Source organism: Sprattus sprattus, assembly GCF_963457725.1.
Source record: "Sprattus sprattus genome assembly, chromosome: 7".
In the NCBI taxonomy this organism is placed as follows: Eukaryota; Metazoa; Chordata; class Actinopteri; order Clupeiformes; family Clupeidae; genus Sprattus; species Sprattus sprattus.
This window is the reverse complement of record NC_137926.1, coordinates 27,158,917-27,219,639: the sequence shown is the minus strand read 5'-3', so window position 1 is coordinate 27,219,639 and position 60,723 is coordinate 27,158,917. Positions and strand designations below refer to the sequence as shown.

Genomic DNA, 60,723 nt, shown 5'->3' with positions numbered 1-60,723 from the left:
TAATCAGTCAACAACACCAATGCATGATGCAAATCAATATCTCAACACAGTTTTAAGTTAATCAAGCACCCAGTTTTATTAGTTGATAGAAATGACAGCCTAGTTACCATCCATAGAGCAATGTGGGAGCAAGCATCATGTGAGAAAACAGTCACAACACATAAGATAAGGAGGCTGGAACTAGATATGTTGTAGTTCCAGCTTCCTTATCTTATGTTGTGACTGTTTTCTCACATGATGCTTGCTCCCACTATGCCCTATAGATACTGAACCAGTCCCTCCAGTTTTTCCACAATCCCGCAATCTGCAAATTCAATGCAAAATCAGCAATTTACCGCATCACATCATTTCACGTTTTCTTATTTACCACATACATTACGCAGAAAATAGCAGAAAATAAACCTTGATGTTTAATTGCAAATTATTTCCACCTTTTCTTGCCATATGATGGTATAAGGTTACACATAGTCGTTCTCAACCCCTGCCACTCATTTGGTGTCATGTGTGTGATGGATTGATGACTGCAGTGAAGTTAGTTTGGTATTATACATTCGGTTGACCTTCACAACATGACTGGATCTATAACTGTTATGTCATTAAAAGATAAATTAACTACTTGTTATTTTATCTTATCTTATGTAATTCTGTCCTGTATTCAGTTGGGGAATTGTAAATAGAGTTCATACATGATATTAAACTTTAGGTTACAACATGTAGGATTTAAATGGATCTATCAGCAGAAATGGAATAAAGTATTCATAATTACGTTTTTATGAGTGTATAATCACCTGTAACTATGCATCTTTGTGTTATCATTTGCTTAGAATAAGCCCTTCATATCAACATAGCAGCAGGTCATCTTCCATGGAGGCCATATTGCACCTCCATATTTCTACAGTGGCCTAGGAGGGACAACACTGGCTCTAGAGAAGGCCTTTCACATTATGACGTAGAAGTGGCAGCTTGCATTTGGAAAAAACCTAATTCGGGACCAGCAATGGCAGAAGACAAGGATGAACATTGGTGTGGCCATTCCGATGGAAATCGCTGATAGCTTTAGCTAGATCACATGGCCATGGGCATAGTTCCCAACACAAGTAACCTTTGCCCCCATGTCAATGTTGAAATGTAATTGCTACCAGAGTTGTAATTTCACATTCATGCAGCAAAACTAGAATTTCTCTTTGTTTTTTGGACCCAAAAGACACAACCATGTTACCAAGCACAGTTGCTAAGAATAGTATTCAATAAAAGTGTAACATTAAATGATGTGGTCGTAAACAATCATTTTAAAAAGTAGCTACTGGCACCTGACTTGCATAGGCCTACTAAAAGGTAGCTTTAGTGAGCAGAATATCGGTGAAGTAAGGATAGGAACAGAAAGAAAAGAGAGACCAGGAGAGCACAATGTCCGCTGTAGTTGAGTGAGTCAGGCAGAGGCCGGTCAATGTCACAGCACGCAATTATATCATTTTAGTGAGCCTCTTTGGGGGGGTGGCTAGAGGTCGTTAGAGGTCGCTGTTCATTTGGCTGCACTGTGCTCAGCATGTTGGCTGTTTACCACAGATATGCCCCGCACTTCAATAGTCCCCGACACTTCAACAGAAGGACACAATGACAATCAATAGGAGTATGAACTGGGCAGCGAGATGCCAACCTCGGCACTGTAGAGATACGCAGGGGGAGAAACAAAAAAGTGACATCAAGGTTGTTTTTTATTTTTCTTCTTGATATCCAGTGCAAACACAGACACATACACACATATACAGAACGTACCATAACCTGAAGTGCACCCCATTAGGTCATAGCCGCCAGTTCCTGTGTATCCCTGGCAGCAGGCAAAAGATAACTGAAAGTGTTGCCCTCTGACATACTGTATGTGTCCAGTCAAGGGAAGCGTGTTTCCCCCAGACCCCAGAGCACCCGTGATGTTACAAGGAAGTGACAGAGCAGAGCTACGACATGCTGCCCACACAGTCCCTTGGTATCTGCCTCACCATGGCTCTGCAAAGCACTTTCTCAGTTCAGATACAAACAGGGTGACAAGGACACACATGGGTGCATTTACATTAGTTCCAAACACAGAACACTAAAAAAACACAAGCGCTTCTGGAACCTGCTTGGACTGTCCATTGCCTCCTTGTCTCAAGAACAGCTAGTTCTGGCCACAAAATCGCATTGGTTGACAAGTGTTTGAGATTGAAGATGACAAAAGGGTAGTTATGTTTGTACATTTGGTAGCATTCCACTGATCCCAACATTCAAACATCAACTACTATTCACATCTGAAATCATGGCAACATTCCCACGGGAGCCAGCCTGTAACATGTCCCAACACAAACCAATACGGGCACTGTCAACTTGCATGTATGATTTCTCATTAACTGAATGCATGTTCATATTAAGCTTTTGTGTTTTGTTTCATCTGCTATCAGTGAGTTCTTGTCATTCATCTGCTATCAGTGAGTTCTTGTTTAATTTGGGACATTCAAGTGACCTTGCTCCTGACCAGGTATAGGAGGCTCTGCATGTCGCCCTTCAGAGTCACTGATGGTACGGGATGAAAACCACAACGATTATTTATAACACCCCCGCTGTTGCTTCCACAACACTTACTCAACTCAGATTTCGCTGAAGCAATAGTGAGATAACTAGATGATTATCAGGGTCAAATCTCAAAGTTCACATTATCTGCATCTCAGTCATTTATTGACCTTAACCAATAGTAGTTAATATAGGGACGAGATACATTGCACCAAGTGTCCTATTACTGTGTCCTATCAGTGTCCTATCACTGATCACTACAAACACAATGAAGGTCATCTGAATCACTTCTCTCTGATTTGCCCTGTCTTCATTTGCTTTCCCCATCTCTCTCAAGGTACCCAAGGACATTGTTTGTCAATTATAAACCCCTGATAAATGTGATAAGGGGCATTGTAGTGAAACTTTTGCTTAATAGGGGGGAGATAGACAGAGTCAACATGGACATCACAAAACAGCAAGAGAGCTGATAAAGGAAGATGTGGCAATGTCCTTACTCCATGAATTAATCTGCAAGGAACCAGCCGTCTGTGTGAATTATCAGCCTGTTCTCAGAGGGAAATTTAACTTGGAGACATGACACCTTGGCAGCAGTGGAGCTATTGGAACAATCTATTTGACATCCTTGTCGTCTGATACGCATGAAAATTATATAAACGAGTAGGCTCCTGATAATTCATGTGACAGAGATCCAGATTATCTGGCATTAGATGAAGGTCTTATCTTCATTCCATAAAATAATGCATGAACATCCAGCTTAAAGAAGCTTCAGCATGACTTGATGGAACTTCGACTGATTGGTCCCGTTAGGTGAAAGTCCACAACAGGCTGGAGTTTGTAGCTTGGCATGTTGAAAGGAATGGCGTTCTGGTGTTTGTCAAATCTAAACCTATGGACATGTTAAAACCACAGGATTTCCAAAAAGAAAAAATGACTAGCGTGCCTGGTTCATCACGCTTGAATAGGTGCAGATCTATGCATTTGCCCTTGCATTGTTGACATGCTGTCCTGTAATGTTGCTGTGGCCCTTTGCATGAGGCATGTTAATGACAGTGTTCATGCAGATGATGAAGCCTAACTGGGGGAAACAGAGCGAGCACAGATGCCGAATCGCCGCCTCTCTGGACCTTAAATGTCCCTGAGCTGGCAGGGTGTTTAAGGGCTTTCTGAACTGCTCACTGACCCCTTTGATATGTCTGCTCAAGCACTGTAAGCAACCCATTTGATGTGAAGTGAGGGGCATGACTCTCTCTTTCATTCTCTCTCTCTCGCCGTAATTTTCTCTCTTTCTTCCTTCTGATTTCTTTAATCTCCCCACTCCTCTCTTAAACACAGTTAGACTAGGAGTTGAGAACTGACTTGTGTGTTATGGAAGTTCAAATGAAAGCCCTCTGTGATGTTTGTGCACAGAAATCTCAGCAGCCTCTTTCATTATGCACCATGCCTGCCCAGACCGGATGAAGAAGGCCAGCTTTTACATCTCTAACCCATACCATATAAACATGCTAGATAGACTGAATTTTATCTTTAGGAAACTCCATTGTGTGAAGACTTAATTGGCCATTGCCGTCCCAATTCAATGAGATAACAGTTGTATAAGCCTCTTAGTTCAACACAAAGTTAGAAAAACAACGTTATACTAAAATATCTGCATGTATCGCAACCTATATTAAATTGCTTAGACAGTATTAGTCAAACTGTGTAAAACCATATGTTGAGCTGTTGCCTACAGATGTAAAATACAAAAATGTGATATTTTATTTTTGTTTCCTTAAGCTCTGTGCGAACCTGTGAAAATTAAATCCAGCCATGACTCACCTTCCTGTGTAGTGAACTCTCAAGAAAGGAGGAGCCCGAAACATCAAACAAGATCTCAGCTCACATGTCTTTGAAGTCTCTCTTCGTTTCAGTGACACATTTGCATTCGTTATATTGTGAATATAATTCCCTGCAATCTCTAGAGCCATCAAAGAACACTGAAGAAGAAGAAGAACTGTAACTCCACTGTGTTAAGACTGCTGTGACCACACCTGCCACTGGGATTCTGAAATCTCAAACATTTGCCTACCCATATCCAAATGCATGAACCACACAAATGCTTGGGTGACAATATTATTTCAAAGGTTTTTTATTAACTGGTTTAATTAAATCATGCAAGTACAGATACAGTAAATTACTAGTTTTGAGGTACAGATTTGACTGATTATCAAATACACCCAAAATAGCAATCAAAAACAAATATTTAAGCAAGACTAGGTGATTCTGAGGTGTGACCAATGTGCCTACCTCAATTTTTAGCAACAGAACATGATCAAAGAAAACCAGTGGAGGTTTTCCAGAAACAACTGTCCTTCCTCCAGCTATTAAAGAGGAAAACGCAATACAAGAAGCATGGCTCATACATTTGAAGATGAAAATGTGAACACCTGAGGCTTGCAAACAGATATAACCAAAGTGTTTTAGTTTGTGAGGGCTGTGGTGGATCTCCTCAAAATCATGGAAAAAAAAGAAGAGTTGGAGACCTCTGATTTGGATAGTTTGCAAAATTTGACCAAAAGCTAATACTGGCAGGTGAGGGGGATAAATGTGTCACATCCTGACCAGGATCCAGAAACAACACACACACACACACACACACACACACACACACACACACACACACACACACACACACACACACACACACACACACACACACACACACACACACACACACACACACACACACACACACACACACACACACACACACACACACACACACACACACATCCTAAGTTGCCATGTGGTGGCAGAAAGTCAACTTGAAAAACCAGAAAGAATTTTAACACCTCTGGGGTCGAGGTCTGCTTAAGCACCGGGAGAAAGCGGAGGTAGCCATCAGACTTAGTGGGCCCACAGCCAGAGTCACACACCAGCAGGCCTGGGACTGGGCAGCCTGCTTCAGAGCAGCAGTCCCTGTGCCAGTGCTGCGTCCATCGGGAGACAAACAGACAGAGGGGTTTGGTTTTGCACCACCACGGCCAGTTCTACCAAAAACGTTGTGGCACTTCTAAGATTTGGCTGCTGCTTTTTGGCGCAAGTGATTGGATCTGGAATAAATGGCAGCCTGAACGAGAAGTGAGTGAATGTGCAGTCACAACTCCGCTCTTGTGTCCTCTCCTCCCACTCAAAAAAACCCCCTCTAAACTGTAAGTGTGTGCCCATTTTTCCACTTCAAAGAATTAGCTCACTTTTTTTGTTTTTTTCCTGTCTCAGCTTCAGCTTCAGTCATACTACTCTTCCCATGAGGTGCAAACTAGAATCAGGCACAGATATGAAAGCGGGCTCACAAAATGCAAAACAGTGTATAAATATGTTTCTCCTTGGACACATCAAGCTTTGAGCTTAGAGCTGTGGAAGAATGGCTAAAATAAGTACCCATTTAATTTCAAATGTGGATTGTAGGTTTTTTAGGGGAAGTTAGTTCCTCAGGCTTAACTTGGACACAATTAGGGCTGTCAGCGTTAACACAAATTCGTTTTAATGCAACTATTGTTTTGACGCAATTAACGCAAGTTATGTTTTGATGACCTTTTGTCTCACCCATTGTTCCGCAATCCCCTAGCACTAAGTCAGATGGCAACTAGCAAGGGGCTACAAATAAAGAAACAAGCTATTTTGAATTCAGCTTCAAAGCCCTGTCACATCTGTTTACAAGACCAACGTTATTTGCAGCTACTGTCAATGTAAATTGAATTACAAAGAGAATACATCTAGTAGCATTTACACATTTATTTATCTTTCAGCATCTAGTAACCTACTAAAGCACATAACTAATGCAGTTAGCCTTGTTAGCTTTGAACTTTCTCTTGCAGCAAACAGCTATGGCCTACATCTGTGATGTACACCAGTACCGTCTAAGTATAAACTTTGACTATATTTATTCAGTCTTATTACTAAGCAATATACAATGTATCTGTTGCTGCCATGCATAACCTGTTGGCTAAGTTGCAGCAAGTTTTGAGCATGTTTTGTTTAATAAGCTAACATGCTACAGCAAGTTTCTGATAATTCTTTGTGTTGTCAACGATAAATGCATACATTGACATAAAGCAGTTATACCCGGTCCACTCCCATGCTGATGCTGTTTTTTACCTTTCATGGTGAATCGTAATTTCATCGTAATTAAATGTTATAAACAACTGACAGCCCTACATTACATTACATACAACCAGTACAGGCACAACATTTATCTAAATCCTACATGTCCTTGTGGAGAAAAAGCCCATCTAGAAGATTGCACTGGATTGCACAGACAAATGTGTGTAAAGATGGAAAGACTTCAGTCAGCCCTTCTACAACATTCAGCCATCACACAAGGTCAAGCTCACATCATGTTTGACGGCATATTTTCCTTTTTTTTTGCCAAATGTGACGTATGGGCGGGAGAAATGGGTCCCAGCTGCACACACACACTCTTACACACACACTCTTACACACACACTCTTACACACACACACACACACACACACACACACATAAATGCGGCTGGGCAGTCAGGTTGCCCTGGCATATTGGTGGCTAGAGCTCCAGGCTCCGGAGAGGAGGGATGGGATGGGATGGGGGAGAGATAACCTCGGACGTCACGGCTCGGTCCGGGCCTGCTATCTCTCACACACAGCAGGCCTGTGCGTCACGCTCGCGCAAGACTGAAATGCCTGCAGGATGCCAGAGACCATTTACAGTGGGATTAGGGCCAATGGACTTGAGAGGCTCATCAGAGAATGGGCTTTTTAATGAGGGGTGGGGAATGGAAGGAGATAAGGGGCAGTGGAGAGAGAGAAGGCGGGAGAAACACAGGCAGAAAAGGGAGAGAGAGATAGAGAGAGTGAGAGAGAGCCAGGAAGAATATGGGCAGATGGAATAGAGAGACCAACTGGATAATTCTAAACAGAGAAAGAGGGGCGAAGAGAAAGTGTGGTTATGGTGGGAGTAAATGAAGGAAAACAGACTATACACATCAAAGTCAATCTGAATAATAGTAGTATTTAAGGGTCAGCCAGTAGAACGACTACTAAAGCAGAGAAGTCTTCATTGGACCTCATTAGCACAGACAAGTGGTTTCTCAATTCTGCCCACTATGGTATGGAATGCTGAAGTAGAACACATTGATTTTCTCTCCAAGGCTGAGCCTCAATGAGATGAGGAAATGTAGATGCTGATCATTTAGCTCTTGTTCACATGAGTTAGGTGGGCTGTGTTAAGCAAAGGGCATTGTAAATGATGTGAAAGGAGTAGTTGAAACATTGCTTTCCCCGATGGAATGTGCACTTTCCTTGAAAAGAAAAAGGAACACTGAAGGTTCATGCGGCCACCTCTGTCACACATTAACATATTTATCAAGGCAGATACAACAGAATGGCAGCAGTACCCACCTTTACAAACAAAATAAATAACTTGGCATGTGTGGCATACTTAATTTGATTCGCTAAACTTTCACTAAACCTACAAATTGTGCTTTTGTAAAAATGAAATAAACCTCTTCGCTAAAAAAAAAAAAAGACAAAAAAGCCTGCAAGGAAGAATGAGCATCATGACATGTTTTGCAACTCGCTATGGCTACAGTGAACATTAAACTTGATATCTGATCCAAAGTTACGTTCGTAATCCCCCTCTCCCGGGTTTCCAGTCCTTTAAGTGGGAATGTGTGACTGGATGATTATCTGTCTCTGCTTGCCAAGAACTGCTATGTCAACATTGTCACCACTGACAGTGCTGACGGCTGAAGATTCATCAATCGCTGACAGCCTCCAGACTATGACTGTGGCAGCCTGGGTTTATTAGACCCCAAAGGCTGATTTTTGCTCCCATAAGAACGGGGATCAGACATGTTCAGGGCATCTGGACGTATCGATCAATCTCACTGAATCAATCTGCATCGACCCGCAGTGTATAACTCTCATGGATGTCGGAAAATTCTGAACTAATTAACACTCATCTGGCTATCCGATCGCCAGATTTCACCCTTAAGTCTGGGTTAAACCAATTAGGCTCACAGCCCACTCAAAAGCATTTCACAGCTTACTGAGCAAGAACACGATACTAGAAATGACCATATCATGATTCTGATCCAACAGGAAGAAGGCGGGGGGTTGTTGTCTTGTTATGTCATCCCCTGAATGTTGAAACACGGACACTCACAGAAATTACTGAGACAGTTTGGATAAACCCGGACATTTTAGGCAATTTTGAAATCCCTACTGGATGCATTTTCTTTGGACCCCAAATAGAGAGGACATCTGCGGGAAAAAGAGGACGTCTGCTCACCCCAGCTGTACGCTCCCTGCGTCAGGAATAATGGACAGGTTGTCCTTAGTGTATCAAAGTGTATTCACAGCCAGGAGATGGTAGGTTCCATTCTATCTTGGATTTGTGCCATGTCAGACCATCAGATATGCTAAGTGCGATCAGAAAGAAAGTGGACACACCTTCAAAGAGGCCGTGTGATAGCCAGATAGATATAGTACATATCGGTTTCTTTTAATCCATTTTCAGTCCTTTGGTTTAAAAACACGAGTGTCGCAGCAGTTGTTGATGGGGACAGCGTGGCATGGACAAGATACTTATAGGGTTAAACAGGGACATGTCCCACGCCTTGCAGCTGTCTTGAACTGGGTCTCTTGGAGCAGAGGAGGTCTTTCAGCCTTGGAACAAGTGATCGATTTGAGGAGGCTGGAGTACTGTCAGACACCACTTTACAAAACCACTGAAAATGACACTCAAGTGTCGTTTACATGGAGCCTAGTTTGTCAATCTGATACGGATAGCTAATACAGATAACCCTATCATACATACGAACACTCTCTATCCGCACCTTGTTTCTGCAACGATCGCAGTCCGGGGTAGAAAGTGAGTAGATTTGAATCGGTACGGGGGCTGGTGTTCGTCTGCACGGTTTCACGCAACCTGATGACGTCACTGCCCCACGTGATCTTTTCCGCCATCTCCAACCAGTATATAAATAACTTGTTCTCCCTCAAAATCTCACTCATGGTGGGCCTCGAATTCACTAACATTAACCCAGTCTTCTGATTTTTGATTAGCCCCCTATCTTGATCTAATTCTTCTTATTCAGACGTAACATAACTTTCATGACCACAAATATAAATTGGCCAGCGATTTAATTTGCTTTTTTATTCATAAATGTATGTAAAATGCTCGGAGCAATGCATCGTGGGAAATGGGATGACAGACATGTCATGTTACTGTTCCAAACTCTTTATTATCAATAGAAAAAATAATTCATTTTCGCATATCCTTTAGTCTGACCACTGATTTTATTAACCATCATAATGTAATGTTGTTAATTGGAGCTTGAATGTCTTGTGTAATTTGTTTATCCGTTTGCTGCTTCCTTTACCTTGTGCTTTTGAGTCTCTTCTTCTAGGTTTTTCACGTTTTTTCAGTTGTGTAAATAAAGCGCTAAAGCGCCACCCACAGGCGTGAGGTATGTACTACAGTCGGTTCACCGCAATCTGCTGCCTCCGTGTTTACGCAAATGTCTCGTTGCCAGCCTCCGTATGTACGAAATTAAAAGATTCGATTGGTGTGAAAAGTAAATCCGATTCGGAGGCCCTAGACTTCGTGTGCATTGCACCTCAATTTCCTCCCGTCAAACCCAAACAAACGTGGGGTGGTGAAGGTGTGAAGGGGGGGCGGGGGGTTCATTAAGTTGTTTTCATTCACAGGAGTGAAGTCAGTGTTTTTGAGTCTCTGGAGAATGGTGGCAGAGGTCACCCAGAGTTCTCTACTGTAGTGTAGAGCTGGTGGGGGAGGGGAGGGGGGGAGCGAAACTAAGCACTGGCTCAGGGAAGGGGGATCAGCACTGATGAAATAAAATACATACCTAAATATATAAAAAATAAAAAGGATAAATACAGAAATTGTTTTAACATGCAAACCTGAGCACACCACCCTAAACCGGACCATCATCTCCTTTCTGCTCCTGAATGGCTCCACGGTAGCTGTCTGGCTGGTATCCGTTAAGGCATTAACTATGCATTCATGATCACACCCCCTCCACTGTGAAACATGAATGGGCGGCATTTGACTGGAGCAGGAAGCTAGCTCCATTAGCCCAAGTGTTGAATGACAGGCCTCCAGTCGCTGCAGAGAGGCAAATCGAGCCTGAGCAGGGTTTGTATTTATTTTAGTGGGGGGCGATTACCATCTGACATGAAGGGTCAGCAGAGGAGCAGAGGTGTGAAGCCATGGGAGGAAAATAGAGAGACAGAGAGAGAAAGAGATAGATAGAGAGAGAGAGAGAGAGAGAGAGAGAGAGAGAGAGAGAGAGAGAGAGAGAGAGAGATAAAAGCAAGCTGCAGAGGAAGACTGGGTGTGAAAGTCAGGCCAGGAAAGAGAAATGAGGGTACACTATGAAAGACAGGGAGAGTGAGAATGAGAAAGAGAGAGAGTGAGAGAGAGAAAGAAAGAGAAACAAATTGACAGAGAGAAAGAGGGATAGACACAGACAGACTAGAGAGAAAGAAAAAAGAGAAATGGAGCAAGATACACAGAGCGAACAGAGAAAGACAGGGAAAGACAAGAACGAAAGAGAAAGGCCGACACACAGGGAGAGAAAAAAGAAAGGAGAGCGAAAGCGTAGCTAATGGCAAAGTCCTCTTCCTCACTTTATTAAACATCTGGGAGTCATCAGAGAGATTGGAGGAAACGGCCGACTCAGCTGAAACAGCACTCTCCTCCTCCTTCTCAAAAAAGAAAGTGTGTCAATGACACAAAGAGCATTTTTCATCTCGCCCGTCTGGACCCAAGCCTTAACTCAGCTCTCTCTCTCCCGGCTCTGATGCACACGTGCCCTCTGACCTGCCGACCCCGGTCCCTCGTTGGGCATACATCCCCTCTCTCCAGCGCTGAGCCTCTCTCCTACAACATGAAGCCCCGTCCAACGCGCCTCTCTCTCTCTCAGTCTCTCTGACGGAGCGAGATGTTTGTGTGGTCATGCCAGTGTATTAGTGTCGGCCACATCCTTCCATGTGTCGTCATTTACAGTGCATTAATAACAGGAGGAATTTCGGGGGCCGGCGTTGTGGTAGGCACTGACTGCCATGGCTGGGCATAGTTTGTTTTTTGATGCCGTCGGCGGAGGGTGTTTGGCAGGGAGGAGAGCCGTTCTACATCCCATGAGAGCTCAGTGGTCTGGACCTCTGCTCCTCTCCGCTTGGCTCTTACCGGTTCTCCGCCCGTCAGCCTGGGGATGTCGGTGTCCGCCTAGGATCGGGTGATGGGAAAATCAGACAGGCCGATCTTTCCGTGCTTTGTGCCTCTCAAAGTCTGTTGGTCACAGAGGTCTTCTATATAATTCATTGTTTCTGCTAAATGTGCCATCAAAGGAACAAATACTGATAAAAGAGAGAAAGAAGAATACCCAGAGAGAGAGAGAGAGAGAGAGAGAGAGAGAGAGAGAGAGAGAGAGAGAGAGAGAGAGAGGACTGAGACAAAATCAATCCAGTTGGTCAAAATATGTAAAAGAAATTCTGAATCTACCATTAATTATCTTTCAAATCAAAAAGGTCCTCAGTCCAAATAAATAAATTAACGACCAATAAATGTGTAATGAGTGGCTGAGACAAATGGAAAAAAACTGGTGGTATGAGCGGGGAAATGTTGTAGATACTTTCAGCAAAGGGTACATTTTTAAAGGCTTAAGTTATGGGGAGGAGACTCTGGCATGTGCCATTTACATTCATACTGCCTATACATACAGTTAGAGCACTTTATTTGAGGTGTTTCCCCTTTCCTATATCAACTGTATTCTTTTATGTTTTGATTGATGATATAGGACACACATCAGAAGACTACAGGAAGCAAACCCATGCAGACCAAATGCTAACACACTTCCTGTAGATGCTTCTTGTGTACAGATCAATAACTAAGATCCTAATGTATTCATTAGGCCCACTGTGCAACCTTTAGTTGTGATCCACGATACATCCCTATGGTTTAGCCTGAAAAACACTCCCACATATACATATCGGCCAGCCAAGGGCAAGTGATGTGCCTTGGTGCTGCATGTTGTTTTGTCAACTGTGTGAGTTGAATCCCTGCTAGCATTTGACCCCATACATGTGTTACAAGCTCAAACTAAATATTAAAAGCTCAAACAATACAAGGCAACTGGGGTGATGTTTCTGTGCGGCTCTACACCAGATCGGAAGGAAGTACAGCATGCAACTGAAACTGTCAAAGGTTTTTGTCTGAAAAATTTGAAACTGAGGGTGCAGCACACCGCAATAAATATAGAAATACAGAAGTACCTCTTCAAACGTCAACTGATTGATAATCTTTTTCTCACTGAATTAGATAAGAATACAAGAATGCCTTTTTAGCCGTACTTGGTCGAATTCAGAAGCTATTCCAAAAGAAAAACTACCCCAACCACTCAGACATGTTTTGCCTTCCTAAACAGAGGTGCTCATAGCCAAGCAAAATATATAAAGTTAGCTCACAGTATCAAAATACAAAGATAGCACAACTTCGGTGGGATATTACACTAATAAGGATTCACCTTTACTGTTTCCACTGCCTTATAGTTCTCTTTGATGTTAGACTGGATGAGGCTTCTGTATTCAATCATTAAATCCATGTACATTTGTCAAGCACTGGCATGGAGCAGGTAACGGTGCTCTCCAATCATATGAGAAACCTACTTTCAAAACTCTGTCAAAACTCAAAATGTGTTTTAATGGGAGCCAAGGTGGGCCTTGTACACGAGAATTTATTATCACAAGTGCATTTATCTCTTCTGTTCTATTGCATGGTGCTACTCAGTTTTATTTTTTAACATTTGACCCATTACTAGTTTGAACTTTGCATCAGGGGAGTCACCATAGGAGCCATCATGGGGATTATACAACACAGCAGAATGCTGATTGGCCCATTACATTTTGCATCAACTATGACATGCCTGATGTAGTGCCTGGAGAATTGAACCAAGGACAACACTGTATAAAGTTGCATAGTGGGACATCAAACAGATAACAGAAGGTAACTCCATAATTAGACCATGGAAATGTCAATGAAGCATCCAGGAATTAACTGCTTTTGCTATTTTGCCAGCCTTTGTATTTTCATATGACATTGGATCGTGCTATATTTTTGCAAAATTGAGTCAGAACTTGACATCACTCGGCAAGTCTGACAACACTGTGGTTGAAGAATTTCAAAAACAAAGTTTTCTAAAGGCCTGTAACAGCCTTTTGAGAACAGATCAACGTGGTTAGACCATCGTCAAAAACATTTTCAAACATGTTGAACCAATATATCTAGTAATTTAGGATAATAGTCCTTTGCCAAGTATGCCCAGTTCCAATACAAGAAACACTTCTTGCCCTATTTGACAGCGAGTCAGTCAAGCAATATTATGACAATGTGCGTACTGATGGGGCTAACAGTGATGTCATGCAGGATATTTGGGTAGGAGATGTCATCTTTAGCCTTGATACCCTATCAAGATTCATTTGAGGCGGTGAATCCAATGGGATCAAGTGGGGAAAAACAAGGTGCTTGCTGTTTACCTAACCCTAGGTGAAATGATGCCATGGCATAGATCAAATATTGATCACATACAGCTCATGCTTTTGTGCAGAGAACAGGACTTTAAGAGACCTGGGCATGAGTTAGTCCTCAGTCCACTGATAAGGGATCTCAAAGACTTGGAAGATAATGGTATTTTCATGAAAGATGGCAGTGTTTTGAGAGGAGGTCTGTGTGCAGTACCTGGAGATAATCTTGGCTCTCACAACATTGAAGGCTTTGTGGAAAGTGTTTGTCAATTCTGTGACATTGACTGAGATATGTTTGAATCAAACCCACTGTCAACTGGTACCACAAAAAAAAAACTGCTGAGAATTATCGAGAAACCAATCAGAACTTAACTTATTATTATAAATATATATATTTTTTTACAGTGAACCTTATCAGATAAATATTTACAGAGCAGGTATTATATAATGCTGGTTATGATTCGCCTGCCTTCGAAAACACTGCCACCCTGCTCAGTTTGTCACTTGATGTCTTCAGTGTTTTTCATTTTTCTTTTTGATTTATACAGCTATTCAGTCTTCCCATATCCAAAACTACTGTGAATTCAGCATCTACACAAGCACGTTTTTCAGGATGTTTTGAAATCCATTGATATTGGGCTATCATCTTCTAAGACTTTTGCTTTCATTTTTTTTTCTAAATAAATAAATCCATCCATCTCCCAGCAGCCCAGAGGAGTGAACGAGGATATTCAAAGTAGCCTAACGGATGGAGAGAGAGAGACACACACACAGAGAGCAGGTGAGAAAGAAAGAGGCAGAAATAATCAGAGACAGAGAGAGAAAGCACAAGCAATATCTTCCATCTCTGTGGACGCCTGTAACCACCATACTCAAAGCAGACCCAATTCTATCTAGAATTTTTTTCCGCCTCTACCTTTGAGGATCATTAATATTTCCAATCTCCCTGAGAAAGCCCAGCTTTCATTTAAGCTCTAGTCAGTAATATATTCAATGAGACCGGGAGATGAATGCGCCATGTCTGCCTTAACCCACAGAGGTTAACATAATAGATTTCTGAATCCACGGCCCTTTATCTTTTTCATCTGTGCCAGGCCTTATTTCCCTATTTATTATTTCCAGCATTATCAGATGGACGTTGTACATCTCTCGAAATGGCATCTGCCAGTTTGAGCAAAGGTGATGACCCTGAATTAGAATGACTATACATTGAAATAGGTTTAAACACTCTCATTTCCATCAGTTTGGGGATAACTCCTGTTACCAGATGTCTTTACAGTGGAAACATTTCCACTATATTCCTGACAAATCAATAGGCATCGTCTCAACACCTCGGTACTATCGTTTTCTATTTCTGGTGGGGGGGCACGCCATGGAGGGTACAGTGGTGGAGAGTGTCAGCTGCTTCAGATTCCTGGGGATTAACATCAGTGAGGGTCTGAGCTGGTCCCACCACGCAGGTGTGATCACGAAGGCAACGGGACAGTGGCTCTGTCCTCCAGCAGCTGAGGAGGTTCGGCATGGACCCCAGGATACTCATCATCATCTACAGGTGTACCATCAAGAGTATCCTGACAGGCAGCATCAAGGCTTGGTATGGCAGCTGCTCTGCCTTCGAACGCAAAGCTCCACAGAGGGTGGTCAGATCAGCCCAACGCATCACTAGTGATGGAACTTGAAATATTGCTATCTCTTGTAGTAAGACATTAACTGCTTGTTCTGTATCTGCAACTTAGATGTGTACTCTGTCTGAAATAAACCTACAGAAACCTGACTTTGTCCTCCGGTCCATTCTTCAACTTTAGCGTGCTTATTAATATTCTAACACTAGGACCCCAGCCATCCCAGCCAGGCTTGTTACGCTAATGCCGTCTGCCAGACAGTACATAAGCGTAAAGACCGGAACTAGCAAGTTCAGAGGCAGTTTTTACCAGCAGGCTACTGAGCTGCTGACACTAACACCACACACAGAAAAAGACAGACGAACATAAAAAGGATGAGGTTAATGGACATGGTGATTTATGTCAGATCAAAACTGAACTTGCCTGACGGTTTGATGTCCTGCATTTTCTGAAGCGCAACATTGATGTTGCCAATAGGATCATTCTGTATGTCTATACAATGCTAAGCAAAAGCACAAATAATTCAAAGACTACTTCATTTCAGCTCAACCAGCATAACCCTTTTATAATCACCTGCCACTACTACAGTGTCCTCCCATTGTCCACAAACACTCCACTAAGCGTCTGCCTTTTTCCTGTGGAGCACCCATCTACCCAGGTCACCTGTCATCCTCCTGACATTTCTTTCCCATCACCCACCGATTCTATCAGCATGCACTCATACACTCCTCTCTGGGCAGTGAGAGGGGGCCGTCAGGTAGGGATGAGAAAAAACCTCCAGACGGGCACCTTCATCGGAGAGATATAACGTCATGAATATGTGCCTCAATCCTTGCATATCCTTGGCCAGCAGACAGTCACGAGGAGAGCTTCTCCGCCACTGCCACATGCAAGCTCATCTCTTATTCACCCCGCTCATCAATTATGAGCCAGCGACAAGAGAGGGAGACCAACGAGAACAGCTTGGGACAGGAACCTGGCTGCACACCCACAAATGCCACATTAATAACACTGTTAGCATGGGAATAGTGTAACTAACCTCCTGAGGGAGTGTTAAGTTTGCGGCTTGTTGAGGTGAGGAACTCGTACTCTCTCTCTCTCTCTCACACACACACATGTATACACTGTCATCTCCACAAGACAAGAAGTTAAAAAAAGAGCTTCTGACGGATAAGCAGTTTCCCTGAAAAGATAACTATTAATACATGTACATGGAGGGTTTGACAAGTCCAGGTTATAAGAAAAACATCCAAATGCTTTATCTAATTAGTCCAAATGGTTCTAAATAGGACAACACGGCATGTCGAATGCAAGTCCTTAATGTGGATGACTAAGGCAAGCAGTGACTGATGCTGAATGGGGGACTAGGAGGTCACATGTTTCCACAGGCTATTATCTGCATTCAATGTACTGACTGAACCTAGCTTAGATGACAACACAAAGGCTATATAGCCTGAGCTATTCATTTTCCTCCATGTTCATTAATTCAACAAACATCCAAAGGTGACTCAAAGGAGAAGTTGCTTTTAACTTGAACAAAGACAGTGATTATGTATGGCTACAATACTGTCAGATCATGAAGAGGCCTCATGGCATGTTTCATAATAATCAGTTGACTGTCACCTGATGAAAATGACTATACAAATGAGATGAGTGCAAGGATCAAGGTGCAGTAATGATACAATACAAGCTTGTTAGAAATACACAATTACGATAGGAAATTAGGTTGATTGACTACGATCTTTATGGCACCAATATTTTTGACTGATTGCAGCTTATCTTCATGTGAAGAGATGCATACTTGTATGGTGCAGCCTACACATCAAAATATTGATGTCAGCAGAAAGTCTTTGTGGTGAGCTGCTATGGATAAGGTTCAGTTTCTACTCGTATACTTGTTTAGAGATGCACTCTGGGAAACAAAATGCTCCATCAGAGACAGCAGTCAAGAACTTGATCTTGTGGGGTCCTCCAGACTTCTCACAGAAGAGATCATGAGATAATGGGTGGGTTTCTCATACCTCCCGAGCCAGAATTACTCACTATTACTCATTCTGACATGTCAATCGGCATCTGTTAGTGCTGTTCTTGGAAAACACCAGACATTTTGGCAAAAGGGGGCCTGTTTTCCCATTGTCTAGTGCCTGACCTTCTCCTCAAGGCTTAAGTGGGCGCACACACACACACACACACACACACACACACACACACACACACACACACACACACTCACACACACACACACACATACACACACACACATACACACACACAGGGGCGGCGTGGGACACAAAAATCCACCGGGACTATTCTGACTGCACCGGCCCACAACGTGCCCAAAACTGGCCCAACCCATCCCCTCCACCTCCCATTTATCAACTACACAAACAATTATTGTTAGATTTAGTGTTGATGTGTGGGTGACAGACATGTGTATTTGTATATGTACTATGGAAATACGGAAAAAATCGCGTCCCGTATTGGCTCAAATGTTATGCTAATTCGTAACAATGTCCTGTCAACTCACTCCCATCACTAGTTGACGGCTGGTTGAATAAATCCGTAATTCTTGTACATTTTGATGCACTCTCCTCCAGCATCCGCTTCTTTTTCAGTCTGGCCTTTTCGGCCCCTCCTTTCTCCTTTCTCTTATGTCCCTCCATCAGGTACGCTTCACCTGCTCTCTCTCTCCCTGATAGCCGCTAATTTAACTGCTACGTTCACTTGATAAAGGCAAAACGATACGCATTTCCCATGAGGCACTGCTCCGACCATTGTACATTAATTTATGAACAAAAAAACTAATTAAATCGCTGGCCAATTTATATTTGTGGTCATGAAAGTAATATAGCGTCTGAATAAAAAGAATTACATAAATATAGGAGGCTAAACAAAAATCAGTAGGCTGGATTCATGAGAGTGAGTTTAACACCCACCGTGAGTGAGATGAAGAGAGACAAAAAGTGCAATAAATATTGGTTGGACCACTTTGCGTGTAACTCTCGGAGAACTTGGAGATTTTAACGCTACCAAGATTTGACAGACACAACAACTCAATGGTTCGCTCATGCGCTTAACACGGCTGCGAAGGCCGGCCAGCAGGATGATTCATGTGAGTTCTTTAGCCGACCGGCCCACCGGGAAAAGTCCCGGTTCTCCCGATGGCCACTCCGCCCCTGCACACACACACCTCTTTCTTTGCCATATCTGTGATTTGGACATGTCATTCTCGTTGGCACTGTGGATGAGGGGGATGATCAGTGAGAGTGTAGGATGAAAGGAGTGTGGTTGCCTTAGCAGGGGTTAGCGTGACATGTCCAGCCTCATTCCCACGGAAGACCATACGCAGAGCAGGGCAGGAGGTAACCAGAGCCGTCCTGTTCCCACACAACATACAACTTAACACAAACACATGCACACAGTCAGTCAGCCAGTCCGTCTTTCTCTCTCTCTCTCTCACAAACACACAGTCACTCACTCACTCTCTCTCTCTCTCTTTCTCTCTCACACACACATACACGCGCAAAGAGCAGGAAGACATTCCTCTTAACACTCCTTTTCCCCACACGAGCACACACTCGTATAAACTCACAGCTCGTACATTATGGCAAAGTGCCATGTGATCAACACTGGCTGGGCTGACCGCGCTATTGCACGGCGATACATCACCATTCCTCAATATTAAAGGCAATTAAAGCAATTCACTTAGGTTGAGTCCGGCCAAAAAAGAGGACAGAGACAAGACTAGATACAGATGTATTTCCCTGCTCCATGGCCTAAGAGGGATCCATGGGATTAGACCTTGCTTCAGTTGGATTAAATGTGCTTAGATGTTCTCTTGACCAGATACAGTGACGTGATGCATACCAGAGAGCGCTTTTAAAAAGAAAACTAAATGGCATGCTTCTAACAAATGACGGTGCAGCCCTGTGCCTATTTACTTGAGGGGCTTACTGGTGAAATACACCACAATTATCCCACTGTAAGTCTCCCTGCACCTCCCCTTAACCACAGGGCCAGGGTGAACAGGAGGAGCAACCACAAGGAATTACAAGCATTAGCTTTGTAATGCTTTCATTATGACTGTGTTGATGTTAGCAGCTATTCAGCAGGTAAGGTCGGCCAGCAGTGGATTCATGAGGTTTGGGAAACTGCACGGTGACTTTTTTTTTGTATTGAAAGGGTAGTGTTAGACAGCGTATCATGATGACGGTCTTTATTTAATTTGGAAAATGGTTTAATTGTTTCATTTGACCTAAGGGTTTTAATGGCCTCTTCATAGCACCTGAGTTCCACATTAGGTTGTCCAAAATGAGTCTCCTAAACTGCTGGCGCCGTACATCTCTCCCTAATGCTCTGTCATCTGGACCTCCACATGGGACAGTTAGTGGATGCTGAGAGCCTCCACAGTACTCACATTATGGGGTTAGCCACTGAAAACTTCGGAGGAGGTTCTGAGGGAGATGCTGAGGCTCCCTCCAGTGAACTGATCTGGTGGGTCTGAAGCCCCTTGATGGATATTTCTCCTTGATCACTTTTCCTCTCAGTCTGGGTACCCTCATCAGTTCCTTAGCACGCTCTCTGATGCCTGCTCTTTCATCATCGCTGCCTCCTCTCAATTACCCTGGCAAGGTTTTGATTTTAGTCTTAAGATGATGGAGCTTTCTTTCTTTCTTTCTTTCTTTTCTGTTTCTCTATTCTTCATTTACTTTTATGTATTTCATAACAATGTGATTCAATACATAGATGGCACTGATTGCAAAAGTCCATGGTCTCATTTTTGAGTGGGGATTACTGCAAAAATGATATATTTTTGAGTTTCCTGTTTAAAGATCCTGTAAATGTCAAAGTCTTGCTCAGTTTCTTCTGCTCAGGCCCCACGGCTGTAGAGAAGCCTTATGTACCTCCTGCCCTGCGTTAGTCATTAACCAGCTCATCTATTTTGGGCTTGCAAACTGTGGAGGTCATTTTGTTTGTCAACATCGTGATCTTTTTCCAATATCAAAAGAACGATCCAAGCTTGACCGGCCTGGGTGATAAAGCAAGTTCAGACTCAGAGCCTTGTTTGGTGTCTGTTTTGTTTTTTGTTTTATTGACCATGTTCAGCAATTTCTTTTGGTTTCTGGTGGTAATTGGTACCCAAGGGACTTTTGTGGATAAGCAATGTTGAACCAACATATTTGGATACCTGACCTATTATTCATGAATTCATTAAATTGGGTATCACATTAAAAACACAATTTGCACTATTTGAAACTCACTGTGCAGACATTCTAATGATATACATTACAAACTGAAAAAGCATGAGACATTTGCTGATTTTTCAACATAAAAATACCTACAAACCTTGCTGTACACTTGCTTCACACTTGCTGCAAGTTCCACTGAATCTAGAAATAGTTTGAATGATTTGATTATATGGCTGAAATAGAAAAGCGATAAGGAAAACACAATGAGGCTGTTTTGAGCGAAGAAAACGTTTCTGATATCCTTATTTGGCCGATGAGATGCCTAACCGAGGATATGTAAATCTGTCCCGCTCAGAAGCAACTTTATGTTGATTCCAGATGAACAGGCCTGAACCCTTTATATATTAATGCATCCTGTGCATACACATGGAAAATGACATCAATTAGACCGTAAGAAACTCAACCGCAACTCAGGCACATCAAAGACCTCTTAAATCTGGCACCTCTAAATGTGAGCCTTTTGAAAATGTGCTTCATCGAAGTCTGGTCTTTTTAATAGAGTAGAACGGCGTGTCTGCGCATTTTTACAGGCCCCAATGTTTTCCTCATAACCTGGTTACAGTGTGTTCACATCCCCAGTGTAGAAAAACCTGGGTGGATTATGAATGGGGCTCAGTGGCCAAAGAGCGGTTACGCATGTAATCCATAACTGCTTCACCAGTCTCACATCTACGAAGCCATCCAACACATGGTGCATGAAAAAGAGATGAGGGTCCAGTGCGGGTCATCTGAATTTATGCACTTTTATCCTGTTTTTTTAATATCCCCTGCTTATGAGACTGTATATAGGAAATAACACTAAGGCCAAGTACATCCATCTGGGTAGGTCAGCTTAGGACAGGGCTGCAGTGACAAACATCAACAGAGCACTGCGAAAGCCTCTGGGAAGATGCTGAGGAAAGACCACTGACCTCCAGTACAAAGTAGGGACTGCCATAATGGATGAGAAAATACTGTCAAAACATGTTTGTGCCAGGCCTGTTAACCAGTGAATAAGTCATGGCGCGCATGAATAATGCAAGGACATGAATCTAAGGTCTTAAACTTCATGGAAGATCCAGATGGAAGTCATGGTTACGCATTATGGTATGTGCCACACGAAGGAGATCTCGAAGTGCACGGAGAGACCAGTTAAATCAAAAGCAGTTGAGACTTACTCATTCTTCATCAGTAAGACAAATGTTTCCTTGACAATCACCAATATCGTAGATAAACAGAAAGCAAGATTCCTTTTGCATAATTCTATTGTTCCTCCAGCTGAGTCATCCCCCAAAAGCTCTGAATGGAGCTGGAAAGCTGTGATTCGATTCTAGAAATCCAAGTCTTTTTCACTATTAAACACTTTCTCAGACCTAATGATTAAGGGATGAATGTTCTGGAAAAAAGACATGCTTACATGTTGAGTATACCTTTTCAATAAATGCAAGACCTCTACTCTACCAAGAACTAAGTTCAGAATCTGGTTTACTTTCAGAAGAAGTGTCCCAATTTCATTGTCCCTGCCCGCAGGCAATATTTAGAAACTAATACAGTTGAAAAATTAGTTTGAAGAAGCAGGACAAATTGACACCAAAAATATAACTGGAAATATGTTATTTTCTGTTTCATACAAATGTACCTTTGGATGCAGGTATCCGTTTTTTCATCTGCTGATGGCAATTAGAAAATTGTAGGCCATAGAGTTTACTCTAAATACACTCGTTTATGATTATACACTGATGTGAGGTAGAGATGGTTTGATATTGTGGTGTCATGTGTGATGTGAACGGCAATTAAGATGTTAATGTCACAGTTCTAGATGATCATAAACTCACAACGTATCTTCTTGGGTGAAACCGGACACATGGTATTTAGTTTAACACAAACAGCATTCGAAACGGCAGCAGATGCTAATTGTGTCTGCTACTCTCATCTCTGTGGTTGAGCTGGATGCCTGTGCGTGCCCTTCTTGCGACTGGGAACCAAACTTCCACAGCAAGTGCGCACACACACTCCCAGAGAGTGTGAGAGTGGCTCTGTCTGTTCATCGCAGCAACCACTAAGACTTGGGCCATGACCCGACTTTGCTTTGGAAAGTTCCAGCTGTGTGCCCTAAACAAAGCATCCAGTGCCGTGACACTCCACATTTTCCACAAACTAGGCTCGCGCTTGGCTTGAAATACACTGCTGCTTTTCCTCCTTTGAGGATGATAACAATCTGAGGTTTGAAAGTAGGTGGTTTCATACTGTTCCTTGGACAACCGAGGGCTGCCATTAACCTCGCTTTGAATAATTGCATCAAAGGTGGGTTAATGGTGCCATTAAATTATTCCTTTCTTCAAACGGCAGGTTTTTTTGGGGGGTGTCTTAACAGTGTTTTCTTTGTTCAAGCTATGAAACACTGTGTTATTAACAAGCAGCAGTAGATACTTTTAGGGATAAGTCTAACTGGTTCTTGCATGAGGTGATCACGCATACTTGTATTCACACGCACACACACACATTAGTTTCTACACCATCGCAATTTTCAAGAAGTACACTGAATAAACGTAAAGACTTAGGTAGCAGCTCATGAGGCCATTATGAGAAGCTGTTATGTAAAGCATCTTCACATGCAAACATGCAGTCATACCTGATCAGACTCAAATATTTCCAATGCTCGAGGTGTAATAAACTGCTAGCAGGGTTTGCACGCCTCAGTGATGGACTCATCCCTGGAAACCAACTACAGCTAAAACAGAAGTATATATACAGCTAGCCAACAGTGTCGCTTACATCATTAAACAAATTCCATGACTTGATTATCGATCAACAAAGATATGAAAAAGCATAGTTAACTCAGTCAATTTCTGTAGAACGCTTGAAACCCCTTTATGCATTAAAAAAAATAATAATTATTTCCCATCCACATTTTGGAAGGGCAAAGTAGTTGGCAGCTTGTTTTCTAGGCAGAGTGTTTCTAGAGGATTAGCGCGTAACAGCTGAAAGTGAAGGCCTTCGCTGCTGGCAGGCCTTCACTGTCTCCTTCATGGGATGATTAGGAATCTGTCTGCCTCACTGCTGCCAGATGCCCACTGCCACTGCTGGACACTACAACCCCAGCGCTGGTGGAGGAAGGGCGGCTTTCAAACACCCGCCGTCCGCCTTCATGGACGGGGCACTTAGCATCGTGTGGTGTACTGCAGTCACCTCTCTCGCTTGATGTCCAGCAGTGCTTTGGGTAAAGTGTGCTGTTTGACTGTTTCACAGACTTGGTGATGGAAGACACTGCGACTGAAATGTCTTTCTATTGAAAACTTTTGCCCGTGCATGGTTCTGCGCACACACAAAATCCCCAGACACACAAAGCTTGTACGACTTGTCAATTTTAATTCCATCTCACTGTAACTTCAGTGGGTACTAATCTTAATGTGGATAAATAAACATGGCTCCCTTTTTCGTGCATTTAATGCACAGTGAAGCAATTTGCCTTTTAACTGAAAGGTGGAACAAACAAACTGCAAATTGTTCCCCTGTCAGTCTCTTGGCAAAGAGTTTCTTAAAAGGTCACAGATATTCTGCTGGCTTTGGAAAACCAACATATCGTTGCTGTTAGTGCAAAACCTCTCATCTCATATTTTAAGATTTCTTCCCATAAGTCAGTAGTATGACATACCATCCCTGTGTATAAGAATGTTCATGCTGTCATGACAACTGGAAACTGAAAGTGGGTGTTTCTGTTTGACCAAAATTCATTCAAAATGGGCTTTTGCATCCCTTATGTTGTTTCTGGTACAGTTTAGTAGTAGTAGTAGTAGAATTAGTATAATGTATTGAGAGAGCAATTGTTAGAGCAAAGCATTTTCTTTTTTCTAAACGTAAGGTCATCTACATTGTTTTTCTCCTTTTACTGACAACTTCAGTGTACTGAGATGTGAGGTTTTACGCCAACTGCTATGGTATAAGGCAGCTTTGCTGTGGCTTAACTGCAGGACATCAACATTTACATGGATAAACGCATTTTATCTTTCTTTAGTACAAAGTATATTACATATTTTAACTTGCATTGAAAGCCATCCGCCATACTTTCTCGTACAGCTTCATGATGACACTGGCCTTCCTCATATTTTTTCAAACTCCCTTGAGGTCACTCAGAGCGTTCTGCACAACATTAAACCAGACACTGTTTCAAGGCAGATACTTTTTAGCCTGGTTTCAACACAGATCAATTTCCTTAAGGATATGATGATACCAGTGAACATTTAGACCACCAACACTGTGACTGTAAGTATCCCTTCAGAATCTTCTTTATCATCATCATCATCATCATCGTTGTCATCATCATCGTCGTCGTCATCACTACTTTCATACAGAGGAGCACCATCAAGGGCCCACTTAGAGGCTCCAGAGGTGTGGTTTGGCTTCTCTCAAGCCCTTGTGAACTTATTTGAGCAGCTCTCTTATCAAGAAGAACGCTAAACATTATTTTAGAATCATTAAAATCCCAAGTTAGAAAAATAACTTAAACAATACAATTTTGTACATGTTCTTGAGCAACGCATTCATAAATGCTTTCATAAAACAAAAACACCAGATCACACACATATTGAAGTGTAAGTACTGAAGTACCAAAGAACAAAACAAAAAAACAACAGTAAAAAATAATAATTATTATTATTATAAAAACTCAAAACTTTTCATAATCTGGACATCTTGGACAAAGTCTTCAACAAAAAAAATGTAGGTTTTAGAAGGCAGAAGAGGCAGACAAAGCTCTTCCCACGTCCGGTCTACTGGAGGGCTGCAGTAGGCTGATGCAGTGGCCTCCTCAGGCTAGAGAAGCATCCTGGAAACAGAGGAGTCCTTCAGCTTGAGTCCCACCCCATACCGTACTTCAGTATAGGCATTGCATGCACAAACACAAACACAAAAAACAAGGAAAGGCGGCTGCTGCTGGACCTTGCTGATGTCTCTGCGTTCATCAATATGTTTGTCTAGATTTCCAGAGCTGAATATGGTTAGATTTGGATGAACTACACTCTCCCTTCAAAGTGTTGATACAAGTGAAACGGCTTTCTAAATATTCCTATATAAAGCTATTGTAATTGTATAGTTTGATGGGCTATCAGAAAACATCCCTTCAGTGAAGTAAAATTCCCTTTTTTATTTGCCTTTTCTGATCTTTTGACTTTCTATTTGGAGGACTGAAGGAACGAGTCCTCTGCGACACTGGTGGTGGTAAAAATGTAGGATGACACTCTTACATCTCGTTTAACTAGCTAATGTTGGAAAGCTAAAGATATTATGATGCTAGATTTAATGTTAATACAAGCCAAGTCTATGGGGCAAAAAGCTAGCCAGCTTTATTTTAAGCAAAACTAGCATTACACTAGCCAGCATTTACATTTGTGTGATTAATTCTAAGACTGATTAATACACGCCGTTTCTGAGACATGGAAAAGTGCTCAGCTCACCATTCTCCCAAAGATGCAAATATTCATGCATACATAAATCATGCATACAATCATCATGCATATCATTTTTTAAATGCAGAAAAACTGAGCACAACTCTATTTTGATACAAATTACACAACCATGTTTATAAGGCCCACCAAATACAAACTACAAAATAGTATTTTGCATTTGAAATACATCTTTTAAATGTATCAGAAATAGAGCCAATAACTGGAAAACACTGCTGCATGTCTCAGAATAACAGAGGAGGTGGAGGACAAATGCTCAAGAGATGTACAGCTTGTCTTAAGTCTACATGAACATAGTCATCCTGATAAAGCAGTTTGGACCTGAACTGACACTGAACTGATATAGAGGGAAACAAAAGAAAGAGAGCGAGAGAGACAGCACAGAAGTAAGAAAAGTGACAAGTTGGAAAGACCTGGATGTGCAGCTGTGGGCTGTGGCTTAACTCACCTCTGCTTCAATCGCTTCTGGGGGAGTGTTCTGAGGAGACACAATAGAAAAGTGGCCATGAAGTGTGTCCCTGTGTGTGTGTGTGCGCACACTCACAAGTAAGTGAATGAGTGTGTGTGTAACCTGAAAAAACCTCAAAGGACGACATAAATTGACAATCCGAGCATTCACTTCATCGAGAAAGCCTCAGCCAGGTCTTGCTCCTTGTCTAGAGCAGCAGTATCTTTGGGGGCCTGTGATTCAGAGACACATGTGCTCTTGCATGGGGCTGGGAGTCCATCCAACAACCACCCCCCCCCCCCCCCCCCCCCCCCCCCCTCCCCACTTCACCAAAAGGCTTTTGTGTAATGATCCATGAGGCCAGGGGCTGCACTGTAGTCTTGCCAAAACGCATCTCTCTCTGGGGCATCATCATCATCTGTCAAACTTCCTCCCTCTGTCTCTCTCTACATCCCATCCTCCCCCTCCCCATCCCTCCATTGCACCCTGCCTCCCTCCTGCCTCTTGTCCTCAAAAGGAAGTGAGTGGCGTAAATGGGTACTCTCGAATGCTACCCCCCCCCCTCCCCCCGAACACACACACTCTCATCCCTGGAGCCTCCTTCTCCAAATTTCCAGTCCTCTTCCCCTGTCCCCTCCAACCTCTGCGCTCCCCTCCATGCAGTGTGAAGCCCCAGCACAATGGGCTTATGACAAAAGCCAAGGTATTCACATTCAATTTCTCATTTCCTGGATAAGGAAGTCTTTGACATTTATTAGCTGGATGTTGAAATGCTTGTAATCCAGGCCGATGGGCTTTCTCACCGCACTGCAGCACAAATGGCTTGAAGCAGCCACACTCCTCAGAGTCCACCTGTCTCTCCTGGACTCTGGAGCTTGGACGTGCGTTTAAAGAAAAGGCCATTCCTTTCCATCGGTCTGAATTCAAAACATTTTGAATTTTACTGTAAATGTAAAAAGAATCATCATAAAAATTCTGACTGATCTATGAAATTCTGATTGGCCAGTTTTGGGTTCCTAAAACACGGGCTATGACCTTTGGACTCCCCTGATTGTGAGTCAATGACGTTGTGCCTGCAACATGACTTTGGGCCGTCCTCCGCACAGCTTCATACTCAACCAGAAGTGCTTCAGAGGTAGAGGGTTTAATCTGCCCAATTTGATTGACTTTCTGTATTGGTCATTTTTCTTTGATTGTTGTGCTTCTACCAAGAAGGCTACGTGGTCAAATGGTTTCTTTGTTTGTTTTAATTGTGGTAATCGTTATATATATTATTATTTTTTCTTTAGTTTGTTTATTGTTTTTCCAAGCACAAATACAAGAAAACAACAGCACACAGAACACCCCACCCACCCACCCATACATATAGTGTGCATGACATATACTATGTCTGCGGACATTTACCATACAGAGAAAAAAAAATCAAATAGTAATAACAATAATAATCACAAAAAAATTAAATAATAATAATAGTTAAAACTTTTTTTTTTTTAAACTTACAAGCAAAAACAAGACAAAAAAACATACACAATGCCTGCAATTTACAAAGAAATGTAACTACAGTGGTTTGTCTGTACTCTATTTAATTAAACAGTGTGCACCCAGTTCTAGTCTGTCACAGAGGGAAGGTTCAAATTGTCTATGTAATTAGAAAGACATCCCCATGTTCTATAGAACCTGCGAGTAGAGCCCTTGATGGTGTGTCTTATTTTTTCTATTTTTATAAAAGAAAGAATATCTTTAATCAGGGAACTGAATGAGGGGGCATTTGAAAACTTCCACCTCAGCAAAATTAGACGTCTTGCCACAAGTGTGATAAAGGCAACAAAGTCAGCCTTATATGAAGAGAGGGGTACTGTAGGAGGGAGAACACCAAACAAAGCAGTAAAAGGAGAGGGAGAAATTGTCACTTCCAAGACATCCGATCATCAAAGACCTTGGACCAGTATTCCTGTAGATTTGGACAAGACCAGAGTGTATGTGCCAAAGATGCAGGTGATGAGTGACACCGTTCACATGTTGGATCAACATCGGGGAAAATCTGGCTTAATTTAATTTGACCCTAGTCCAGTGAATACGGTGGACAATCTTGCACTGAATCAGGCCATGTTTAGCACATATTGATGAGGAATGCACGCGGTGCAAGACTGAGTCCCATAATTCGTCTGAGATCTCATCCCCCAGGTCCTCCTCCCATTGAGTTTTAATTAAGTTAAGACTTACTGGTCGTAAGGTATACATACTATTATAAATATAAGATATCATTCCTCTCTTCTTTGGGAGGGGCATAAAAAGGGAGTCGGTAGGGCTGGCAGGTGGTGCGTTAGGAAAATTGGGATATAAGGATCTAGCACAGCTACGTATCTGTAGGTATCTAAAGAACTGCGTTTTGGGCAATGAGTATTTCTCAGACAGTTGTTGGAATAATGCAAATAAGCCATCAATATACAAGTCATTAATTGTCCTGATACCCAACATAGACCAAATCGACCATGCTCCATAAATCAAGGAGGGTGGAAAAACCGGGTTTGTAGTAAGAGGAGACAGAGTAGAAAGAGCTTTTAGGTTGAAATGTTTTCTAAACTGGTTCCATATTCTCAATGATGTTTTAACGCATACATTTTTAGTATATGGGGACTAGGGGTGGGGGAAAAAATCGATTATTCGATTTTTCTCGGTTCTCTCTAAAACGATTCTCTCTCGATTTAGAAAAGTTCATAATCGATTTTGTGATTTACAATTTTTTTTTTTTTTTTACACATCCATTTTATGTTAAAATCGAAGCTGCATCGATTATTGGATTGTTCATAGAAAGTCAAAATTGTGAGAAGGAAAAGCTTTTTCTCTAATAAAAAATAGAGAAGGTAATTCATCTGTTGATTTTCTTTAATTATCAAACACAAAGTAGGAAGTGTAGCAAAGACTCTGAGTAGCAAACTCGAATGTTTCAAAAGTCGAAATGGATTGATAATCGTTTTATCGGTTTACAAAAGGGAAAGAATGGGTAGGGTATACTTTAGCTGCAGAATTTAGTGGGAACAACTCACTTTTACCCAAGTTTAATTTGTAGCCTGATGAAGTGCTGCAGGTATAGACGTGGACAGGTTTGATATATAGAGTAAAAGATCGTCCGCGTAAAGCGACACCTTATGTTCTATACCTGATCTTAATACGCCTGTAATTGTAATCATTATATTTTTGTGCTGTAGCCTACAGACAAAGTGAATACTGGAAAGTACGGTGATTAATGACATAGATTAAAGAATTGTGGCTGTAATTTAGTTTTTAAAAATACATCTATACTCATAATAATTTAGCTTGTATATTTCAGAGACAGCGCCTATTAGCAGGAGAACACATTTCTTCTCCTACTCAAAAATCTAAGGGGGGCGGGGGGGCGCAAGCAGTAGCCCCGACCACATTTGGGCTTGATGCCCATGGAGGAGACGGGTTTGAATCCGGCCCGATGTCATTTCTCCTGTCCACTACCCAGCCCTTCTCCCTCTCATTTCCTGTCCCATCTTTCACTGCACTATCGATTATAAGCACCAAAGCCCAAAAATAAATCTTTAAAAAAGCATTTTTAGTGAAGCAGAGTGGAGTGTCGCTTCTGAAAGGTGCTGGGGCTCAAATGATGGAATCACAGGTATTGTCTAAAGCGGCCCTGATCAGTCCTGATGGCCCGCTGTGGCCGGAACAACACAATGGTGGAATCTGGGGGTAATTCTAAATACATTCTAGAATATATTAGAAATGACTGCTGTTTCAGTCTAATGACATCTACCCGCTGTGAGTTTACATTTGAATTTCACCAATGGTGTTGAAGTGTGTGAATGTCTTGAATCATAGAGATTCATCTCTGACTAATGCATTCAAATTAACATTAACATTCTCAAAATACTAACGGTTGGCACATATTTCAAAGTGGTGAAGGTGTCAGTCTCTTCATAACTTCTGGACTTTGGCTAAAGAGTCAAATATGGACATATGGAATGACCGTGTGTGTGACTTGTTAGGGTGCATCAATTGCCTGTTGATTGGTTTAATTACTGTGTTGCACCAGCTGCTGGTCAGTTCACTGTTTTAAGAACAAGACATGTAAGAGGGTGGGGTTGAAATATGCCTATTTTGTTTATAAGATGGAGTTTATTGAGGTTCCTGGATGACGAGGTTCCTGGATGATTCGATCCATGTGAGAGCAATCACAATGTTTTTGTTAAGCAGTTCATGGTTAAGATGCCCCATAATCAAACACTAACAATAATATTTAAATAATATTCAATATATATTTTGATGAGCCTTGTAAAATTTGTCTAAGGTAGGGTAATTCATCTCCTCTATAGGTGTTAGTATGTCAGACACAGCTGCTTTTCCAAGACATGAATCTCCATGGGGCCCTCTCAAGTTCTCATTTGCCAAAACCAACTTACTGGCAGATGAGTGGAAGACACACTAATACTGCCCAAGCCTTTCCAAAACAGTGTGTGTGTGAGTGTGTGTGTGTGTGTGGTGTGTGTGTGTGTGTGTGTGTGTGTGTGTGTGTGTGAGAGAGGTTGTGTGTGTGTGTGTGTGTGTGTGTGTGTGTGTGTGTGTGTGTGAGAGAGAGAGGGCCTGTAAGTTTGTGTTTGTGATCGCTGGTTGGCCTGTGGGTGGGCCAATCACTCACCGGTAGATGTTGGGGTCCAGCAGCACCGCCGTGTCCCGGGGCAGCTGGGATAAGTGCACTGCTTTGGTCTTCATCTGCCCTCTCTCCGTCTCATTCACCCACACATCTGGCAGGCTAAACACAAACAGCACACAACACAACGCTGCATCAATGCAGGGGCTCTCGATGATCTGCAGTTTGATTTGCAGTTAGTTTGATTAGTGTGCCGTCACAGCATGCCAGGAGCCCCAGAGCTGATAACTGTCAGCTGGAATAGAGGCCGCAGCATGACACAAGCTCATCTCATATCTCTCCGTATGGGTGAATTGTGAACTGCTACCGGAGCTGAGAGTCGACAGGAATGGGAGCTCCAAGAGCAAGACTTTCAGCAAGGTTAACGTGTGGCCACACTTCCAGAGATGCAACAGAGGCTCCACTGCACTGAGGTGTGAGTGTGTGTGCACACGTATGTATGCGTGACAGACTGAGTGAAAGTACAAAGGGTGTTTTTAGAGAGGAAAACAGAGGTAGAGAAAACATGGGCAAAGAAATAAAAGCCTTTAGGAGAGAGAGAGAGAGCGTGAGGAACACAGGGAGGAAGAGTGTGAGAGAAAGAGGAAGGTAGAGTGAGGGTAAAGGATGGACAAAGAGCCTCATTGAAAGCACCATGCTGCCAGCACATATGTTAACACCTTCCCTGAGCATTTGGGTGCATTTCCACAAGGAGCACTTCCCTTGTCCACAGCAGACCAGAGGCCCAGACAGGACGAGAGGGGGTGGGGGGGTGGGGGGGGGGGGTCTCTAGCGGGACGTGCCGAGTGTACCAAGTCAAGACAATGGGATTTTGTGAATCATCAGACGACTAACTGACACATTGCACACACTGTCACACTAGAACACCGTTTTTATCCTTTCCATATGGTCTGTTACTCAATACTAAGGAGACGGTTGTTTTGTTATTTTAACCAAATTTAAAAAATGCAACAATATTCCCGTAAGAATGCTGGCAGAAGGGTTGCATAGGAAAGCCAGATAGACGTAGAGAGACAGAGGGGCGGGGGGGGGGGGGGGGGGGGGGGGTAGAGGGGTAAGTCAAAAACAGACTAAACAAACAGCGCCATGAACTGGGTGAGAGAAAGAGCGAGTGTTCCAATGTTCACACCTTGCCAATGAAGCTCTCCATCCCCAGAATCTCTCCTGCCTCCAATGCCACCACTTTATGCCCTTTCAATCGTGGAAAATAGGAGGGAGACAGAGAGAGCCCAGAGTCTAGAAAAAAATGCACAGAAAAAAAAAATGGGGGAGAAAGAACAATGGAAACTACAGAGGTTTGTACCGCTAATCCTTTGCCCAGCATGCATTTACACTGCCGCAATAAAAAGATGACTGAAGGGGGGATGAGAAATAGAGAGACAGAGAGGGAAATACAGTGACAAAGTGAGAAAATGTGAAAATATAAGAGGGAAGAAGACAAAGAGAAGGAAAGCGAGAGACAGGGAGGGAGTGGGGAGAAGAGAGGGAGCCAGAGAGAGAGAGTGAAGAGGAGAGTAAGAGTGAGGGAGAAAGGAGTGCTGGCACAAGGACCTGCATGAGTCTGAGCCCCTTCCCTCCACCCGTCTCCCCACTCGCTTTCCCCGTCACTGTGTGCGTCATTACTGGAGCCCCCGAGAGACACCCCCCCACACACACACTCCGCCCCCTCCCCCCTCTCCTCATCCCTGGACCGCTCCCTCAGCAGGGCTGTGGGCAAGCAGCCAGTTCACGCCTTACAGCCTTTCAGCTGCAGCAGCCACAGCAGCCAGGTACGCAGAGAGAAAGCCCTAACAAAAGATTTTCTTCTTTGATCAAAAGGACTGATTAGGAACAAAGATTTAACTCTAATAAGGCTAATAAATTACTTGCATTTGCTTACAGTTACCCTAAATTATATAACATAGAGGCATGAAATCCAGCATAATATAATAATTACAGTATATATTTGGTGTATGTGTTGTATGTTTTTGAATATGTAATAGAATATGTTTTGTCTGAATGGAACAATATTTGTACAGTACAAAAATCGAACAAAATAATTTTCCAGCTGGACTAGTTACTTTCAATTAGTACTCAGGAGCCTGCCTTCTTAAAGCAACTCCATTAGGATATCTATAGGTTTAGTACTCAGGTGTCTGCCTTCTTAAAGCAGCTCCATTGGGGCATCTATAGGGTTTAGTACTGCAATTATGTGGATGCTAACACTTTGCAAGAAAAAAACGATTTGACTCTCCAACTACTCCATCTAACGGGGATACGATTCTTGATCACCAGGGGCCGGTATTTCAAAATGATCCGACAGGATTAATCCTCCTGGATTGGATTAAATCCTGATCAGATCCTAAAAACGGGTATTTCAAAGCAAATCTGATCCTGAAGATTCAGATTCAGATTTGGGAATCCAATCCTGCCTTTGATCTGGATTAAACACTGCTGTTGAGTATTTCAAAATTTAAGTGGGAAATCTGGATCAGTTTGATCCTTAAAATCAGGATCACCCTGATCCCACCTCAGAGGTGGATTTGAGGGAGATTACATGTAAAGGTTTGAAGAGTTTAGGTGTACTGCTCCCAAAGTTCTTTGTTTGATACAGTAATTCACTGATGTTTGATCAATGTTTATTTTCGTTGCACTTTCCTTTCTTTTTCAGAAAACACAGCGAAAGTTTGAATATGAATGCCTTATTTAAGTAACAGTTTTTTGTTAAGTTATACTTACTGATAAAAGAATCCACTGAAAATCAGTCAAATTTATTTATTAACATGCATTCAGCACACACACTTAATTTTCATAGCCAAAACTCAAAAGGTTATGCCAATTGGAGCATGTTAACTGGCTGTCTTCTCTTCCCACAGACATCTGTAAAGAAAAACTAATCTTAAAGTTTTAGGGCTGTCCCTTTTGTTGACAACTGTTTCATAAAAAGATATGTACAACACATTTTGAAATCTACACTCAATGCCTTGCGAGTGAATGCATTCAAATGGACTGTGGACCGCGACATACAGACGCTAGCCTATTTACTAGCTTGTTAGCTCCTTAACACAGGAGTCAATGGAGCAGCGTTAGCTCGCATTAGCGCGAACTCTGCTTAATTAGAGATCGCCGAGCTCTTCTTTCAACTTTGTGCTGATTTAAGTAATTGGTTAACTCAATATAATGATTGCCCTTCATCTAGTCTAAGGACGCATCAACACTGGCCAAGATTATACTTTAATTTAGAGACAAAAGTTGAGCTAGCTTCTCCTTTTCCTGGTAAAAAGTTAGCTCCCTTTCCTGTTTCCTGTCTGTGATCCAGGGGGCGGGACGGATTTGGACATCCCAATCTGCCCCAGGGGCCGGTATTTCAAAATTTGTAATCCAGATCAGAATGATCCGGATAACCAAATCCCCCTGTCTTCAGCCACGGATCAACCTGATCTATCCCGGTATTTCAAAACTTTGCTGGATTTATGAGAGTGATCTTGATACCGGCAGATTGGGATGTCCAAATCCGTCCCAAATCCGTCCCGCCCCCTGGATCATTTTGAAATACCGGCCCCTGGGGGTCTAGTTTGTCTGCCTCCGCAACGTGCAGAGTACCGATAGCCCTATCATAAATACGAACACTCTCTCTCCGCACACGGTTTCCGCAACGATAGAAGTCTGGGGTAGAAAGTGAGTAGATTTGAATCGGTACGAGGGCTGGTGTTCGTCTGCACGGTTTCAAGCAACCTGATGATGTCATTGTCCCACGTGATCAATTTGCGATCTCCAACCACTATCTATATCCCTTGTTCTCCCTCAAAATCTCACTCATGGTGGGCCTCAAATTCACTCTCATTAACCCAGCCTACTGATTTTTGATTAGCCTCCTATCTTGATCTAATTCTTCTTATTCAGACGTAACATAACTTTCATGACCACAAATATAAATTGGCCAGCGATTTAATTGCTTTTTTATTCATAAATGTATGTAAAATGGCCGGAGCAAAGGCTCATGGGAAATGGGATGACAGACATGTCATGTTGTACTGTTCCAAACTCTTTATTATCAATAGAAAATATAATTCATTTTCTCATATCCTTTAGTCTGACCACTGATTTTATTAACCACCATAAAGTAATGCCACTAATTGGAGCTTGAATGCCTTGTGCTGCTGAGTCTCCTTCTAGGTTTTTCACGTTTTTTTCAGTTGTGTAAATAAAGCGCTAAAGCGCCACCCACAGGCGTGGGGTATGTACTACAGCCCGTTCAACACAATCTGGTGGCTCCGTTTTTATGCAAATCTCTCGTTACCAGGCTCCGTCTTTACGAAATTAAAAGATTGGATAGGTGTGAAAAATGAACCAGAATACGTGAATCTAGACTCCGTGTGAAGGGGGCCTCAGATTCAGATTTGGGAATCCAATCCTGCCTTTGATCTGGATTAAACACTGCTGTTGAGTATTTCAAAACTTTAGCGGGAAATCTGGATCAGTTTGATCCTAAAAATCAGGATTACCCTGATCCCACCTCAGAGGTGGATTTGAGGGAGATTACATGTAAATGTTTAAACAGCGTAAGTGTAACTGCTCCTAAAGTTCTTTGTTTGATACAGTGGCTACACTTTACTGCTGTTTGATCAATGTTTATTTATTTGCACGTTCCTTTTTTTCCAGCAAACACAGGGAAAGTTTGAATATGAATGCCTTATTTAAGTAAAAAAATTTTGTTAAATTATACCCACTGATAAAAGCCTCCACTGAAAATCAGTCAAATGTATTTATTAACATGCATTCAGCACACACAATTAAATTCCATAGCCAAAGCTCAAAAGGTTATGCCATTTACAGCAGGTCTGTGTTAACTGCCTGACTTGTCTTTCCACAAACATCTGTAAAGCAAATATTAAGGTTTTAAGGCTGTCCCTTTTGTTGACAACTGTTTCCTAAAAATATATGTACAACACATTTTAAAATCTACACACAATGCCTTGATGCATTAGAATGTGGTCTGTGGGCCGCGACATACAGACGCTAGCCTATTTACCAACTGTTTAGCTCCTTAACACAGAAGTCAATGGAGCAGCGTTAGCTCGTATTAGCGCGAACTCTGCTTAATTAGAGATCGCCGAGCTCTTCTTTCAACTTTGTGCTAATTTACGTAATTGGATAACTCAATATAATGATTGCATTTCATCTAGTCTAATTTAGTGACAAAAGTTGTGTTAGCTTCTCCTTTTTCTGCTAAAAAGTTCGGTCCATTTCCTGTTTCCTGTCTGTGATCCAGGGGGCGGGACGGATTTGGACATCCCAATCTGCCGGTATCAGGATGACTCTGATCCAATCCGGCAAAGTTTTGAAATACCGGTATAGATCAGGTTGATCCGTGACTGAGGACAGGGGGATTTGGTTATCCGGATCATTCTGATCTGGATTACAAGTTTTGAAATACCGGCCCCTGTAATCTCCCTCAAATCCACCTCTGAGGTGGGATCAGGGTGATCCTGATTTTTAGGATCAAACTGATCCAGATTTCCAATTTAAATTTTGAAATACTCAACAGCAGTGTTTAATCCAGATCAAAGGCAGGATTGGATTCCCAAATCTGAATCTGAATCTTCAGGATCAGATTTGCTTTGAAATACCCGTTTTTAGGATCTGATCAGGATTTAATCCAATCCAGGAGGATTAATCCTGTTGGATCATTTTGAAATACCGGCCCCAGGGGCCCACTGACATTCACAAACCCTGCTATTAAAATATGAATTAGTCATTGTTCAAAATGCGTCTATAGCCGATAGCTAGTTAAATAATACATGCATTTCATAAAGACTGAGGGACTGATCTGTTGTAGTATTGTAGTATTGTAGATTTCATTGTAGATTTCATAAAACACATTAAACACAAACTATGTGTGAATTCTGTAGATAAATGAAAATGACAGCAACTGTGCCAGTGTGTGTGTTGAATACACCGTACTTCCATTACTGTAATGAACAGCATTGACAATTCAAAATTAATTTGGGCTGAAAACCATCTCCCTTTGCTCTCAACTTATTAAGATCTAGGAATCACTTAGTTCCTCTGAAGAATTCGATCACTTAGTTCCTCCGAGGAACGTCTGTTGTTGTTGCCTTCTCTCTACATCAAGAGATGGCAATCAAGACTCTTTGGTACCTTAGTGATGGAATAACCTACCAACTGCTATTTAATCAAGTGACAGCCATGGTACATTCAAAGAGTATCATAAAGCCTTCAAAGACTCACCAATTTGGTACTGTAGCCCTACAAGTTTTATATTATTATAGTTATTATCATTGTTCATATCATTTTAATATGAATTAAATCAGTGCACAGGCAATATAGTTATAAAATTGTGTTGAACAAACTATAGTAGAACACACACACTGCTATTAATTGATGAATGCTTTGTAACTTCGATAGTAAGCTGTTTACTTTGTGGAAAATGACCTTGCTAATGTGGTAAGGAAGCTTATAATGCTAGCAATCTCAACATGCCTATGGCTGAGACAGTGTTAATATAGCCAAATCTAATCACTCAAATGGAAAAGCTTTCTCTAATCAGCACTTCTGAATATCACAGCTTGAGACACGATGATGGTAATTTCTCAGTCTTGTTTTATTAAGCAACAAGCTTGCATTTGCCAGATAGCTCCATGTGCTGAAAAGGCAGCTTGTATTTCCTGCTAAGAGCTTTGGCTTAGTTTTTGGTTTGTGGCGAATAAAATGCAGTTCCTTAGCCTATCGATAGGACATATAACATTAAGTCATCACACTTAGCCACCCCCACTGATCGCTGACTGGTCAGCCCCTGAGAAAGAATAGCCCAGACTATAATCACAGCAAAAACTAAGCTGGGAGTAAAAGGTGATGGAGCCAGGCAAGCGCAAACATCTCAGGAATCTAAAAGGCTTGCTTTATGGGCAATGAATCACATTTACTTCTGATTTGAGATTCCTTCTGATTTTATTAGTCATATGGTCTTAAAATGTAATGTCACACAGGATGCTGAGTTCAACAATATCACACCCTCTAAGGATTGTGTTCATCAGTTTCTAAGAAGTTCCGACTTGCAGGACTTTCCCAACATTTCTGATGTTTTGGTCACTTATAGACACACACACACACACACACACACACACACACACACACACACAACACAACACAACACAACACAACCATGCAGAGTGTTTGAATGCTGCTCAACCAAAAAAATCAGTCTGTGTGTTTTCCTACAGAAAGTGCGCACATTTCAGCAGGCATATAATTAACAGAGACCCTCTTGATCCCTCCCCATGTAAATTATGTTTTAAATGGAAACCACTGTTCGGAATGCACAATGGTGGAGATTTGGCAAGGCCTCTTCTACCATCTCTACTGTGTAAAGATAACAGCACACAGTTTACTGGTGTTGGCCGACAAACACTTGGACTGGTTCCCTTTTCTATTTCAGAGTATTATCGGAGGTACAGAATGTGTTAGTAATAGTTTCTGGATTGTTGCTGTGTGTTCGAGTGAGGGTTGAAATACTATTCAAAACACTACCTTCAATTTGGCGTTTTACACTAAAATTGATACATACATTTTTTTTAATGAAGTATGTGTAACTGACAGCATTACATTTATTTTGGAATTCAGTCATGGCCCACTCTGCTCTCGTTAAAACAAAGAGGCCTTCTTTGGACAGTCCGGTCATAGTTATTGTTTGTAATAAACTAGAGAATGAAATATGTCTCTCTAGTTGCTGTCCCCTCCCATTCAAGACATATACTAAATCCATACCAAATGCAGCTTATTCAATGCTGCAATTTAAAAAAAATGCTAAATTGTAACACAGGGTTGCAGAAGGTTTTTTTACAGTCTTTTTATAATCAATAATTATCTTGCCAAAACAGATCAAGAAATCCCTACCCTCTAATGATACAACATCACTGATTGTGAAGTCTCGACGATCATGAAACTTGTGTAACTTACACAGCAATGGGATCAAGCCCTGCTGACCTGTCTCAGTTAGGAGTTTTAATGGCTAATTTTTTTTTTCTCTGGTTAAAGTATTCAGCTCCTCTGCGATGACAACAGCCAGGGATGTGCCTCATTCCTATATACAGCCGCGGAAAAAATTAAGAGACCACTTCAAAATTATCAGTTTCTCTGGTTTTACTATTTATTGGTATGTGTTAAAGTAAAATGTACATTTTTGTTTTATTCTATAACCTACTGGCAACATTCCTACCAAATTTCAAATAAAAATATTGTCATTTAGATCATTTATTTGCAGAAAAATGACAATTGGTCAAAATAGCAAAAAATATGCAGTGTCTTCAGATCTCGAATAATGCAAAGAAAACAAGCTCATATTCATTTTTCAACTACACAATACTAATGCTTTAACTTAGGAAGAGTTCAGAAATCAATATTTGGTGGAATAACCTTGATTTAAAATCACAACTTTCATGTGTCTTGGCATGCTCTCCACCAGTCTTTCACATTGCCGTTGGGTGACTTTATGCTACTCCTGGCGCAAGAATTTAAGCAGCTCGGCTTCTTTTCATGGCTTGTGACCATCCATCTTCCTCTTGATCACATTTCAGAGTTTTTTTTATGGGATTCAGGTCTCGAAATTGGGCTGGCCATGACAGGGTCCTGATCTGGTGATACTCCATCCACACCTTTACTGGCCTGGCTGTGTGGCATGGAGCATTGCCCTGCTGGAAAAAACACTTCTCAGAGTTGGGGAACATTGTCAGAGCAAAAGGAAGCAAGTTTTTCTTCCGGGACAACGTTGTACTTTGCCTGGCTGAGGTTTGTAAAAGACCATAAGGATTGAACCAAAGCGGACTGGAGGGTCTCCTAGTTCGTCTTCTCTGATGAGTCCAATTTCACAGTAGGTGCAAGACTCTGTGGCTTGGAGGCCTCTCCAGGTCTCCGTCTAACCATCAGACGACCATGTGTTGGGCAAAGCTGAAAATTGGACTCATCAGAGAAGACGAACTAGGAGACCCTCCAGTCCGCTTTGGTTCAATCCTTATGGTCTTTTACAAACCTCAGCCAGGCAAAGTACAACGTTGTCCCGGAAGAAAAACTTGCTTCCTTTTGCTCTGACAATGTTCCCCAACTCTGAGAAGTGTTTTTTCCAGCAGGGCAATGCTCCATGCCACACAGCCAGGCCAGTAAAGGTGTGGATGGAGTATCACCAGATCAGGGCCCTGTCATGGCCAGCCCAATTTCGAGACCTGAATCCCATAAAAAAACCTCTGAAATGTGATCAAGAGGAAGATGGATGGTCACAAGCCATGAAAAGAAGCCGAGCTGCTTGAATTCTTGCGCCAGGAGTAGCATAAAGTTACCCAACGGCAATGTGAAAGACTGGTGGAGAGCATGCCAAGACACATGAAAGTTGTGATTTTAAATCAAGGTTATTCCACCAAATATTGATTTCTGAACTCTTCCTAAGTTAAAGCATTAGTATTGTGTAGTTGAAAAATGAATATGAGCTTGTTTTCTTTGCATTATTCGAGATCTGAAGACACTGCATCTTTTTTGCTATTTTGACCAATTGTCATTTTTCTGCAAATAAATGATCTAAATGACAATATTTTTATTTGAAATTTGGTAGGAATGTTGCCAGTAGGTTATAGAATAAAACAAAAATGTACATTTTACTTTAACACATACCAATAAATAGTAAAACCAGAGAAACTGATAATTTTGAAGTGGTCTCTTAATTTTTTCCGCGGCTGTATATGAAACTCTTTTAACTCTGCAACTCATGGTTAGGGTAAGTAAAGGTGATGATTAGTGAACAATTAAAAACCCTGAATTTGAATTTAAACAAACCATCTGTAGTCTCTGTGGGCGGTCTATCCAAATAAAGAGTTTTCCGTGATTGTTTCTGAAAATATAAAAGCGCTATTGCCCAATCAGTATCTGTTGATTCTGAAGCAACTCTTTATTTATTGAATCTAACTATTTAGAGAGCATTAGCATTAGCAAAGTGCTGAGCCAGGTAAAAATCACAATCTACATCTGAACAGAACCATGGGAAATTCAGGGTTAATATGGGTAGAACATTTTTTGTGTGGGTTTGAAACATTCCAAATCCATCCAAACCAATGTGAGCTCACATTCAAATTCACACTGTTTGAGTCTGGGTGTGTTTCACACAGGAAACCGGACTTGTTTGTGTTGGCATTTGCAACAATTCAACACCAAAATTGTTGTAAAAAATGGCTGTACTATCGTCATGAAGACACAGCACACTGCTAAGCTCTTCCACTGAATGTGTAACATGGGAGTGAGTCTGGAGAATGGTGGGGGGGCAACAGAATGTGAGGGAAAGAGTGAGCATCTAATGGATTGCCCCTGTGGGTCCCTGCTGTACCTAGTCATATACAGCAATGTTAATTAAAACACTAGTCTAACACCTTTGATAATGCTCTCTAAATAGTTCCCAATCCACGTACCAGCTAATGCTGATTAAATGGCAACCTGCAAAAGGATCTGGGTCAGCTCCACTGAAGATTCTCTTGACTAAATGTGACAACATAGAGTCACACGTTGCTAACCACTCTGTAATTATGCGGGAAAATTAACAAAGTGTTGTTTCTAAGTAAGAGAAACTATGAGATTAAATAGACACAGTAAATATACCCTGCACTTTAACATTAATTTCAGAGATGACGCTGCCAGAGTGGGAAGACGAGACCACTGAAGGGAAAGGATATTCAGAAAGAGTGTGTGTTAGGGGAGCAGGATGTGTCACACTCCTAAAACACATACACACACACGAAACACACACACGCACACACGTACAAACACACACACCTCCTCTGTTTGGCATGTGTCATAATAAACAGACTGTGGGCTCTGGTTAGTCACTAAATGCTGATCACATTAATTAAGTTTTTAGACCAATAGACTAGGCTGTACTGAGAGAGGCAGATAGGAGAACCCTTCTTCACTGGAGCGTACCACAGCAGGTTGTGGTGAGTAACATTCAAACCAGCAAGTTCTCACTGAACCAGACATCCATTTCCTTGATGGGGAGCCAAGAAGAGACAGCTCATCTGGATTCAGCTCTGTCTACACCACACATGCACACGCACACACACACACACACACACACACACACACACACACACACACACACACACGCAGACACACACACACACACGCACACACACACGCACACACTCTCTCTTATCATCACCAAAGTTTTCTACTTATCTTCTTCATTTCTGCACACCACAGTTTTCTTTTGTAAGTAAGTAGGTAACTAAGTTACTCCACCGATTCTCTTCTGCTCTCACTCAGTCAGCCCCACATTAAGCTGGAAAAGCATGAGGTATAAAAAGCTGATTGAGATAACACCAGAGTACACAGAACTGGGTCAACAGGCCATCTACAGTTCTGCCCTCATGACAACACTCTAGTTAATAGGTACCACGGCTCACATTTCGAAATCTCTGGTAGTATTGTAACCATTCTTCAGATTTTGGTTGCCTGAAATGAATGAATCATCCTAAATAACATTATGCATCTTATCAAATCACCTTTGACTGCAGTCACATTTGGATTTTCAGACAGATTATCTTCACTGCGCATGCACGTAAACTCACTAGCACATGTAAATGCTATGTTATGAAATATACACATGTATATGTATGTAGCATCAAATACACCCCGACTAGTACTACCTTAGAAAAGCTGACTGTCCCGGGACTAGCGATTCTGTGAGCCATGGGTACCCATACAGAATGTTTCATTTTCAAGCCTCATTTGAACATCTTATTGTCATTATGTCCAAATGAAACATCTTATTGTTATGTGGAACTGATGAAACAGATGAGCAGTGGAGGTGAGTGGAAAATTCCACTGGCAGACTGGCAGCAGTCAAAGTGATCCAACGCAGAACCGACAGAATGCCACAAATCTCCACAGTCATTATTGCTCATCATCTCTACTCACCATTACTTAATAGTCCTAAAAACGTATGGAAAAATGTTTTCTTTCAAGTGTCAAGGATAAGAGTAAGATTGAACACTGATTGTCTCTAAGATTAAGATTGTCTCTGTCCTGTGTACGGCTGGAAACATGTAAGCAGGATGTTCAGCTCACTTCTCAAACTGTGGCTCACTCCTTTGGTGGCAGAAGAAAATGTAACAGAGCACACATCCGCCAGTGCAAACATTATTTATACAGTTTCAGCTTCCTAGTCTGGTTTCTCAAATAATATATCCTTTCTTTTTCACTGGAACCATTTGCAAGGCTCAACATAGAAGCGGAGGGATCAAGAAGGGACAGCATGGGGCTCGATGGGCGCCAATAGCACCTATTAGGAGAGAGATGTCACATTTGGATGAATGGCACATCGTTCAACACAGGAAATCTGACTGAGCTTTTAACACAGACTGCTGGGTTTCGATGAGGAACAGGAATGTGAGGCATTTCCAGGGCATGGGGTGACGAGTCAGACTGAATCGGCTCAGGAGTTGAACATTGGACCACTTTTCTTTCTTTCAAATGATTTAACAAACACTAACCTCTTGATGACTTTCGATCTTTACCATAATAGTTAGTCATAAATTGATAGACACAAGGTAAGGTACTTGGTCCACCAGCTTTACTGGTAACTTCCCCCAACAATTTTAGTTAGATGTTTTGTTAATTTTGACAATCCGCTCAACATTTTGCAGTTCAGTAGATTACAATCATAATCATTACAATCATAGATCATAAACAACTCAGTAGATTGTTGACCTAGACATGACCTCTGTTGTCCCCTAGTTTTGGAACTCGTTCGTATGAGCTAGCCAATGATCGCTCTTCTGTTCCATACCCATTTCGGTTGAACGTGGTCAACAAAACACTGCCAAATATGGACTAGTATAGAGCTTTCTTGACTACACTAAGATGTGAAGGGGCCACCACAATGTACGTCTCTTTACCCAAACTTCTTTAATATGTAATAATAATGCCAATTTTTAAGCAAGAGCCAGTTATTTTGTCCATCGAGTTTAACGGTGATTGTTATCATTTCCATCCCTGGCTCTCTCCATCAATGCAAACAGCTTCCTCTCCATCACTGCATTCCATCTCCCTCTCCAGTCCCACAGTTCATCTCTTCTAATCAGGGAGGACAGGGGGTGGCAAAAAATAGGATAGGAGGGCATATGAGGCTTGGATGAGAAAGAGAGAGAGTGGAAGAGAAAGAGAGCTAGAGAGGATGAGAAGGAGAAAGACAGTGTGGACCCATGCATAATGCTCATGTTGTGTCAGTCCCTGTTCTTGCCCCTCCAGAGAGATGTGCGATGTGTCTGTGGTGTTTCTGAAGAACTCTTTCATGAGAGTGAGAGAGGGTTAGAAAGAGACAGAAGAGATGGGGAGTTGTTTCTGTTGGGAGCGTCATTGGGGAAGAATCACGTGGCTCGGCAGAGAAGGTTCCCCATATTGGTTGTCAAGGTGGCTCAGCGAAGCCCAGAGTCCAGCACCTCACTGGCAACTGCAGACTCAAGCAGTCCTCTACTTTCAGTATTTAGTTCATTACATTTTGCACTTTTTGGATAGTTTTTGAAAATGTTAATTCACACGTGGTGTAAGTATGCTGTTAGGACTTCAAAAAGCTGTGTGGAAGTTAGAACTTAAAACAGTTTTGCCTGTCGCAAGAATCAAGGGGAAAATGTGATCCGAGAAAAACGGTACAGGGGATGGGTTCTGGCATACAGAACCAGGTCAGAAGTCTACAAGTCCCATTCACACGCAAGAGAAACAGTGGCTGGCCCCTGCAGACTGGGTCCAATCCATCACAAATATTTGCTCTTGAACTGCGGATGAAAAAGGCTGGCGAGAGACGAGCTGGACGAGGTTATGGGGAGTAGACCAGAGCTTGTCAGAGCTTGTCATGTCAAACACAACGGATGATGTGAATCGTAAAAATGTTTAAAACATTTTTGTCTGGCTCCTCCTACTCCTCCTAATGGTTGAAGCTTTTCTACAGTTAGACCGATACATACTACTGCTAGTTCCATGAAGACTTTACGACAGTCTTGTTATGTCCGTCTCACTATCAAGGGAGAATGACACAAAGATTCCCTGATCAGTTGTAACCTAATAGTTAGTTACAGCGAAATAAAATATTTCATACACTTTGATCAATATGCTGATGATGACAAATGCTGAACAATGTAGTCAACTGATACTAAATGTATTTAAGAATTATGACAGTGCAATTTGTTTTAAATGCTATGGTCGTGAGTAACAATGAGACACTAAAAAGCCTCATAGTTTCAAAGCATCATAGCCGGAGGCATTCATACAGAATAGAACCAAAGACCTTGGCCAGGCCTGACATTTAGGAAAAAAAAGACATTAGGTGGCTGTCCCCAAAACCCACTCCAGAAAGAACATAGTAGAACTCACATGTCCTCTGGTGTCCAGTGCAACAAAACTTTCATCTTGCCGGTATCTTCTTTCCGTCTTGCTATTACCTGCAATGACGCAATGAAGTTGGTTCAGGGTTAAGTGTGGGGATAAACAGGAATTTCAAAAATGTTCAAAAAGAAACAGTGTCTCTTAACCTCTACCAGACTGAGTAAAAGTATGTCTGTCCTATCACAATGTCTTGTCAATGATGAAGGTGTTACGAACAGAACAGTAAGGCACGTTATCTTAGCAACAGTGAAAAATCCATGGAGGCAAACTATTGCCGAAGATCCAGGAAAAAGAGCTGAATGCATTTCATGTTGGATGAGATGTGCTCACAGTTAAAAGCGTGATGGGTGAAAATAAAACTGCTGTGGCGAGGGATTGAGGACTTTGGAAAGTGGAGAGCAAGTGGATGGGATCTGGGTTGGACCAGCAGAAGCATGCTCTCACACACCTCACAGTACTAGCCTTCCGATAGAAGCATGCTCTCACACACCTCACAGTACTAGCCTTCCGACAGAAGCATGCTTTCACACAACTCACAGTATTAGCCTTCTGACAGAAGCCTGCTCTTCAAACACATCACAGAATTAACTGTCCAACAGAGGCATGCTCTTCACACATATGTGAGAGCACAAACCTCCCCAAAAGTTGACAAAATATTGGCTGGTGATCAGAGATAGCAGCACTTGCATACTGAAAACTGGGCTGCAAGGGTTCCTGTTTTTGTAAGCATCCTGAGGCCAGTGAATAATGAACATGGCCTCTTTCATGCTTCAGGAGCGTGAGAGCTCAGGGCAAGCATACATTAACCTAGACACAATGGAACAACACTTGAAGTACCTAGACAAAACACATAGATTGAGTGCTTTGTCAACTTAGGCTTAAACTAACAAACGTCATTAATGTACGAGGAAGAAAACCCTGCTTGTAACTTCAGAAGTTATTTCAGCCATAAATGTGTCTGAGAACCTATTCATGGTCACAATTCTGGGTAAAGATATGGATATAGTTTTGGTTTTAAAACATTGCTTGAAAACATACAAATTAAAATGGTCTGAAAAATGCTGTCTATGTATTTCCAATGGATGCTGTAGGTGGACTCTGTCCTCATTCCCAGTTTCACACTCATTAAACACTTCCTACAACCATGCTGCCTGACTCTTCATTTATTTTACTTCTGGAACTTTCCCCTGCCCTTGCTGTGGAAGACATATATATGCCGTCCCTTTCACTAGAAAGTTGCTTTTTTTCTACAGTATGTCTCTCTTGGTTTCTCAGCAATGGTGACCGAGCTCTGGCTTTTAGACCTTTGAACTCTGCACCAAAGCCTGCATAGTCTCACTAGACTCACAACACATGGTGATTCAATGCGTTGGTGCCAACTGCTTCAGGAGAAGATGAGATAGCAAACAAGGCATGAAGCACTTATCCAACTCGCCATATTTCCTGATAGCTCCTCAAAGCAGCAGTGGAAGCATGTATTGTAGGACAGTGCTACAATACACTAGCAAGTATTGGCATTCATTTGGACTTTAAATGCAAACACAAACACACAAGCCTGGAATTTCTTCCATAAAAATATGTGTTGTATAAACAGGATGGGGGGGAGGGTCATTCTGTAAAAGCTGATTGCATACAGGAGGAGGGACAACTTTCTTTTCGAAGAGGAGGATAACGTTCAGATATCCCACCAAAAACAAACGCATTTCCTTTCGTCTAGCTCTCTCCCACCTCCTCTTTCCTTCTCCCTCTTTTTCTTTTTGCTTTCCGTCTCCTCCTGTCAGAGTGAAGTGTGTTTAGCTTGGGTCGGTGGCTCTCGCCGTGGTTACCTCTCTCCATAAAGTCCTCTCACTTTTCTGTGTTTTGCTACAGTGCCGAGGAACTCCAGCTATGTGCGGAGAGGAAGAGCGGTGGTCTGTTTGGCACGGCCGGCCAAAAACAACAGGCCCGGCAGCGCTCCGGCCGCGGCATGTACGTCAGCAGCATGCAGCTGGGCTGCAGCACGCTGGCAGCTGCTCCATTGCCCTTTTAATTAGAGAGGCCTGGGAGTCTGTCTCTAGCCTGGGGGGCTCGGCACCACATCGCAACTAATCTGCAGCCACTGTGATGCCCTTAAAGGGGCGACACCACACCCAGAGGTGAAGGTCCAGCCCCCCCTCCCCCCACCCCTTCTTCCCATTTCATCAGGCTCAGTTCCTGTCAGCTCGGTTTGGCTTGGAATTTGGTTCACAGGACATCAGACGGTCCAGTGGAGCGTGTTGACTTTGAGTCACAGATGTGACAGATGGTCTGTCTGTGGAAACGAATAGTGATGCTCTGTGTGCAGTGACGACAGACATAGGTTTATTACACAGTGGATTTCTGATGTTATATGCATGCCCTGCAAGCCACCACTCCATTTACTCCAAGACCGCAGTTAATGCAGATTCCTGGTGTACTGTAACTATGACATATCATTGTGTTAACATGCATGTTTGACAAACTAGCACACAGACAAGCAAGGACAGAGAAGAGGCAAAAGGACTGAGGTTTGATGGAGTGTTTCTAACAACTGATGCTCTGTGTGTTGTTATGAGCCTCAAATGACTGTGATGTCATCACACCTCTGACATCAAAGGCACTCCATTTGGAGAAAAAAAACCCACAAAAAAATAAAAGGGGAAGAAAGACCGCCAGATGTAGCAGAAAATAAAAAAAGAGAAAAAAACTGCATGAGGTAGAAGGAGTGATGCAGATAACAGATGAGACATTTCTAAATTGGGGCTCTGGCACTGTGACAGGCATGAGCGTGATGATGACGCACTTGGGCAAACCGTCGGTACCTTTCCTGCCTGTGAATGCAGCTTCACTCTCCACGCATCCCACAAAGTGGATTGGCTAGCTTCTTAAAGAAGGAGAAGAAAAAGAACAACAACAACAAGAGCTACCCCATCTCCAATTTGCCTCTAGCTGAGTATATCTCCATGGACCACAACAGTGAACAGCTCTGCTATCTCTTTCCCCAACTGCCTAAGCACAGCCTAAGGGTTAGTCACAGTTGAGAGTTGGGCGGGGGGAGGTACTTCCATTTTGTTATCACCTGACCAATTGCTCACCTTCAGACTTCACCTAATCCTGACCCTCCTCTGGCACGCTCCTCTCCTCCCCTCTCCCGGCCAACAGTGTGGTTACCTCTCCTGACCTCTTCCCAAGCTTTATCTTCATGGATTTCTTTCGCCCTCCCATTCCGCCGCCCCTCCCACACCCCAACCACCCCTCCCCTCCCCTCCACAACCCACCCCAATCCCCTTTTAAAATTCTTGGACTGCAGTATGCTGTAAGGATGCCAGAAGTAGAGCACGAGTGAGAGGAAAGAGAGAAGAAAAAGAAAGTGAGCTAGCGACAGAGAGAAAAGAAACGAGAAAGAGTTGGAGAAATACTGGAGGCAATGCTCAATAGAGACCGCTGTAGTTTGAACGCTCACTGCCCCTTTTAGCTGTATAGCACCACTGACTCACAGGCATGCCAGTGTTTCCCACACATACAACTTACTCGGGTGGGCCGCACAGGTCTATTAACAGCTGCCCGAGAATATTTGGTGACTATTTTAGCATTTATTTTGTATTATTTGTCAGAGAGAAAGACGCCATCTGCAATCGATTTACTAGTGGACAAACTCGGATCACTCTACCCCTCCCGTACCTGTTCCTTCTGCTTTTGCGAGAAGAGTCTGCAGAGAAACAGAGAGAGACGTTCTCTAGTGTTACCTTAGATGACACGGACAGTGTGGATATTTTACAAGCCCGGACCAGACATAGCAACTCCTTTTCTTCTTACTATGTTATTGTTCTCGGACTTTGATATTAGCTTTGAATTCTATGAAAGAAAGCAGCAACTATGCTGCGTTGGTAGCTACTGGACTTAAGAGTGTATTCAGCACACGTAACAACCTTTGCACAACTTGCAGCAAAGTGGTCCTGGCTTAATATAAGAAAGATTATAATATATTTTCTCTTCAGGCTATGGCTTTTAGAAAGACACAGACTAACATTAGCTAAGCTTTGACTACTACCTTTTCATGCATTTACTCAGCAGATATGAGTATTTAAAAATAATAGCCAACCTAAGCATTTAGCAAGAAATGGCAATAAATAAATGTACAACAATCACATATGTCAGTTAAAAGACCCAAAATGCAAAGACCAAACTAGCTTCTAGCTTGTTCTCAATTCCACTCAGTCATAAAGCTGCTGGCACAAACAGTGAGAGTGTTGAGGGAGAGACAGCAACATCAACAGCAGGTCCCAGTGCGGAGGAGGCAAGTGCAGGTGACCACAGTTCCAAACAGTGCCATCTTTGTACACAACTTGTAAAGAGTCTTTTATTCTCCATTGTCTTTGTCTTACTCTTCCCATGTGGGTAGGTGGAAGGGAGAGGGAGAGGGTGTGGGTGGGGGGGGGGGGGGGGGGGGGAAGTTGGATCTGATAAATGTATTAATAGAAATATTCAGTAAATCAAAGTATTTCGTTTAAGGTCACATGTTTTATTGTTTGTCACATGTACATGTGTCAAACCAGACCATTTTTGTGCCAGTAGGTAATGTCGGCCCTTGCCACCCCTAAGCACCCCCACCCACCCCAGCAGCTTTTCTAGAGCGCCAGGGGGAGGGGGTGGGTGGCGGGGCTCCCTTGTGCAAGCAGGCTGCAGCTCTGCAGTGTCTTCCAATCTGCCTGATAATCACTTGGACAAACAGGAGACAAGGAGCCCCATGGGACAGATGTAATAGGTGTTATAGTACCTCTATTTGTGTATATGCCTGTGTGTGTGTGTGTGCGTGCATGTGCGTGTGTGTGTGCGTGTGTGTGTCCTCTAGAAGTGAGAATCTATCCTGCATCTACGTCGGCAGAGCCGATGATGAGTCACACTGCTGTGTGTGAGTCACACAGCATAATAAATAAATAAAGATACGCTGAAAAAATAGATACGCTGTCACCTTCAAAGCCTCCTGTCTGAACTCTGTCCTTACTGTAGTCTCTCTCACGCTCCAAAGTGAATTTAAGAGTGCTCGCTCACCAGTCCTACCATGCTCAAGAACACACATGCACACACATGCACACACATACATACACACACACACACACACACAGGTGTTGTCACTGTACCCTTATTTGGACAAAAGAGCATTTCAACACAGCAACGTGTCGCCCTGCCAGCACTGAGCCACTCCTGTATTAACATACGTGTGCACACACGCACACACACACACACGTTCATTTTTCCCCCCTCATGCACACACACACAAGAACAGACACACAAACGTGATCACTCAATCCCCCCCCACAAACACTCACACTCACACACACACACACACACACACACACACACACACACACACACACACACACACACACACACACACACACACAGTGACTAAACATTAGCATGTGCTTCTCATCCAGATGAAGAACGCACTGAATGACGACAGGACTGCAGCACATCAGTGCATTTCCAGGGTGGAGACGCGGGAGATCCAAGGAACACTGATCCTCTTTAATGAAAAAAGAAGAGAATAAGAGAGGAGAATAAAGGAAGAAAACGTGACGGCCCTGCTGTTTCTCATACTGTACCCTGTCCATGAATTAGTGACATACTGCCCTCTGCTGTGCCAACGGGAAACTGCAAGCCATTCAGAAAACTCTGCTCAAAGAACCATTCACAGTCGAGTGCGCATGCTTCTGAATGGACAGACGGGCATTTATTCACATGCAGCCATGGTCATAGAATCAAGGCATACATGCAGCACCTGACACAGGTGTGAAAAATAAATGAAGATGCTTATTCAGAGATCAGGCTTCATTAAGAGTGCAATGCACATTTGGCGTGATATTTAGTGTGATTACTTCTGTTGTCTAGACATCCATTATTAGCAAGGTTACAACACCATAACACTATAACAAAGCACACAGTTGTAGTACTTCAGCTGTGCACAAGGATTGAGGGATTAACTACAAAGAAAGTATTAGGCAAACAAAGTAGATGGTCTGGGTTCTGGATGAATGATTCCTTTATGCACTGTCTAATATACTTACCAATAGCTGACATAATGTTAATGTCCTTACCAGAACTAAGGTCTGAATTAGGTTAGGGTTATATCACGCACGCGCTCACGCACACACCATCCTTTCATAACAATGGGGTATCAGTGTAAAAAGGGTATTGATAGGCAATTACTCCTTTCCTGAGAGAAAGATATACAAATGGCCTAGAACTCCAAACCTCAAAGCAGACACAGAGCACCACTTTACACAACTAAAAGACAAAAAAAAGGAAGGGAGGATGTTTTCCAGTTACAGCAATAATGCTGTGTGCAGAGTAAGCCCTTTTGCACATCAACTGCAGAAAAAAACCAAGCTATTCCCTCTGCTTGGACCAGGCCCATCCGCCCCGACACGTCTAACGCAAGCTGTTATGTGTGACGCGCTAACACATCCCATCCACAGCAAAACTTTCCCTCTTTTCCCCCTCGAGCTGAGAGGGCCGCGTGGTTGTGGCCGCGGCCACGCCACGCCACGGAAACCCCCCAAGGGGGGGAGGCAGGCAGCCGAGGCGAGTAGGAGAGCCGCGGAGGGAGGATCGCGCCCACAGGCGACTGCGAGGCTGCCAGGCCCACATACTCACCGTGCTGTGGAAGACCACACTGTGCCCGTTGCCACGGCTCTCAATGTGGGTCGCCAGATTGAAGCAAATGGCGCGGTGCCGGATGGTGTCCATGGTCTGCGCGTCGAAGAAGTCGTGCGGCCGTGCTGGGTAGGGAGAGAGATGAGGGAAGGCTTTAGAAGTGGAAAGAGAAAAGAGAAGAAAAGAAAGAAAAAAAAAGACAATGCTGTTTGGTGAATGGAAAAAAGGATACTTGTGGAATCAAAAATATGGATACCATAAACTGACGCAAATGAGGAGTAGCATCAAACCACAAAGACGACAGTTTCAACTGCGGTGTCCAGATGACAATCTCTGACTCAGCTTTGAGCTGAGTTCGAGGTCTGTTCTACATTGTCAGGCTCATCCATGCAAGGCTGAGTTATGCTTTCAACACTTCCACGGTTCCTCTAGGCTGGCTCTCGTGTGTGAGAGAGAGAGTGGAGATGCTCCAAACCATGATTTTCTGTGAAGTGTCTTTTGTTTGTAAAAACCGTCTGTTGTAAATAACTTAATTCCATCACGAATAAAACGGAATTGCTCATCCCCAGAGGAACTCTTAAGCTCTGCTATTAATCAGGTACAGTCTAGCAGTGTAAGAAAACCTATTGTGAAGAAATGTTTCTATTATACCAGCTGCTCTCACCGAGAAAATTGAGCCATCTGATTGAGCCATTGAGCATACGCTGAATGCTACATTTAACATTCATTACATTTATGCACCACAGTTAGTACATTGCATGCTTAGTGTACATAGCCTACACAAACAGAACTAGGTGGCACAACTCCAGCTGACACACACTCTCACACTAAACCTAGAAACTCCTTAGTGTGTGTTAAAGCCCCCACCATGCACAATTACTAACGAGGGTACAAATACTGGATGAAACACGTGGCCTTAATTTCACTGACGGGCAATGAGCAAAATCCATTGTGTGTGAACTAAAGCCATCGTGTGGCGTGTGGGAGCATTGCACTGACTGATTGCACTTAGGATCTTGCTCATGATATTAAATTGGCATAAATATTTTTCCACATTTTAAAATTAGCTTTAGTTCACGTGCAGCAGATTTTGTTCATTGCTTTGCTGGTTTCCAGTTGCCGTCAATGAATGAACTCAATGAACTACATGGTCTTGCAAGGCAGGCTAGATCATGTTAAAAACCTACATAATGCTTAATTTAGCAACAAAAATGTAATAAAAAGCCGGGACTGCTGCTCAGGAGAGAAATATTTAGTATGGGAACATGTGAGCATGTGAGTGTCGGGGTTATCACATGACAGATAGGGTTGCACATGTGTCTAGACGCTGTCCGGAACTTTCTGCAGAGTCAGGAAAGCGTGCAAGAAAGCCATTTAATCCTACCCAGATCTTTTCAGAGTTTATTACAGCAATCACCAAAGGCCAGCAATCCACACAGACAATCCAATCAATGCCGACAAGCCTGAAATTAATCTGAACTTCTGCTTACTGTATACCCATGTATTAAGTGATCAACTGTCTGGTATTTCGTAAGTCCATGCCATCTCTGAAGAGGATTGAGGCTATTGGAGCCCACAGAAAATCTTCCAACATACTTGGTAATAGGACTAGGTACTAATCATGAAATAGTTCTTCCTTCCTTCCTTACATAGGCAGGAATCACACAGAACAGATTTTTGAAACATTTTGGATGATTTTTAGAGACAACCATGTTTGTTTTCAATTTAAGGAAGAACCATGGCTTTACACAAAGGCCCAATACAACCACTGTTACAACTGTACTTTCACCTTCCATCTCAGCAGGGCAGGCTGAAGTCAGGCCTGGAAGAGAGCACCCAAACACTGATTCAGGCCACAGAGAGTGAATAACCACCAACCGTCACTGCACACTGGCACTTCACTTCCCTGAAATGGGATCCATGGGGAAAGATGCTGACAATGCCTCCCCCAGTCAAGGGGAAGTCGGTGTACCATTACAGGCATTGCGACACAGAGTGTGTGTGAGTGTGAGTGTGAGTGTGAGTGTGAGTGTGAGTGTGAGTGTGAGTGTGAGTGTGAGTGTGAGTGTGAGTGTGACCAAAACACACATACTCTCACGTAGAACAAGAAAGACCATTTGATACATACGCAGAGATCTCCTTCGTTTGTTTTTCAGTTTCCGCCTCTTGTTCAAGCCTGCCTTGGATGGGGACTCCTCCTTCATCTTGGTGTGACTGGACAACTTGGAGGAGCTCTGCTGGCTGAAGTGGGTGGGCACGTGCCTTGCCAGGCCCCCCTGGGAGGCAAAGCTTGCGGTACAGCCGCCTACCACACACTATGAGCCATGGAGAGGGAGAGAGAGGGGGGAGAGAGAGAAAGGGACAAAGAAAGGGAGTAAATAAACATGACCCCTCACTTTGCTGGTCCTGAGCCTGAGTTCTTGAGACTGCCCCCACTTTAGCACCCTATTTGACCCTAATCACAGACATGAATCGGAGAACAATGTTGACAAAAGTACAGACTCAGAACACTTAGCCATTGAGGTGGGTAGGCACAGCCAAACCTGGCTGCCCAAGGAAAACAGACTGTACCCCTACTGCAATCAAGGAACAGTAGAGACAGAGCTGCACTTCCTGACACAGTGCACAAAATATGAAGACATTAGGCAAAAATATTTAAAAAAAAATATTGGTTAGGTCCTCCCTGAGTTCCTGCTAGTGAGCAGTGAGGAGAGGCTTTCATACCTCATTGAATAAAATGAGGAGTGCTCCATCTTCACTGCAAAATACATGAATTCACATAATTTACATACAGTAATTTACATAATTTACAATCACTTATTTTCATTATATATTTTTATTTAATTTACATTAATGTGTAGAAATCTGTTTTCACTTTGACATTAAAGAGGGCTTTTTTGTGATTTTTTTTGTCCAAAAAGCCAACTTATATTGACCATGACTGATTTATAAAAGCAATAAGAGGGTAAAACATCCAAGGGGGTGAATACTTATGTAAGGCACTGTATGTTAATGTTCATGTTTATTGTTGTTGTTAATACCCTATTTCCTTGATGATTAATATGTTTATTTCATTTTATTGTTTCCACTTCTCCCTTTCCCTTCTGATGTCTATCGTCTAGATAATGTATACACCCAATCCAAGTGATTTGGCAATACTATAGAACGTTATGGTCATGCCAATAAAGCTTACTCTAAATCTGAATTTGAGAGAGACGTATGAGATGTGAGTAAGGGCACCTCACCATAGAGCTGAAATCATCATATATGGTCACTGAAAATGAGCTACACATATCCACACATTTTGTGACCCACTTCATTCAGCCAATCAATAGCACTCTATGCTTAGTTGTACTTACACCCCAGTATGTGAAGTAAACAGTGTATGTGAGAGACGTGTTTTACCTTGAAAGGCTTGTCTCCACTGTGTGTCAGCATGTGTCTATGAAGCCAGCTCTGACTGGTGGAGGGCGTGTTGTACACCTTGCAGCCTTTCCACAGACACCTGAACTCCTGTGTGTACAGAATAAAGACATCGAAGAGGGATTAAAGCACAGCACAGCGGACACATATCCTAGTTGTGCTGCCGGGTAGAAATACAGTGAACAAGGAGCAGAATGATGTTAGGATATAGGATGGAGCAGTGACTCTCACTTTTCTGTTAAATGTTCTTCTGCGACTGAGCCCAAAGTCTGAAAAGCTAGGGATCCTTTGTCGTTAAAGGGGGAAGGATTGGGACAGCGGTGTTTTTTTTTTTTTTTTTTAAGAAGGCCGTCCAAAGCTGATTTTCACAAATTAACTTTATTCCTTGCGACACCTCAAGTTCACATCAAGCCTGTGCACATGGCTGAGTGTGGGCTTGGACTTACCCCTCCCTGCTGGTCATCCACGTGGACAGTGCGGATGTGCTCAGCCAGGCTGGGGCTGGAGGTGAAGCACTCAAGGCAGTGGTCCCAGCAGCAGGCGTAGGCCATGTTCTTGGCTGATGAGGGAGCGAGGCTGCCCTGGCCATTCATCATGGCCGGCGTGGAGCGGCCGCTGGACGCCGTGCTCTCCATGTCCATCAGAGTGCTGCTGATGCTGAGAGAGAGAGAGAGAGGGGAAAATGGGGGAACAGGGGGTGTAGGGAGGGGGGAAAAAAGACAGAGAATGTTATCTGATGCAGATCCTTGGTGAGTTTGTGTCAGGAGGTTGAAGTGAGGAGGACAATAAAAGTGCTGGCAGTTAATTGTGATATGATGGCAAATGACATCTCAGAAACCATGAACAAACAATCTGACAAGAATGCATGAAATATAAATGGCTAGGGTGGATTTCATAATGTATGGTAACTTAAGTTTGCTTAAGAACCTCTCCCCCCCTCAACCCGTTCCCTTGCCCTAACCTGGGTCCGTATCCAAATCCTACCCTTACCCCAACCCAGGTTTTTACTCCTGAGGGGGCTAAGCCTGTGGCATGGCATAGTTTAATAACATTGCTGTTTAGATAATTGGCAGTGCATTGTTATTGGTGTATTACTAATATTCTGCTTCTGTCTCTGTTCTCGCCCATATAGTAACACCTTTTCCTGCAAATGCGTGTGAAAGCATGGTTCCTCATCTCCATAACCTATTATTTCATACACACATATAAGGCAACCTAGCTCTGTTCATTCACTATGTCTCTTTTCTCCCCTCCTACTCAGGACTGCACTCCATCTCCACTGTGGGATGCTACTGCAGTCTACCTACAGAAACCCTCTGCTTACAGATACCCATTCCCACCAGACTGTTATACACAGATTCTACTCTGTTTATGATACATGTTCAGACTGTGTGCCAGCCTGTTTACCCCTAATATAAATGTATGCCATCACTGACATAGTTTTCTGCTTCATTGCTCTGCTCATCTTTAGTCTATTCCTACTAAGATGTTCTGCAACCAATACTTTATGTTTCATGAATATACCATCTTGTATCATGGAATCTTGTATGGATCACGTATCCCCTATAAGGCGCATGTATGAATTTATCTGCTTGTCTATGATTCTCCCTTTTCTATATTTCTATACTACCAGCCCCAAGCAGAAGGGTCCCCCTCAAGTTTTCTTCCTGTTACAACGGAGTCTTTCCTCTGCCCCATTACCTTAGAGCTTACTCTAGGGGGTTCAGGCTCTTGGTATTGGTGCTATATAAATACAATTTAATTTGATTTGCTTGATACATGGACCATCATGTTCAAACTGTTAATGGCAAGAACATGGAACTACAGACATTTTATGGTGAGGCAAGGAACAGAGCTTCAGATCTATTGTTATCAGCCCTGAAAAAGTTCTCAGATATCCATTGATAACTTTGAATCAATTATCTGATACAAGGCATGGTAATCTTTGAGAAGATTTCCACCGTGGTAGGTTTCTGAGTCAGTGGAGAAGCACATGGATGTGGAATAGACAGTAAAAAATATAACAGGCCATTTAACCAGAATGCAGATAATCAACTGGAAGAACCAAACACCAGTCTCTGGGGGATATATGAGAGTGAGGGACAAGACCCTTCAGATACTGAAGTGTTATGCAGGTGAGGCAAGACTGTAACATGGTGAATGAGGTGCCAGTAAAGCCAAGTAGTTTTTTCTGGTTAAGGTCGAGTTCTGAATGAACTGAGAGAAAACATAAAGCCTTATTTGACGAGAGAGAGTGTGGGGCCAAAATGGCAGGCTCTGATTACCTGATAGGCCCAGATGTAGAACTTTTCTCAACAGGTGGTCAGGCCAGAGGCACTTTTAGTAGTTTAAGCCCTTTGGCTCAGGTAGGAGAATCATTCAGAGCATGGATTAGTAGCCTTGCTGTAAAGACACTGATTAATAGGCCACTGCTGAGGGCTTTATTTATTGTAGCCGTTCTGGTTAGTTACACTGACAAATTAAGTAGCTGTACAATGAAGCAAAGGTCAATGTCAATGTGGTTAATTGTTAAAAGTATATATATTAATGATTTTGCATTTAAAATCTAGGTTACAGAATTTCAGTTCAGAAACGAAAAGGCCAACGTGCGTAACTCATTTGGGAATTCCCCCTAAACTGAGCAGGCCTGACGTTAAAGATGCAATGTGTCCCGCTTCTGGCCACCAAGCGTCAGGGCGCCCAGATGTGTTGGGTAACATTGTTCCACTCTGACTGTCAGGCTCGCTCACTATGAATGCAGTCAAGCTCCAGTTTTAGCGTAAAGGAAATATCAACGTTGTAGTTTACATGTAGGCTACCCATGTGACATAACGTTAACTGCCATTATGTTTGTAATTGCATGAGTTTATTGGAGCTCTTTACACAGTAACGTTAAGATATAACATTACACGCCAGTTGAACCGATAAAACGTGAGACTTGACTAGTAGGCTACGCTTACTACCCAACATTGCACACACCACGGTTCACGTTTGCTAGGCTACAAGCCTACTCATTTAATCAGCATTCGACCATAATATTGTCTGTATGGCTAGTGATCTGATAAGCCTGAAAGGGTCATTTAAATTATACAAACCTGTCTTCGGAGTCCATGCGACTGAGTGGCTCTCCATCAGAGGACGACATTTCTATGCTAACTCGCCTCTTGTTTTCATCCTCGTTGCCCTCGGTCACAGTTTTATCTGTACTTTCATCATTAGGTTTACATCCAGTGCACTGTTTATTCGCAGAGGAGTCATTTTGATCAACAGATATTGGTTCCTGTTTCAGTGCTTTAAGTGTCGCATCTTCACGTTCAGGACCACTACTGTCATTTTCTATCGTTGTCGAAACATTGCTTTCGATTTCATTGACAGCCGCTGACATTTCACCCCTGCAGTCTCCCGTTGTCTGTTCCTCATTAACGAAGGCATGCTCAGGTGAGGGTTTCTTGTTTTCTTCGTTTTCTTCCTGCCCGCCATCAGCTTCAACTCTTTCCTCGTCCCCTGTGACGCACGATTTCTCGTCTGATATCAGGCCCGAAACCTCCTCAACCAACTCTGAGTGTTGCTCGCTCCTCTGCTCGTCGACAGCTGGGGCATCTCCACCATTGTGGTCAGCTGTTGTTGAAGCCATTGTGTCAGCGTAAACTCTAATTTGGCAGCAGCTCAGTAACCAGAGCACCTATACATTAATAATCACTTGATGATCGCCATAGCTGCCTACAGTAAACTACCAGGTATGGGTTGACCCAAAGCTGACGCTGGGGGAGGAGACACACTGACGTAATGTCGCACAAGGGGTATGTTCAAGTGCAAAATGTGAGGTGCACGAACTTGACCATGAAAACTCATACAACATTCTATGGGTTAACGAAACGTAAATTTCATTAGATGGAGTTACTGGGATCGGTCTGTCTACTAAGTGTGTTGCCCACTGTCGTTAGAGTTGTAGTCGATGTCAAGCAAGCAAGAAGCCAATCCAATTGACTTAACGCACTGTATCATTGCACCAGCTACACGGAGTAGGCTACTATTAACAAATATAACTAACATATAAACCCAATGTGAAAGTGTTTCGTGGACTACGGGGGACATAGAAATAAAATGCGTATTTCTAGATATTTCCTGATATAGCCTAGCATAGGCATGCTATGAAACTAATGCATACTTTCTGGCCTGGGTAACGGAGTTACAGGATTTAAAAGAAAGGTCGATACTATAGTATACGTCGGTTATATGACTCGCTGACAATACAGACCGCATGATTTGGTGCTACCTCCAGTGCGCGTTTGACAATACTTTATCTTCTTCCCCTTCTGATATTTTGTCCGGTCCAAGACGTTTGTTGTTCATACATTGTCACACGAGGGCGCTGTAGTCCATCTCAACACATACAAACAGGCTACATCTTCAACAGCTCGCGCTTCAGCTATCCACTTCAAAAAGCTGCGAATTGCCCCATTACACCTCAGTGCGTCCTATCCTACATCTGTAGTATTTTAATGGGAGGAAGTGTCATCAAAGCTTCATCAGACCTCCCTGTGTTATTTTAGCTAATGAGATCACTTTCCTAACCATCTGTGGTCTGCATCTTCTACCTTTAACATTACGTCTAATAAAAACAAAATAAAGATTAGATTAAGGTATGGTAAACTACACTTTGCGTATTTCAGGGCCAACTCAAC

The 60,723-nt window shown here is 42.6% G+C and overlaps 1 protein-coding gene across 3 annotated transcripts; it reads right to left on the bottom strand.

Moving 5' to 3' along the window:
- Positions 1-24,305: 24,305 nt before the first annotated feature.
- LOC308367616 (zinc finger protein aebp2-like) lies at positions 24,306-59,751 on the bottom strand (the record flags this gene model as incomplete). 3 transcript variants are annotated; one of them, XM_080841581.1, is made up of 9 exons in its annotated part: positions 59,134-59,751; positions 56,485-56,695; positions 56,021-56,128; positions 54,744-54,930; positions 52,616-52,740; positions 45,950-46,017; positions 31,535-31,648; positions 26,869-26,898; positions 24,306-25,783 (listed from the first exon to the last, which is right to left on the bottom strand). In XM_080841581.1, the coding sequence occupies exons 1-9, from the start codon at positions 59,670-59,672 to the stop codon at positions 25,771-25,773; spliced, it is 1,395 nt and encodes a 464-aa protein (XP_080697707.1). In that variant the 5' UTR covers positions 59,673-59,751. The 3 variants fall into 3 exon arrangements, with proteins under 3 accessions (XP_080697707.1, XP_080697708.1, XP_080697709.1); XM_080841582.1 differs by lacking the exon at positions 24,306-25,783 and having other exon boundaries at positions 26,865-26,898; XM_080841583.1 differs by lacking the exons at positions 24,306-25,783; positions 26,869-26,898 and having other exon boundaries at positions 31,531-31,648.
- Between the last annotated feature and the right edge of the window lie 972 nt (positions 59,752-60,723).